At 39.3% G+C, this 72,089-nt stretch overlaps 3 protein-coding genes across 5 annotated transcripts; all 3 read left to right on the top strand.

Moving 5' to 3' along the window:
- The first annotated feature begins 2,170 nt into the window (after positions 1-2,170).
- On the top strand, positions 2,171-3,476 carry LOC133856731 (uncharacterized). Its single transcript, XM_062291781.1, has 3 exons — positions 2,171-2,512; positions 2,629-2,868; positions 2,952-3,476. The coding sequence occupies exons 1-3, from the start codon at positions 2,171-2,173 to the stop codon at positions 3,474-3,476; spliced, it is 1,107 nt and encodes a 368-aa protein (XP_062147765.1).
- Positions 3,477-22,390: 18,914 nt separating this feature from the next.
- LOC133856969 (ras-related protein RABC1-like) lies at positions 22,391-48,825 on the top strand. 3 transcript variants are annotated; one of them, XM_062292042.1, is made up of 7 exons: positions 22,391-22,554; positions 22,955-23,169; positions 23,875-23,943; positions 30,252-30,317; positions 46,352-46,473; positions 47,968-48,096; positions 48,453-48,825. In XM_062292042.1, exons 2-7 carry the CDS (start codon positions 23,034-23,036, stop codon positions 48,558-48,560), a joined length of 630 nt encoding a protein of 209 aa, XP_062148026.1. In that variant the 5' UTR covers positions 22,391-22,554; positions 22,955-23,033; the 3' UTR covers positions 48,561-48,825. The 3 variants fall into 3 exon arrangements, with proteins under 3 accessions (XP_062148026.1, XP_062148025.1, XP_062148027.1); XM_062292041.1 differs by having other exon boundaries at positions 22,393-22,554; positions 22,944-23,169; XM_062292043.1 differs by lacking the exon at positions 22,391-22,554 and adding an exon at positions 22,760-22,837 and having other exon boundaries at positions 22,944-23,169.
- A 1,931-nt stretch (positions 48,826-50,756) lies between these two features.
- LOC133857609 (uncharacterized) lies at positions 50,757-54,971 on the top strand. Its single transcript, XM_062292878.1, has 3 exons — positions 50,757-51,125; positions 54,367-54,505; positions 54,606-54,971. Exons 1-3 carry the CDS (start codon positions 50,778-50,780, stop codon positions 54,788-54,790), a joined length of 672 nt encoding a protein of 223 aa, XP_062148862.1. The 5' UTR covers positions 50,757-50,777; the 3' UTR covers positions 54,791-54,971.
- Positions 54,972-72,089: the final 17,118 nt, after the last annotated feature.

The raw sequence follows: 72,089 nt of genomic DNA, 5'->3' as shown, positions 1-72,089 counted from the left end.
GTTTCTCAATGTATGCTGTAAAAATAATGCATGTTTATAACTTTTTTACCATAGGCATTTATTGAAATTTTAGACTGTAATTAATTTTATTTTAAATTAGGCAGCATTACAAATTATTTGCTACTTCGAGAGTTAGGTGTAATCCTATAGTCAATTTTTGTTAAAACATTTGACTAGCAGTCCTAATAAACAAAAATATGCATAAGTACAAAATGTAATAAGGAAAAGTACAATGTAGCCTCCCAAACTTTAGAATTTCTCAATATTGGCATCCAAACGGAAAAGTACACTAATCCCCCTCAAATTTCAATTCTATAGTCAATGTCCATTGTAAATACCAATTGCGTCTATAAAAAAAATATACTTTCATACAATGCATTGTTGTCATTCGGGGGGATATAGAAAATGAGGTGGTAGTGTGAGAGACTATGTAAAAATATGTCAACTTCATGTTCTTGTGGTTGGGTATTTTTCCTTACGTTATTACTATACCAAATTAATGGCCCTTCTTTTCCACTCCATTCTAGAGAAAACGAGGTGCCATGCCAAAAGGAAAGGGAATTGAATGGAGTCCTGAGGAAGATGACCTGTTGCTCGAACTTCTTTTAGAATGTGTGCATAACGGTACCATTGTCAGAGGGACCGTGAACCAAAAAACATGGGTGGAGCTGACCAATAAAATGAATGCGAGGGCCACTAGGGTTTTTAATCCTGGCCAGCTATCATCGAAGTACACAAGGTTTCGAAAAGACCACAAAGACTTCTCAAGTCTGTTAAATCATGAAACCGGCTTCGGGTGGGATCCTATATTAAACACCGTCAATGGGACCCCGACGCAATGGGAGCATACCAAGATGGTATGCTCTATCCCAAATGACCTTAGTGTGATCAATCTTTTATATAAATCATGGAAAATACCAAATGTAAACTGAGTACCTTTTTCGGGTTCTCGTAGGGGGATGAGAGAATCACACGCTTCAAGTCAAGGGGGTGCCGTAACTATGAGCAACTAGGGATCCTTTTTGATCGGTCCACTGCACCTGGTATTCTCCGCCAATCCTCCGCACAGTCCCCGCCTGACACTGATGAGGAAGAACGTCTCATGCACCGTATGCAGACGGAAGGCATACACGTGCACAATGGTGGGGCAGGTCGTACAGGTCAAGCAGAAGGTTATCCGTCACAGGCATTTGTTGACCTCTGTAGTCCTCATGACGATGAGGCCGGTGGACCTTCATCTGGTGGACGTAGGCGCAAGGGGAAAGAGCCGTTGATGGAGGACACATTGGGTGACTTGGTGCGGGATATTGGACTAGGTGTCACATTAGGATCTACACGAAAAGGATCCTCAGGTAAAAAATCGTCCAAGCAAACAAAAAACGCGATGGTGGCTTTGAAGCAAGCTTTGTACGACGAGTTAAGGGAGATGGCGAAGGCAAGGAAAGACATCTTGCTTCGGCGGAGCCAGTCAGATATGAGTTCCACACAACAGCATAGCACCGCTAAATCCGAACTCCCGATAAATCGGGCTCTTGACTTGCTGGACGAGTTGCAGCATGAGGTTAGCGACGAAGTTTACGTAGCTGCAACAGTTGCCCTGATGGATGAACAACTTCAAGCCGCATGGATCCGCATGACAAGAGAACGCAGATTGATTTGGCTAAAAAAGCAGAAGCCCCTGGGCTGACAAGCAGGATGAGATTGCAATATGTTATTGTATTTTTACTTAACTTTGAGGGTAACTTATGTTTGTTTTGTATTTTCGGTATTAGGTATGAGACAATTATATTGGGATGCAATGTGTTATTCTATTTTCACTTAACTTTGAGGGCCAGTTATGTTAGTTTAATGTACTTTCAGTATTAGCTATTGTAATGTGGTATGATTGGTGATATGTGTTTTATTATGTGCATATGTGACAATAATTGAATTGAATGTGTGTTTGCTGGTATTATTTATCAAATTATTTGAAGTTGTATTAACTCAAATGTTTGTTGGTAGGATGGATGAATCTAACATCCCTTTCGACTCCATGGATGAGGATAGTGAACAGGAATTTGATGACGAAATAAATTTGATATTGATTGTGCTAGACATATCAGATGACGATGAAAACACCAAAATGCCGGCACGCAACTTGCCATTATAAGGGGCCATGTATATAACGTGCATGCTGAACGGTAACCCAACGCCGTGTAAGGAAATGTTCCGTTTGGAGCCACCCCAGTTTATAACGTTGTGTATTGAGTTGAGGGAGCACCAACTCATGAGGAGTACAAGGTACCTTGATGTTGACGAAAGTGTGGCTATATTTCTTATGATTATTGGCCACAGCCAGGGGCAGCGGGTTGCGTCAAATCGCTCTCAACATTCCACTGAGACAATAAACCGTCATTTCAAGACGGTGCTTGGTGCAGTGGGCCATCTAACGAGGATTTACATTAGAGTTCAACACAGGACTGGGATGCACTCACATGTTAGCGGTGATCCTAAATATCATCCTTGGTTCAAGGTGAGTTCATGTCCTTCGGTAACACAACAGTGTTATATTAATGCCACCTTTCAAATACTATATGCAATGGCCCGATTTTTGGATTTATTAATTTCATTATTTCTATATTTTTATAGGATTGTATTGGTGCGATTGATGGCACACACATAAAGGCAGAAGTCCCGGTCGAGCACCAACGCCTCTTTCGTGGCCGGAAAAATGAATGCACACACAACGTTATAGCAATATGCGGTTTCGATATGTTATTCACGTTCGTGTACGTTGGCTGGGAGGGCACAGCTAACGATGGTCATGTATTTAAGGATGCTGTTACAGGTGACAACGGTCTTGAGTGGCCCACAGATGGTTTGTACCTTGTACTCAAAATGCCTTTAATTTATATTGGACATTTTCTCCTATCATTTTCTATACTGATTTTTTCACTGTTTTATTTATGAAGCGCATTATTACGTGGCTGATTGCGCGTACCCATGCACGCGGGGTTTTTTTGCCTCCATATAAAGGGGAGAGGTACCATCTCAACGCTTATCGCAACAGGCCTTTGCCACGTGGGTACAAAGAACTGTTTAACTTTAGGCACTCATCACTGCGAATGATCATCGAGCACTGCTTCGCCAGATTGAAGAGGAGATGGCGTATATTAAATGGTATCCCTGGGTACTTATTGGTGCGTCAATCTAGCATTATAATGGCCTGCTGCACGATACACAACTTCATTGGGGTACACAATCCGAATGATGAAATCTTCAACGGCACTGATGCAGCAGAACCAGAAATGGACGTCGATGAGACAGAGATGAGTGAGCAGCCAGATGAATATGGCAATAACGATGAGGCAGGCCCATCAAATTCAGGACATTATGACTTCTCCCAAGCAGCTTCCGTTGAAATGGCCCAATTTAGAGAAGGCATTGCACAAGCAATGTGGGAAACCCGTCATGGACACTATAATGCGAAAAATTAAAAAAATTGCAATTATATTGTACAAGTAGTGTATTTTGTTTTGGATATGCATTACATATGGTTGTGGTTTTACGCATGTGTGTTGGTTATCATATCATACATTTTGCTGTCACTGGTATCAGTTTATTGTATAATATATGTCGAATATTCCTAAGGATCGCTACTTGAATCGTTTTTATTTTCAGTACCGCTTATGAACGGTAATGGAGCTATGCATTTGACTGGATGCTAACCTTCCTTCATAATTTACCTATCTGTTTCTTTTTCCTTTCCATAGATTTTTTGTTTGCTTTTAGTTTCTTTATTTTATATTAGATATATCTAGCTCAAATTAATTTGTGGTAAATGAATATGTCGATAATTACAGTTTATAATTTTGAATTAAAGCAAATAATGAATTTAATTTTAACGGGAATGAAATGGGCATTTTTCACGAGAAATGAGAAAGAAATAATTTATATTAAACTCGAAAAAATATTCGTTACTAAATAAAATTAACTTCAATTAATCATAAAATTAAAACAAAAAAACGTGTTTATCTTAAATTTAATAAGGCAAAATAAATTAAAATCATTAGTCTAGAAAATTTAATACTCAATTTTTAATTAGTATACACTTTATTTTCTTTCTTTTTTTTAAAAAAAAAAAATAAGAATAAGAATAAATTAAAAAAAAAAAAATTCAGTTTTTAGTTTTTAATTTTTTTTGTTATTTTTTTGTTATTAATTTTATTATTTTTTTATCATGCTAATCATTATGCACAATTTTTCATATAATCCAATCATTTTCAATCATTTCTTACTATTAAAAAACCTTTTTTTTTTCATTTTCTAAAAATTAACACTTATTTTCATAACATCAATCATTATACACAACTTTTCATACAATCCAATCATTTCCAATCACTTTCTATCATTAAAAAACATTTTTTTCCAACCTCAAAAATTCAACACCCAAACACATATTCAAAAAGAATCTGAATTCTATTCAACATCCAAACACATTTTCATTACCTCGAAATTCACAAACAGATTCAGAATATTATTCATATTTGAAATATTCAATACCCAAACGCACCATTAGTATTTTATATTGGCAACATTCTGGTTGACAAAAACACTTTATGTAATGGTTGCTTTTTAACAAGATGGTCGGTTCTCAATTCAGAATCTTCATGTATTCAGACAGTGTTCAAATCAAAGCATGTAACTGATCACAAGCTTCTAGAAGATGTCCATGAAGAGTCCTTGCAAATTTCAAGCCAAATCAACCGGTTCCTGTGCAACCGTCCGGACGCCCCGTAGTGTCTAGAAGCTTCACTGTTGAAGACGTCTGGACGTCAAGGCAACACTTTCGGACGCTAGGTCAAGTTTCTCCAATTTCTACACAGAGTTGGATTTCAGCAGTCGACACTGTTTGGGAAGTCACTGCAAGTTGTCCAGAAGACGTGGCAACACATCCAGACGCTGTCCAGTATTTCAAAATATTTCAGTGTTCCATTCGAACGCAAAAATGAGTTATAGCGAAGACCGTCCGAACGCTTGGCCAAGACGTCTGGACATAGACCTGATAAGGATAGAATTGCACTGTTTCTGAAAGGCAATCGCAAAAGACCGTCTGGACGTGGCTAACTTTCGTCCGGACGCTCGACAGCTAGAGTCCGAATCTCAACAGTTTTAGGTTTTCTGTAAGCCTATAAATAGAAGATCATAGGTTTGTCAATTGTACAGAATTCGGTGTTGAATTCTCTTAGCTTTGAGAAGGTGTTTAGGGAGAATCGAAGATCTACTAATTCTCAAGCCGTTGCCAGTGTGTGCTCAACAATTTGTGTGAAGTTTATCTTAGGGGTCGGCCCCAAGGTAAATGAATCCATCAAAAACTCATTCAGATAGGAGATCTGGTTGGAAAGCGTTCACGATAGGCTTCATGTCAGAGTTAAAGGTATAACTACTGCATAAAGATATGTGAGTACGAGTGTCTTGTAACTAGCTTTGTTTTTGGATAGTGAAGTTCCTGGGTTTGGCTGCCCCGAAGTGGTTTTTCTCTTCACAGAGTTTCCACTTCGTAACAAATATCTTATCTTATTTAAATTTCGCATTTAAGATATTTTGTTGCATACAAACACACACACTTGGTTAAATTAGAAGTCAATATTTATTTTCACCTACTAATAAGAGGAATTAATTGGAGAAGGTTAAGCAAGGTCTTACGTGGAAAAACCAAAAAAATGATTACACGTACAAGGCAAGTGAACTGTCTTCGAAATAGTTAAAATTATTATTTCATGAATTATGCATTAAGTGATAATGAAAAATGCAATTTTTTTATTTTTTTTATATTTTTTTTAATGTGATTGAGCCCTAGGTTTACTTAATGATTTCATGAAAGGTTTTGAATAGTAAATGTAACACTCCCAATTTATAATTCATGTAAAAATATTATTAGGTGTACTACTACATTGTTCTTTTAATATTTAATTATGCTAATATATGGAAATACAACAGAAATATAACCATTAAAGCCATTTTATATAAGTCAGAATAGCAGAAAATTTAAAACTTTTTCTCATAACTTAGTATACAACAAAGCTCAAAATTCTCTTAAAACAATAACATTTCTTAAACCTCTCTCATATATGATGAAACCTCCATAACAGTCTAGTTTTTATTTGACTTACACTATTTTTCAAATACACAATTCACATCTTTTCGATTTACAAACAATTTACATTTGGCTACAACTTAACCTGATCTACCAATCTATTTCCACATCAAATCCCGATGTTTAGATTCACTCTTCATTTTATCTGTAAATAATATTACACGTGGAAGGATGAATCAATGGCTCAATAAGCAAGTAAGATATTACTAGTATGTGACTACGTGAACATTTCATATAACAACTATAATCATGCATGGTAAGCCACTACTAATCTCAAAAGCTTAAGCTGATAGATAAGCTTTTGAGATTATTGGTGGTTTAACATGGTATCAAAGCAGAGGCTCTAAGTTCGAATCATGTTTCCTTCATTACTTCTTATTTCAATTAAATATTCCACGTATTGGGCCTCACCTCTTAAAATAAAGTTTGAGCCTACACGTGAAGATGAGTATTAAAGTATTGATTAAATGATGAAATTCGTCCCCCTATCAACTTAAGCTTTTGAGATTTGTGGTGGTTTAACAATGCATACGACAAAGAACTTCATTAAAAACATTTCATTTGTGTATATATATATATATTTATCATTTTACTAAAACATAAAAATTACTTTGCTCTAGAATATATTTTATAAATGCTTTAACATTTTACTAAAAAAATTTAACACCATATCATAAACCTTTCTTTCGTAAAACCTTTTTCTCGCAAACATTCATTTCATAAAATCTTTCTTTCGTAAACACTTTTTTTGTAAGCATCATCTTTGTTGTGAGCATCTTTTACTATTATGGCGTATGCTTTCGTTTCCTTTCTTTCTTTACTATCTTTTCCTTTCTCTATCATCGTTCTAATTAACCCCAAGAATCAAGGTTGCGTATCCTATACTACCCCTTAAAGCATAGGTCCTCTGTACTAGGGGTGGGCAAATTATCCGCCTACTGACCGCTTACCGAACCGACATCGACCGCCTACCGACTTTAACCGACTAATTTCGGTTCGGTAGTCGGTATAAAATTTTATTCCGAAAGCCGGATCGGCAGCCGAACCGAACCGCCTTTTAAGCGGCAACCAAACCGAACCGAACCGCCTTTTAAGCAGTAACCGAACCGAATTCTATTCCGACCGATTAACCGAACCGACATAAAACGAAACGACGTTGTTTTAGTAAGAACGAAACGTATGATCATTTTTTTTCTTTTAAAAAAATCAAAACGACGTCGTTTCATTACCCATTTTAACCGAATGTTAACCGATTTAACCGACTTAACCGACCACCTATTAACCGCCTTACCGACTTAACCGACCGCCTATTAACTGCTTTACCGACTAAACCGACCGCCTATTAACCGCTTAACCGACTTAACCGACCGCCTATTAACCGATTAACCGACTTAACCGAAATAAATTCACCGACTACATTCCGACAAAAGTCGGTTAACCGACCGAATTAACCGACTTAACCGCCTACCGAACCGACGCCCACCCCTACTCTGTACATCCTCTCTTCAAAACCTTTTGTTGCAGTCTTGTACTACCCTTTACAGCATAGGTTCCATCCACCATGGTGTGGTCTTGTACTACCCCTTACATCATAGGACTCGTCCACCAAACTAAGCACAATCTTCTATTCATAATTCATACATAATATACCACGCGGTACCGGCCAGTATCCTCATTCAATATTTCATTTAACATTTTAAACATTTCATAATCATCTACATAGTCATTTTTGTACTCGTAATATACATAAAATAACATTTTTTGTAAATAACATGATAAAACGATCATTGAAGCATATCATGCATCATTAAAATAGACAATTGTAAAATCAATACACGTCACACTTTTCATGCAAATTTTTTTTTCCATACATTCCATCATACGTATATTGAAAATTGGCATGGGATTTTCTCTTGAGCACGATTAATTGTTTGGAAAAATTACAGTACTTTACTCCCTTGAAATATTCATTATTTGGCGATCTGGCGCCCAATGTATTTTTTTTTTTGTTTTTTGGTAGATGATCCACATAATCAATGGCGGAGCCAAGATTTTATTTGAGGGGGGTCAAATTTTCTTTTATTTCTTTCAAGAGCATAAATAAAGTATTAAAAAATATAACTAACGCAGTATAAGCAATACGCAACATCTTCTAAAATGTTGTATTCCAGGCAATCAACATATTCTATAAACCATGCTGGATTAAAATGACGCTACATTTTTTCAAATTGTGTTTCTGGAAAATCATGATTAGGTTGATAAGATCTTTTTTGTAGATATGCTCTTTGAATTTGATCTCTATCACTTGGATGGTAATAAAAAAAAAAAATTCTTAAGCAAGAAAAAGTTTAATTACATATATATATATATATATATATATATATATATATATATATATATATATATATATATATATATAAACAATTAATTTAAAAGAACAATTTAAATATAAAAGCTTAATCAATGTAAAAGTTTAATTACATACTTCTCAAGTTCGAAAACAAAATAGCTAAGCAATTGAATTGAAGAATCATCTGCTGAATTGTTAAATTAAATACCCGAAGGTTGAAACCCGTGATGAATCCTGGTGGAAAGTAATACAGCCGCCTATGAGCTATAGCTTCTTCGCCTTTAAAGTAATATAGCCATTTAGAAAGTAAGCTTGCATTTTCTAAAAAATTAAGTAAGCGTAAATTTTCTTCTTAAAAGTAATACAGCCGCCTCACCTGAGCTAAGTATTGCTCTTTTTTATCAAACTTATTGGACTGTGGTTAAAGAGGTGGTCCTCAATTGTGTTTGGGATTTTTTCCAGAGGAATCATCTTTTAAAGGAGCAAAATCACACTTTCATCGCTCTTATTCCTAAGCGAATGGGCCCTTTTATGGTCAATCATTTTCGGCCTATCAGTTGTGTAACACCATTTACAAGCAAATTTCAAAAATCCTGGCTAACAGATTCAAGAAATTGCTACACCTGGTCATTTCACCTTAGCAATCAGCCTTTGTTTCATGTAGGACAATTCAGGATAGTTCCATTTTGGCACATGAATTGTTGCACTCTCTCAAATCCAAACAGGGTCGTGGTGGTCTTATGGCTGTCAAAATTGATATGAAAAAGGCTTTTGATCGAATGGAATGTGATTTTCTTTTATCTATCATGGGTAATTTAGGTTTTCATCCTACTTGGATCTCTTGGATTCATATTTGCATCTCTACCACTTCATCAGGGCCTGGGGCTTTAGTGGCACCGATATTGAGGAGAGCATCATAAATTTCTTGTTCCGTAGGAATGGCACAGAGATTCATATTATCATCATCAGTAATCCTGGGATCAAATAAATCAAGGAAATCAGGTGGCTCAGTATTTCCAGAGGCAGTAAATAAATGAGCAAAATGATTACAGAAATTGTTCCCAATAAGCCTACGATCAGAAATCCAAGTGCCCGATGACAACTTAAGGAAATCAATAGCATTTCGGCGTCTTTTAATCAAAGTAGACAGATGAAAATATTTTGTGTTAAGATCTTTGCAATTAAGCCAAGTATCTTTGGATTTGGATTTCCATAATATCTTTTCTTGAAGATAGAATGAATCCAATTCTAGTCTGATATCAATTTCATTCCTATGAGAAACAGGATTAGAGATAGATTGCTGAACAGAATCTAGAACCTGAGTTAGAGAGGTGATTTTCTTCTGGATATTCCCAAAGGAATTTGAATTCCAGAGCTTTAGAGCTTATTTTGTAGACTTTAGTTTCTTAACCAAAATATAGGTAGGAGAACCCATAACAAACAATTCCTAAGCAGCCACAATAACCGAAAGACATTCCGGATGCTTCATCCAGTATTCCTCAAACCTAAAAGGTTTAGAAAGAGGAAGTTGTGAAACAGCAGTATCAAGGATAAGTGGATTATGATCTGAACTATCATCTGGGAGATGACGGATAGAGAATGATGGAAAAAGAGAAATCCAAGAGGTGGAGGCAATCCCACGGTCCAATTGTTGTTTTATTTGATGTCGCCCTTCCCTATGATTTGACCATGTAAAGGGGTTGCCAGAGGAACCTAGGTCAACCATACCCTGAGTGTTCATAAAATTCCTGAAAAAATCCCAAGAGGAACAAGCATAAGGGAGGCCCCCAGCTTTTTCAGATTGGTCCAAAATTATATTAAAATAGCTTATGCATAACCATGCCCCAGAGAAATTTGCACCAAGGTCCATAAGGTTATCCTAGAATTGATCCCTACTGTGATGGTAAGGAGAACCATAAACACAAGATAGCAACCAAGGACAATGAACAGGATCAGAATAACACCAAGCAAATATAGTATTTTTACATTAGTAATAAAACATTCCAGTTCTACACCATTCGTCCATGCCAACAAAAGACCCATTTTAGTACCAATAAGGGGAGCATGGGCCATCAAAAAGAACCCCATAGAGTTCAAAATACTACACACAACAGTAGGATTAGTTTTTGTTTCAAATAAAAACAAAATATCAGGAGCAACTTTTCGAATCTTGACTCTTAGACTACAAACTGCAGAGGCACAAGTCAACCCTCTGCAGTTCCAAGCAAGTAATTTCATGGTTCGGGAGGAGGAACATTATCCTCCCCCTTAATGGTCTCGGTGGATGCCGAATCCTCCTGTGTGGATGCTGGAACATGCTGGCCGTGTAGAGTCATAGCCGAACTTCTAACTGAGCGATAATATTTCCTGATTAGAGATAATGAACCCTCCATATCAATGGTCATAGCAATGGAAGCAGCATCATATGGAGAATAAATTGGTGTGGTTTCCTGCTTGCAGCAGCAAAGGCAGCACAGATGCTGGCGGGTTAGCAGTGATAGCAACACAATCCTTAGAGGATAACCCCAAGTTTGGAACTACAAATTGCCACGAAGTAAGGGAAAGTGCAGCCTGCTCCATTAACTTGAGATTGCTTTGGATTGTTTGGCCTCTTTTAAATTTTTTCAGCACAGCCAAAGGGAGTTCATCAATATCAACTATTTCTATTCGGGACCTCTTTTTGGAAGGAGTAAACACGGGGTTTATAATAGGAAGAGGAGCAACAGTGGTAGGAGCAGAGGAATTGGGGGGAACTAAGGGAAGCTGTGATGATCGAGTGTTATAAGGATGAAATCTAGTGGGTTTGGGGGTTGAAGGGGATTTTCGGGTAATGGATTCGGCCGGATGGGTAATCGAAAAAGGTGAAGATGGAACAGATTTGGGAGAAGGTGGGCTGGTAGAGGAATGGGAATCCGGGTAGAAAAAGGCCCTAGTGGATGAAGGATGTGGAAAAAAAAGGTTGATTAAAAAAGCCCAAAGGAAGTTGGTGTTTTGCAGGGGGGAAAGGAAGTTGGTCTTGGGGGTTTAAAACACGGACAGGCCGGGGTAATGGGCTTGAGGGAGATTGGTTAATGGAAAGGCCCCAGTTGGACAGATAATCAATAATTGGGCTCGAAGTGACTGGGTTTGGAAATTCCGAAACTTCCTGGATCTTAATTATAGTAGAGTTCATAAAAGTAAGGGTAGAACCGTAAAGACCTACATGTTGAAAATCTGAAGCAAGATATGGATTGGAATCTGGAGCCTAATCTGGCATGAACGTGCCGAACATAAGGGACTTGCACTTGTCTTTAGCCGACCTTGCAGAGACAGATCTTTCGGATTGCAAAGTGTCCATGTGCAATACATGCATTTGCATTGGAAAAGGCCCAGCTACTCGAGTACTATGAGTTCCAATATCAGACGTAAGTCCTTGGGGGTTTGACATGTGGTTAACAAAATCCAGCGAGTGACTATGCGGAATCAGTTGCAGCTAAGTTGACTCAGCACCATAGAAGCTATTTGAGTTAACCTCAATACGATATTGGGCTTGACCATCTGAGGATATGCCTGAGTCTGAATCCTCCACATTCCCAAAAATGATCAGATGAGAACCCGAAGCAGATGGTGCCTGGAGAGGAATACTATACTGAACTAAAGGAAATCACAAATCCGGCCGATTAGGATATCCCATTTTCTTATGACCAATAAGCCCACATTTGGTACAATAATCACCCAGTCGTTCATAACGAAAACTTATCCAAAGAGCAGTTTTATTAGATCTTGGCATATGAAAACCAGGTTTTAATGGCTGGGTAGTATCAAGATTTACCTTAATCCGGAGATATTGACGACAACCCAACTGGAAGTGTCCAGATTTTCAACGGCTAGAATGTCCCCCAAAGCTTTCCCGATCATGATGGCATTTTTGAGGGCCATGTTGTGACGCGGAAGTCCATGAATCTGAACCCATAATGGGCAATGAGTAAGCTCAATTTCTGTTATGGCCAGCTCCGGTGACCATAGCTTAAGAAGAAGTAAGGAACCCCGAATGTTCCATGGACCCTGGCTAAGTAAAGTATCCACATGTGCTGGGTCAGAAACACCCAACAGAAATTTGTTTTGGGCCAATGTTTCAACAGCAATCGGAACCGCAAAACTCCAAGAAACAGCCAACGTATGACGAACAACTTGAGTGTTAATAGGTTTTAAAGAAAGAAAGACGCTCACACTTATTGTATTTCATGCGAGCGCTATCAGAAGTTAGGGAGTATTTCACGTCGAAATATGATGCCCCTCAACCCGATTCTTATTGTTGAGATTTTTTATGTATGGGACATTGATTTCATGGGACCTTTCCCAAACTCCTTCGGCTATCTGTACATTCTGGTTGCAGTGGACTACGTGTCCAAATGGGTAGAGGTGGTTGCCTGCAAGACCAATGACCACAGAGTTGTGGTCCAGTTTTTAAAAGACACTATATTTGCTCGTTTTGGTACTCCTCGAGCAATTATTAGTGATGGTGGAAAGCACTTCTGCAACCGGGTCTTCGAGCAGCTGATGAAGAAATATTGCATCACGCACAAGGTTGCCACTCCCTATCACCCTCAAACAAGTGGACAAGTAGAGGTTTCAAACAAAGAGATCAAGAGGATTTTAGAGAAGACGGTGAACCCGTCAAGGAAAGATTGGTCTCTCCAGTTGAACGATGCATTATGGGCGTACCAGACAGCTTTCAAGACGCCGATTAGCATGTCACCTTACCATATCGTGTACGGGAAAGCATGCCATCTGCCTGTGGAGTTGGAGCACAGAGTCTACTGGGCCATTAAGCAGCTGAATTTCGATCTCACAAAGGCTGGCTCATAGAGGAAGCTCCAACTCAATGAATTGGAAGAGCTGAGGAACGATGCTTATGATTGTGCTAGGATGTACAAAGCACGGATGAAGAAGGTTCACGACCAGAACATATTGAGGCGATTCTTTGAGCCCGGTCAGAAAGTTCTTCTTTACAATTCACGTCTGCATCTGTTTCCAGGGAAGCTCCGATCTCAATGGACAGGCCCTTTCATAGTTCGATCAGTGTTTTCTTATGAGGCTATTGAGATTGAGGATCCAAAAAATGGCAGCACATTCAAGGTAAATGGGCAACGACTGAAGCCATTTTTGGAGTTACAGAGTTCGGAGGTTGAGACGACCCATTTAGAGGATCCGAGTTACTCGGAGTGATTGTAGTCAGGATGGAAAGTCTGGCTGAAGACTGAAAACTTAGCACTTGTGGGAGGCAACCCTCATCATTTTTCCTTATCATTTGATTTTATTTCTTGTGTTTTAGTTGTGATTTTCAGGACAGTGTCTGCCGTTCAAATTTGGGGGAGCGCTTCTCTTGCAGTGTGCCCAACTTGCATCACCATTTCAGTATTATATCTCTAGCCACATTGGGGACAATGTGTTATTCTAGTTTAGGGGTGGGGTAGACATTTCTGTCTGTTTTCATTTTATGTTTGCTTTGTTAATACTTGTTAATATATACCTTATTGTTAGTTGAGCATGGTTACATCTTACTATAGTTTGCATCTCATTAGTTTGTTTAACATTTTGAATTTTGCATATCATTAAAATCTGAGATCTTTTGACTCATCTTTGGATTAGAGAGACTTGACATGTTTAAATTGTTTATCACAAGCACATTAGCATTGTCTCTGTGAAGTATGAGATTTGAATTAAAAATAATGTATCTTGAGATTTGTAGGATGACTTGTTGATGAAACCTTGGCTTATTGTTATATATATATATATATATATATATATATATATATATATATATATATATATATATATATAAATTAGAATAATATCACCAATTTGACTTCTCATTGAGTAACCGGACCCCTTGACTCATTAAGCATTGGGTGCTCATGTAAAAAGATGAGAATTTCAGCTTGGATGATTGTTTGGCTAGTTTGACTTCATAGCCTTTTTGACTTGAGTAATTAAGCCCTTAGGAATGTTTTTACATCTAGTGCCCTAATACCATCTGGTTTGGGAGTCACTGGCCCAATACTCGTTACATGGGTCAATTAGAAAACTTAATGGAGTCAAGCATTGCACAGCCGACACAAAAATAATAAATAAACAATAATGAATGTAAGATAAGCCCTGGTTATTTGACGGAAGTCCTGCGAATTTTTGGATATATGTGCTTTGAGGAAAATCGAAACCCCATGACTCTATGTTATTCACACCTTACACTTTTGAACATGTGTTGTCTCAATTTTCCATCTATGAGTTGATCGATTTTTGATAACATGATAATGTACTATTCATTTTGTTAAACATGCTCATGATGTGTAAACCATGTGTTTTAATGCGGATTTTTGCTCAATTGATAATACGGCATTTCAATGTTTGTGGGTATCATTTCTGGCAAACCCTCACGAGACTTCACTCGTCCACTAGGGAGTCCTAGGGGTTTAAAAGGCTTGTTGCATATGTTAAATACAATCGTTTCTCCCACGAAAGAGGACTTATGTTTCATGCTTTGATTTTGTTTTCCATTTTGTTTTTGCTAAGGGACTAGCAAAATGTAAGTTTGGGAGTATTTGATGAGTGCTAAATATTGTGTATTTGGACCCCTTGATTTGCACTAGTTAGACCTTTAGCCTTGTTATTTTCTGATGTTTTGGTTAGTTTTTGTGTTTTTCTGTTTCTGTAGGTCAATAAGAGAGGAATGGCAAATTTCACAAGGAAATGCCTGGAAATTCGGAGGTCCTGAAAAGTCGATCGATCGAAACTTTGCCCGAAGTCGATCGATCGAAATTTTCCAGAACCTACTTTTGCAGAGCGCGCCAGAACACCCAATCAGAAACTCCTCCATGACAAAAAGCAGCTCTCCCTCTGATTTTCGCAGCAGAACACGCTGGTTTCGTGTTCTTGGTTGTCTCTAGAAAGAGAGGAACCCTTGAGGAGGGTAGATGAGTCATTTTACATGGGTTTCTAGCCCTAGTTTTCTTCTATAAAAGCCATAGCCATGCCTCCTTGTAGGGAGAGTAGAGAACAGTAGATAGGTTTAATTTCGTACATTTTGTAGTGTATTTCAGTAGCTTTTGTTCTCAGACACTTCCTCTTTGTAAAACTTCTCTTTTATTTCCATGGTTGTTCTTCATTTTCTTGTGGTGCTCTTAGTCATGGAAGGCTAGTAACCTCAACTAAGGTTGAGGATGAAACCTTTCCACTGATGACACTCACACTCTTGCTGTACCACTTGCATATTTAATGATATATCATATTTGTTGTTCAAGTTCCATTCATTTAATGCTTTATCTTTTGCAATGAATGTGGTTAGTGGTGGAAATAGGACATTTGATGTGTTTCAACAGATGGATACATTGTTTTATCGGTTTGAATGATGATATCCATTGTGATTGAATGATACATTGGATGATTTGATTTCAAATTGGTACTCTTTGTGATTTGTCTTTGTGTTGGATTCATTTAATGGTTCTAGGGTTTATGGTTGAGAAACTTGAATGACACCCTAAGCTTAATGTTCTTTGGGTGTTCAAGTGGAAACCAAAAGTGTGAGTTGTTGAATTTGATTGGGTGGATTCCTTAGCCTTAGTTCATTTTAATTTGCATACTTCACTCCATCTCTTTTATTTAGTCTTTTGTTCTTGAATCAATTTCTCAAACCTTTGGAACTAGGTTAAAATGAGGTTGATTAAACAAGACACCAATATTTGACCATTTCCCTGTGGATTCGACCTCGCACTTGCACACACTATATTGCAAACGATTCGTACGCTTGCGAGTACTCTTTAAAACACACATCAGCAGGTCTAGTAGTAGTGGGTCTTGTTCTTTTCTTGAAGGCGTTCTCATCAAGTTCTTGTTTCTCTGTGTGGCCGAAATTGATGTTCATGGGCATTGACAAGGGTCAATCTCTTGGTTTCTTTATTAAAAAATTAAGACTTTTGCATGCATCATAGTTCCATTGGCAATTGGATTTCTCTACTTGTGGATTTGTTCTTTATTAAATAAGGCCTATAAATCTTTCTTTTGTGTCTTTGTTCTGACTTCCAAGCCGACGACTATCAAAGACGTATACCCACGAATCAGTGGAACAAATATTAGAATAGGAAAGGTAAAATGCAATCGAGGGTAGCGAGCTGATGTTCCTCATTGCGTATAGGACTCCCCTGAAGTTGTTGAAGCTCTATCCACTCCACTATCTTCATCATGTAGTCCCCAGAGATAGCTGTTGAAGCCCATGTTGAAGTAACATGCCTCTTGACCTTCCAAGGAGAGTGAAAGAGACGGGTTGGACCAAAGAGACGTACCCAGAGATAATCGGTGGCGATCAGAGGTGTTACCCGGTGGGTATCCGAGGGGTTATCACGTGCATGTCGGCGATAAGGAAAGCAAGGGATAAGGATTACAAGGGATAGGGGCAAAATGGTCTTGATTTTTGCTTAAACAGTCACGTGCAATGCACGTGGCCTCCTTTCTGTCCAAAGTGGCGGATAAGTGGACGGAAGGTTTTAAGTGCCAAACATTGGCTAGATTAAGTGGGTCACCTACCAAAAAAAAAATACATTGGGCGCCATTTCGCCAAATGATGGATATTTCAGAGAGGTAAAGTGTAATTTCTCTTAATTGTTTTCGTACATAAAATGCCGGGGGTTGAAATTTACAAAAATGCTAGTACAAACATAACTTGCTTACTTCAAGTGCTTACTTTCCTTTTTATACATCCACTGTAGCGTTCCACTCTATCATTTGTGATCACTTCCTTTAGGTGCTTCTCGAAGCTATTACTCAAATCTACAATCGTGCCATCTGATATCTCTAATTAAAAAGGTTTCATGAAAGCGAAATGATTTTTCTACATTACATTACCCTACATCAATCCTACACCAAGACACATTGGGTGTAGAACCTATACATGTGAGTCCCATATATGTAGGTTTCATATACATGAGTCACACACTCAATGTGTCTTGGTGTAGGATTAATGTAGGGTAATGTAATGTAGGAATAACACATCCCTTCATCAAAACCCTAATCCCTCACTTTCTTTAACTAACTCTCTTGATCTATCATCCTTATTTCCATTGATCATGTAGCATTTCTCACTTACGCTAAACTAGGGTTTAGACTCTAAAAATCAATCTTATCCTTCCTTTCTTATTTCCTACACCTTTAGAATAATTTATACATCATTAGGATTAAACCTAATCCTTCAAAATTTAAAATACAATTAACCTTTTTTTCATTCCAATTTAAGGTACTTGAGACCATTTACATTTCCCATGTAAACCATTACAATTTGAACCTAGAAGAATAATAGCCAGACTCCAAACAACACCTGGAAGAATGGCTGAATAGGTGTTTGCTAATATAATGCGGAATTAAAAATTGAATAAACCGCATACAAACAATCACCAAAATATAAAACGTAATAAAGCAATTGGCATAGATATTTGGTTATGAAGTGAAAATTTTTAAATTCAAAAACAAAAATTACTCCGGGGTAGCCAATTCAGATATCAATCCATTGTAGAAGAATAAAGATTACAATAAGTTCACACTTACAATTCCTTTGAAGTTGACACTCTTTTGTATAAGGCAAGCGACCCACTTGACTTCTATTATAGTAGCCCCCCTGAACCTCTAAAAAACTCTTATACTTGATCTCCTTTATCAGAACTTCAATAGGCTTCATTTGTTCGAGGTTGATGGTTAAATAATAACAAAAAATCTAAGATAGATAACGTTAACACTCCAGGTCTAAAACCATCTCTTAGCACATTGTATTCTATAGTAGAATCCTTAATAAATTTGTCCCTAGAAGTCCCTTTAAATAGACTTCAAAAAAAAAGTAGTTCTAGTTGGAATAGGATTTCAACAATATTCACCCAAATTTTCAAGCTTATATTGCAAGGCGATTTTGGCATAGTAACCGTCCGACTTAGGAAATTTCTATTTCATAGATATTTGTTTCATTTTGCATTAAATTTCTAATACCGATAGTTTCGCCTCAATCCGATACTTGAACCAAATGTTGTAGTCAAAAAACTGAGACGTGCTCAATCTGGTGTTGACAAATCCGATTTTAACTCCAATTAATGAAATTCCGATTGGCTCATTTCCTTGATTGACTTAACCATATCCTATAGGTCTTCTATTCCTTAATTGATTAGGCTTAACCACATCTTATACATCTTTGTTAGTTTTTGATTGGCTGTATTCTGTTGACAAAATCACTATCATGTAATGTTGTTGTTTTCACCGGAATGCCGTATATTTTAGAATCTTCAAAGTATTTAGAGTTTATTTTTCTAAGATGGGAAGAGCCTTATTATGACAAGTTCCAGTGTCACAAGCTGCAAGAAGGCTATTTCAATGTTCAAGGAAGATTATATACAGATTTCAACTTAGAAAAGTCGGATCCTTTGTTTCAGTCCGGACGGCCCAGTAAAACGTCCGGATGCTTCTCAGTCAACAACATTCGTCCGAACGACGTGGCAATACTATCCAGACTCCCATCAATGTCGAGAAGCTTCGAACAGTTCAAGGTTGCATCTGTCCGGACGTCACGGCAACACATCTGGATGCTCTTTAGAGTTCGAGAGGAATCTAGCATTCCAGTGCATCTGTCTGGACGACGTGGCAATATCGTCTAGATGCCTGTCAGAGTTCGATAAGAATTAGGTTTTCCTTTGCAGACACGTATATGGGAAGACAGCTGCATCCGTTTGGACGATAGAGCTACACCGTCTAGACGCTATCTTTGATAAGGCAAGACATGGAGAAGAATTGCAACCGTTCGGACGCGGTCCTTATTATGGTATTTACGTGCAGCAAAAGTGCAACCATCCGGACGCTAGGGCAACACAGTCCGGACGTGGCCCTGATATGGTATTGTGTGAAGCGCGTTATGGAGAACCGGGTTATGGAAAACCGGCTGCACAGTTGTTCGTCCGGACGGCCTCAGCTTGCGTTCGGAAGCCTCCTATGGAAAACCGAATCAGTGTCGATTTGGGTCTTCTGTAGCCTATAAATAGAGGCATTTAGGCATGTAAAAATCATGAATTTGGTATTGAATTTCTCTGTACGTAGAGAAGGTGTTTAGGTAGACATTGTGAAGATCTGTTAGCTCTCTAAGGGTTGCCAGTGTGTTGTTGTTGTTCTCATAATTGAAGTCTATCTTAGGGAGGAGTCCTAAGTTAAAGAAATCCATAGAAGACCCCTTCAAGTAGGAGACTTGGTTGGGAGGTGTTCACATTGACTTACGTGTCAGAATGCTATATACGATCGTTGCATCGGTTATGTGAGTGTTATTGTCTATGTACTAGCTTTGTCTTCTGATAGTGGATTTCTGGGGTTTGGCTGCCCCATAGTGGTTTTTCTCTTAATTGAGTTTCCACTTCGTTAACAAAATAATTGTGTTCTTTAAATTCCACATTTACATTATTTTGTTGCACGTTGCACACACACACAGAGTTAAATTAGAAGTCATTCTATTTTTGAGTCTTCCAATTTGAGTTGAGTTCCGTCCACTTGAGTTTGAGTCCAACATCATGCATTTAATAAACTTTTTCACCGAGTTAACCCCAAGACTAAAACTTACAACCAATATGTTTTGACACTGAATTTGCTAACACTAAAAACCTAACAAACCTATTTAAATAATTCGACAACCTCAAACGTTCGAACTCATTACTTTCTAACACCCGTAGTATTATTTTAATTATAATTTGTATTTTCAAATAAATTCCACGTTTCTTTCATTATCTTTTATCCCTAAGCACCTAAGTTCCAATAGCCCCCATTTTTCCGTCTTCTCTTTCATTTCTTTTTCTGGTTTTTTTTTTTTCTTTCCTTTTTTTTTTTTTTTTTTTTGAAAAAGGGGCTATTCTTGACACTTCGCACGATCTGAGGGTCGAGGGATCACTCAGCCCTCACACCGCTCGAGCGATTCTAACTTTGCTCAAGTAGAGTGCCCTGGTGGGCACTGTTCACCTTCTTCAACCTTTTAATTTCACCCCCAAACCTCCATTTTCTCCATTTGTATCTCCATTTACTTCACTTAAACTCATTACCAGACCAAAAAAAATGTTTCTAGCAGTCAAAATCCTCCCAAAAATAACTCACCACCAAACTATAAAATCAAAACCTCCAAACTTCACAACTCTATTTCCCATCTCCTTTCTCCATTTCTTAACCACAACATCAACCAACAACACACAAAAACACACACACACACACACACACACACACTTCAAAAACCCTCATCAACATTCTCTAGACAATCCACAACTCAACCAAGACAAAAATCAATAAACTTAGAAAACAAAACCAAATTTTAGAAATTTACAGTTGCTTTCTCCTCATTTCTCTTCTCTTCTTCTCCCGTTCTCTCTCTCTCTCTCTCTAAATGGTTCTCATTTCAAGAAGGGAACACATGACTTTCCCCTCCATTCCCCTTTTACTCTTTTTCTCCCTTCTCTTATCTCTTCATTAATCACCCCTCACTTCTATCAAATCCCAACCACCCCCACTCATTAACTAAGCGATCACATTCTAACAAAATAACTAACTCAATTTTGTCCCATCATTCCTTTCCCACGTGGCCCCCCATTTTTTACACTAAAGAAGGCCGCTTGAGTGGCCTGTTGAGTGCCCCTTGAGTGGTGCATTATATTCTCAGTTCGCTCGAGTTGAGTGAGTCTCGCTCGAGCTTTTTTTTTTTTTTTTTTGCAATTGTCCCACTTTGCCTTAGTTCTTAATTGTTTTATCTTTCAATTAAGAGAGTTGATTCTCTACCTAGTTGAGTAAAAAAAGTCTCAAGAATACATAAGAGAATACTAGGTAGATCTTTGAAGCTCTAGTGCTTTTCCCATTAATTTCCCTTAGCTCTATTTTTCTTGTTAATTAAATCGTTTAATTGCTCTACTTTTTAGTGAAAAACAACAATCAACTTGTTTTATTTTCTTTACACGATAGTAGAAATTTTACTTGAGTGTCTACCATTTCCTGTGGCTCGACCTCGATCTTACTAAGAATTTTATTACTTGTGATAGACTGCACTAGGTTTTGCAATTTTTTTGATGTAGCACTTAGAATAGCATAACCACATTCATGGTTATTACAATTTGGGCAGCATCTCTTCAATATAAACATACTTATTTTATAATGCTATATGAGCATCATAACGACATTTTAACAACGGTAGCATAGCCACATATAAATTTATACCAGTATTCGTACGCCATTATAACAAATCTTCCTATTTCACCAATTGAAACTCGAGCATTACAATCATACTTTTAAACACATTATCTATGTATAATCTATTCGGGTATTATGCTTTTAATTTCTTGTATATTTTATTCCTTCTTTCTTTATAAAAATTTCATTCTCAAAATAAGTTCTTGATTGAAATAACTAACTATGTAAATCTCGTAAAATACTTTAAATTAACAAACACCACCGACTCCTCAAGGCGGATTCTCAATCTCCTTGTACATTCGGAAATAAATTTCTTTTTTAAAACCTTCTTGGTTCAATCTTCGATTTTTACAGTCACATACCTCCCGCCTTCATTTGAGATAAAGAAGGGGTATTGTTGTTATACTAGTAATTCTCTATATATATATATATATATATATATATATATATATATATATATTGTATTGTTTAAATAATGAGGTAGTTTTTAAAATTATTATTTAATTATAATTTAATAATAATTAATCATAAATTTAATAATAATTTTAAAAATTAAATTATTATTAGAGAGGGGCACAAAAGAGACTTATAATATTAGTCCGTGACACTCTTTGGAACCTTTGTATTAGAAAACAAAAATCAACATCCTAAAAAAAGAGGAAAAAGAACGGAAAAAAAAAGGAATAAAAAAAGGTGTCGCGATTCCATTTCTAGCCCCATTTAGTTTTTACCAGCAGTTTCTTCTCTCGGAATATTTGCCTTGTGCTTTCGATCAATCTCGATCAATCTCTCCAAACGTCTCTCTCTCTCTGATTTTCGTCTTCATCTCCTATTTCTGGATTTCCTCACGTTTCAGGTATTAGAATTTCCTGTATGTATATGGATATATGCATTTGTATATGTGATCTTCGTTATCAGTAAGTGCAGTGCTAGGTTGAATTGCTGAAGAATTTAAGTATAATGTATTCTTTGGAGTGATCGATGCAATTTCTAACACTAAGACTCATGCTTTGACACATATGTTTGGATTTTGAATTTCAGTGTCTCTCTGTTGAGCAATATCATTGTCTTGTTGATTTGTAACGATATTGGATGTAAATACCATTACTTGTCTAGCTCGTTCGTGATTTTTCTGGGTTGTAAGAACAATTTGAATCGCTGAACTGGGTTTCTCTTTATTTATTTTATTTTATTTTTGTTCCCCGTGAGATAGATGTGGCTTTGATGTTATTTTAATGTACCCAGATTTTGATTAGGTGAACCGTTGCTGGTTGTGGTGTTGGAGGAAATCAGGTTCTATCTTTGGGTTAAGGCATTGTGTGAGAGTGAACGCCAATGGGGTCGTCTTCGAATCAGCCCGAGTTTGAGTACTTGTTCAAGTTGTTGATGATTGGGGACTCGGGGGTTGGAAAGAGTAGTCTTCTTTTGAGTTTTACATCCGATAATTATGAAGATCTGTCGCCCACAATTGGTGAGTCGTTTTACTCTATTTCATCTTCATTTTTTGATTTTGATATTTTGAACGTACATGCTCATTAATGAAATGGAACAAGAAAATGTTATTTTGATGTGTAATGGGACTGTGGGTTAGCATTACTTTTTTGCCTCTGTATTGTTGCTGAGAAAGTGCAAGAGAAAGAAATTGGAAAAGTTAATTGATTCTTTTGTTTTTCTTTTGGTGTTAAGAATATGAAATGTCAAACAACTAATGCATATAGTTGAGGCTCGGCTGAACGATACTTTTGGTTTTCTTGGACCTCTAATAATGACAATTTTGATTTAAGTTTATGATTATTTGCTTCTGTTGCATATATAATTGACCAAAGGGAGCACTTCTTCTTTTGGCATACTTTTATAAAAAAATTTCTTGGAATGTTTTCTCAGTGCATTTTTTAGCATAATGTTTGATCAACAAATATGGGCTTACTTTTGACAGAATATTTGCTTTTCCATTGTTGGAGATCAGATGTGTCATGGTTAATGAACCGAAAATCTTAGTCATTGTATCCCTTTTTTTTCGTTTCTCAAGTCTCAGCTAATATTCTTGGCTCATGGAGAACATGACTATTACAACGTTATCTTATGACCATCTAACTCATTACTATAAAATCATATTAATTTTCTGGTTGCTTTTCCTTTGTCTTGATTTACGTCTCTTCTTTGCTTTCTTATGCAGGTGTTGATTTCAAAGTAAAATATGTTAATGTTGGTGGCAAAAAGCTGAAGCTTGCAATCTGGGATACAGGTAACTCCAAACGTGTGTTCATGTGCATGGCCATTTCTCTATTTATTTATTATTTTGCAGTAACTGTCGTTTATTTAGAGTAGATTAGGAATGGAGAGGTGGTGCTATGTGGAATCCAAAACGTTTGTCTTCTCGGTGATAGAAGGTGCTTCGGTGGTAAGAGTGGAGGAAAGGAGGAGGAGATTTTCAGGGCTCATACTGCTTGGTGCCCAGAGCTGCGGATGGTTGCTCTCGACCATGGAGAGTGTGCTGAGGTTTACAGGGACGGATTTTGTAAGGTCTTTCAGGGAGGGGTCCAAGGTCTTCATTGTTAGGCGAGGAGGCAACACAGCTGGAAGTTTTATCGAAGTAGCAGCCTATGCCTTGGGAGGTTTGAAAGGGATTATTTACATTCCTGAAGGACGGAATGGGTGGGGATGGAGCAGTTTCTTGGCTGAGCTGGGTAAGACCAGGGATTTCCTCTCAGACTCAGCAGGGAAAGTTCTGGTTCGGACTGGAACTCCGCCTGCGATGGAGCGGGTTCACGATCATGGAGCTGGCACTGATGATGCTACTGGTTCAACCACAGACAAAGCACCATCTTACGCTGAAGTGCTATGCACAGGTCCTCGCCGACCGGAGGAGGAAGGGTTGAAGAAGGGTCAGACGGAGCACCTCTTGGGTAAAGACCATCATGACCGTTATGCCTTCGACGCTATGCAGGGGGACAGGAGTTTTCCTATTTCGGAAGCAAAGTCCCATGCTGTTTTCCGAGGCAAGTCAGTCTACTCCTTTGGTGAAAAAAGCGATGGATTTCAGAAGTTTGGAGGGAAAGACACGCTACCTTCCCTGCTGCTCTGGCAGAGCCAGCTGGAGAAGTTGAAAAATGAGGTGGACCGAGCACTGAGTAGTGTGCGTGAAGGGCTGTTGTTGGTTGGGCCGGGCTTCAAGCCCAATGGTGACAGGCGGAAGAGGAAAAAGAACAGAAAGAAGAAAAAGCAGAGGACTTGTTGGGTTCCGAAATCTAAGCCCAACCCAAGTGTTTCAACGGCTGATCGGGCTATGCCTATAGTAACGCCTACAGTAACAGAACCACTGGCAGTGTTGGGTTCCGGAGGTCCAGAGAGTGTTCCGGAGGGAGCGTCGACTTCTGGCGGGTTCTGTCTTCCCCCTACGACGATCACGTCTTTGGAGATCACATGCGTCGAGTCTGCCTCCAGGCCAGAGCGGGGGTCTCGTCCTGTTATCAGAGATGCGGATACAAGGGAAGAGAAGGAAGAAAAGGATATAGCCAGGAGTGCGGTTCAGTATGCGGGATGCACAGAGACTGACGGTGGTGTTTCTGCTCCTCTCGATATCCAAACTCCAGCATGCTACTCCAAGCTGTTGGAGTTAGGTCCCGGGCCACTCATCAACGTGGTGGACACCGGCATATGCCCAGCTCTGCTCTGCGTCGGAGGGCTGAATGTTGTCCCTGCCTTGGAAAGTTTAACTTCTCCGCTGGTTCTCAATGGGTCTGAGCTACCCGGTTCTAGGTTGGAGGTTGTTCCTAAAATTCCGGAAGTCCCTGCCACAGTTAGGATGGGTTCAGACTCAGTGATGGTTGTTTGGGCTGGTCGGAGTTCGTTGGATCCTTTGATGCCTTCGGGCTTTTATCCCTCGGAGTTAGAAGTTGTAGATACCTCTATTACTCTCTTCTCCCCTTCCGGTTTGGGGCCCATGAATGGAATGAAGCTTATTGAGCCCCCGGAGGAAGAGCCGGCTCCTTTGTGCTGCTGTCCGGGTGATAATTTCAGGGGTCTTTCCGGTAAAAAATCTCCAATGGATTTCTTGAAGGCGGTTCTGGAGTATAGCCAGTCGGTGGGGGTTACGTGTGATGGCTATGAAGGTCAGCTTTCAGCCGTGTTTGAGGCTATCCTTGCTGAAAATGACAAGAAGGAGACGGGTTCTTCTCTGAAAGCGGGCAACAAGTTCAATAGAGAACTTAATAGATTATCTTGTTCTATTAATTATGATGCGAGAAGCGGAAGCAACTCTCAGAGTAGGTGTAAAGGGAGGGCGATTGGAGGTATTTTATGAAGCCAAAAATTCTCTCGTGGAATGTCAGGGGCTTAAATGAGGGTAGCAAGCGGTTGAAAGTTAAAAACCTAATTAGACAATGGAAGGCAGACATTTTTTGCTTGCAAGAAACCAAACTGGAGTTCATCTCCAACAGCTTAGTGAGGCGCCTTTGGGGATGTCACTTCGTTGATTGGTGTTACTTACCCTCAAGCGGGGCCTCTGGTGGTATTCTTATCATGTGGGATAGAAGGGTTGTTGAGAAATTAGATGTGTATGTGGGGGAGTTTGTTGTCGCTTGTTCTTTTAGGAGTGTTGCCGATGACTTTACTTGGGCCTTCGCGGGGGTATATGGTCCTAACCTTGACTCTGTTAGAAGGTTGCTCTGGGACGAGCTGGCTGGCCTTGCTTCTTGGTGGGAGATGCCTTGGTGTATTGGGGGTGATTTCAATGTCATTCGTTTTCCTGCTGAAAGGTCTAGGGAAGGTCGCCTTACCGCTGCTATGATGGAGTTCTCAGACTTTATTTTCGAGCAGGGCCTCATGGACTTTCCTCTCGCTGGAGGGACTTTCACGTGGTCCAATAATCAGGAGAACCCCTCCTGGTCTCGTATTGACAGATTTCTTGTCTCTCCAGATTGGGAGGTCAAGTTTCCAGGGTCTATTCAGAAAAGGCTTCCTAGATTGTGTTCTGATCATTTCCCTATCCTCCTGGATTGTAGTGGCATTCAATGGGGTTCCAGACCGTTCAAGTTTGAGAATATGTGGTTGAAGGCTGAAGGGTTTGTGGATAGGGTTCGGATTTGGTGGGAGTCTTATCGCTTCCAGGGTTCTCCTAGCTTCATCTTCACTCAAAAGCTTAAGGCTTTAAAGGTTGATCTCAAGAGATGGAATGATCAGGAGTTTGGCAATGTGGAGTTTCGCAAAAAATTGCACATGGAAGAGTTATGTACTCTTGATAGGTTGGAGGAACAACAAGGTTTATCTTCAGTAGAAAAGGAGAGGAAATGTGCGGTCATCAGAGAATTGGAGAACTCTACCTTGCAGGAAGAGATTAGTTGGAGACAGAAGTCTAGGGTTCTGTGGCTGAAAGAGGGTGATAAATGCACTAAATTCTTCCACCGGATTGCTAACTCGAACAGGAGGTCTAATTCCATAGAGTCGCTCTCCATCAATGGCTCTGTTTCATCCGACCAGCAGGTTATCAGAGAGCATGTGGCTCAATTCTATGAGTCTCTCTTTACAGAACCCTTCCCATGGAGACCTAGAATGGATAATATTGCTTTCGACACCTTGGATGCAGCTGAGGCCTCTTCTCTAGAACTTCCTTTCGAGGAGGTGGAGGTCTTAGAGGTGGTGAAAAGCATGAATCGAGATAAGGCACCTGGTCCAGATGGGTTTTCTCTTGCGTTTTTCCAAGACTGTTGGGATGTGATCAAGACAGATCTTATGAGGGTTTTATGGGACTTTCACTCTCAAAGCAAGTTTGTTAAAAGTGTTAACGCCACTTTTATTGCCTTAATTCCGAAGAAATCTGGGGCTGTGGATTTAAAGGACTTTCGTCCTATCAGTCTTGTTAGTGGTGTGTACAAGATCATTGCTAAAATCCTTGCAAATAGACTTAAAAAGGTGGTGGAGAAGATTATATCATCCCCTCAAAATGCTTTTGTGAAAGGCAGGCAAATTCTTGATTCAGTTCTTATTGCCAATGAGTGCTTGGATAGTCGAATCAAATCCGGCGAACCAGGGTTACTTTGTAAGCTGGATGTTGAGAAGGCTTACGACCACGTTAACTGGGATTTCTTACTGTATATGTTGAGAAGATGTGGCTTTGGGGAGAGATGGTGCTCTTGGATAGCGCACTGTATATCTACGGTGCGATTCTCTGTGCTGGTGAATGGCTCCCCAACCGGTTTTTTCAGTAGCTCTCGTGGCCTTAGACAGGGTGATCCTCTGTCACCACTATTGTTCGTCATTGTGATGGAGGCTCTTAGTAAGTTCTTCTTCGCTACTGTTCAAAAGGGCTACCTTTCAGGGTTCTCTGTGGGTTCTGGCAACAGGGAAGCTATTAACATTTCTCACCTATTGTTCGCAGACGATACTTTAGTCTTTTGTGGGGCTAATTCTGATCATCTTCATTATCTTCGTATGCTTCTTATTTCTTTTGAAGCTGTGTCAGGATTGAAGATTAACCTGGCCAAATCTGTGATGGTTCCTGTGGGTGAGGTGGATAATATGGACGGTCTGGCTAACATATTGGGTTGTGGAGTGTCCTCTCTTCCTATAAAGTATCTTGGTCTTTCGTTGGGAGCTCCTTTTAAGGCTAAGTCTTGTTGGGATGAAGTTGTAGGGAAGATTGAGAGGCGGTTGGCTAGCTGGAAGCGGTTGTATTTGTCGAAGGGGGGTAGGGTTACCCTTATAAAGAGTACTCTCTCCAACCTTCCTACATATTTTCTCTCTCTATTCCCTATTCCCTCCAGTGTTGCTAGTCGCATTGAGAAGCTGCATCGTGACTTTTTGTGGGGTGGCATAGGCGACGAATTCAAATACCACTTGGTCAGTTGGTCCAAGGTTTGTCATCCTATTTCTGAAGGTGGTTTGGGCATAAGAAATTTGAGAATTTTCAACAAGGCGCTGTTAGGGAAGTGGTTGTGGCGTTATGCAAATGAGAGAGAAGCTCTGTGGAAATCCGTGGTGGATGCGAAGTATGGCTCTACTAGGGCTGGTTGGTGTTCCTTAGATCCCCTTGGGTCTCACGGTGTGGGGAGTTGGAAGAACATAAGGAAGGGGTGGAGCTTGTTTTGTAGATATACCAGACTTATCTTGGGCAATGGGTCGAGGATTCGTTTTTGGGATGATGTTTGGTGTGGAGAGATGCCCCTCAAGGAAGCCTTTCCAGTTCTTTATGATATAGCTTGTGTCAAGGATTCTTTGGTAGAAGACCATTTGGTAGTGGTAAGTGGCTCCTATCAGTGGGATGTCAGATTTTTCCGTGATGTTCACGATTGGGAGGTGGACGTTATGGCTTCCTTTTTCTCCTTACTGTATTCATCCAAGGTGGCTCAAGATGGGGGGGACAGGCTTTGGTGGACCCTCTCTCGCAAAGGGTTTTTTGATGTTAGATCATTCTATAAGGCTCTTGCCTGCAAGGAAGCTTCTTTTTTCCCCTGGAAAAGTATTTGGCGGACCAAGGCCCCATTGAAAGTGGCCTTCTTCGCTTGGACGGCAGCGTTAGGGAAAATTCTCACCTTGGACAATCTCAGAAAGAAGCGTGTCATTGTGATTGATAGATGTTGCATGTGTAAAATGACCGGGGAGACTGTGGATCATCTTCTTCTTCATTGCGAGGTTGCACGCGCTCTTTGGTATGTCATCCTTAGCCGGTACGGTTTGCATTGGGTGATGCCTTCTCGGGTGATAGACTTATTTGCATGTTGGTGGTCGGGGGGACGGTCCCGTAGTGCGGTCGTGTGGAAGATGGCTCCTTGTTGTCTTATGTGGTGCTTGTGGACGGAACGCAACGATAGACAGTTTGAGGACAGAGAAAGAACCATAGAGGAGCTCATTTCCTTTTTTCTCCATTCTTTGTACTCCTGGACGGCTGCGCATTTAGCACCTCTAGAGATTAGTTATAACGATTTCCTTGTATTGCTTTCTTCTTCTTCTTCTTAATTGTCTCTCTTGTATACCCCCTGTATACTTGATTGCGTTTTTCTAATAAAATTTTCTTCTTACTTATCAAAAAAAACTGTCGTTTATTTAATTACACAGAAAGACTAGCCTGTGTTTGTTCATATGTGCATATGGTTGAGCAGTTGTGTTTACATTTTAGCCAAATAGTCAAATGTCAGGTCAAGTTTTATTGACCAAAGAAGCTCTTGTTATGGGAACAATGTGTTAAAATGCATTCTCCAGACATTAGCATATGCATCCACAAGAACCCATTGAGCCTTAAAGTAAAGATATGGGTTATTATTACATTATCCTCTTGTATCGTTTTGCTTGACCTTCTGACCAGAATATTGATTTTTGGCCTTGAGGATCGGACATGTATAATTGTATTATGTACATTACTATCATCAGAATTCATTGTCTAGTTTCATTGCTAATTAGACTACTTATCTGGTCAGCTAGGCAGGTTAAGATATTCTTATCTTTTATGTTCTTTTTCTTATACTGGACCTTTAGGAAAAGAATTGGTTCATCACTTTCTCATAAAGGCTAAGTATCGTTCTGGCCAAACATAACTAATTTTAATTTTTAATTACACAGCTGGTCAGGAGAGATTCAGAACATTGACAAGTTCATACTACAGAGGTGCACAAGGGATCATTATGGGTAACTATTATTTTCTCCATAATTTCTATATTCTATTTTCACCTAGAGCTGTTTGTGTTAGATTCATATGGAAACCTTGCCAGTTAATGCCTTGTCACAAATTCGTGAACAAGATGTTGCTTTCAAATCTTGAAAATTAGACTTTAGTCGCTTCCCTGTAATGTATGTGAAGGAAAGTCCTTGTTTCCATAAATTTAAGATTTAAATACAACAAATTCCATTAAACTTTGGTGTGTCCTTGTGTTTCAATGCCATGGATTGAGTGGAGGTCAACCTCTAGGGACCAACAAATCGAAGCAACACCTAGGCATTATACTTGTAATATGATGTCATAAACATCTAGTTATTCTCTTTCTTGTGGATATTAGCACACTTTTTCATCTGCTTAAGGGACAAGGTTGAGTTCGTATTGGATTAATGACATTAGGTGATCAGTGCTGCCTTTTTCCCCCCATGACAGAGGCAGAAAGTTGGAATTGATTGTAATAGCTATCACTTTCCTTAAGTTTATAGTCACAGTGCGAAGACATCAGCAGTGACTTTAAACATCACTGATGCTGTATGTGCAGGGGATATGGGAAAAGAGGAGAATGAGTACTTTGTTTGTTTTGTGGTTGCAAGTGAAGTATTGGAAGAACTTTGTTTTCTTTTTAATGTCTCACGTAGAAGTTAATGGCTTAATGGATGCATTTCTCGAATAGATGGCTTGAATCCGCAAACTCAAACAATGAGTTGTTTACATGAAATCGGATCGGTAAGCAACATGGAGGTAATCGAACAAATAAATAATCAGTCATTTTACATTTGACAGGATAATATTTTGAGAATAGACCCCGTGACACTTTTTCTCTCTCACCCTTCTCTCTATCTCTCTTTGTTGGCAACACGTGAGGGCAAGTCTCTATGCCTCTAATCTGCCATGTCGGCTTCCTGGCATCATCGCTCTCAACTGGGCCGCATGGGGTTGCTAAGGTGGTGCTCTGTGGAATCCAAATCCTTTGAGTTGGTGTGGAGGGCAAATGAACGAGACTGAGGATTCGTGAGAAATGCGGGGGCTTCACCTACTCCATTTTTTTGGGAAGAATTGATAGTTGTTGGTTGTTAGACGCTGTTGAGGAATTGCTCTCAGCAAAGAGTTATGCGGTCTTCTAGAAACGATCCTGGGCTGGCTTTCTTGGCATTCTTGCTCAACAGTAATCACTTTCTAGTTGTGGAGGAATACGGGGGTGGTAGAAGGGGATTTATTTTAGTGCTGAAAAGGAGAAACGATAAGGGTTGGATGTCATTCGTCTTGGAGCTGTGGTTAGTCGTGAAGTATACCCAGTCCATTTATGGTGGCGGTAACAACGAATCGATGTTGTAACAAAAATCCACGGCGTAGGTGGGAGAGGTGAGGTTGTTTGCAAAGGTGATGCACCTGGTGAAGGAGCTGAAGCCTCTAATGTCGAAGATGAGACCATCAACAAAATTTGAAGGAGCCAGCAAAGGAGTCGAAATTTCTGGCAAAGCCACTTGTGTTGAAGGGTGGTCCCAAAAAACTTGCAGCAAAGTCGACGGGTGGAGTGACTCTGACATAGCGTATGAAGATGGAGAAGATACTGACTAGGGAGACACGGTCTATTTTGGTGAAAGTCTTGACAGGCGCTCCTTTAGAAGCATGTTAAGTCACATCAAAATGGACATGGAGAGGTGTTTAAGGTGGTTGGACTCAGTTCTTAGTCCTTGTGTGTGTGGACTAATGGGTCCTGCACCTAAGCCACTAAATGAAGTCCCTTGTGTGCCAAAGCCCAATTCTGAAGGCTTGGTTGTTAACGTGGGAGTTAAAGCCTGTGAAGATAAAGGGAAGGCCAAGATGGGCTTTGTGGGTCCTCGGACTGAATTCTCTTTCAAACCCAAGTTTTGTAAATGGTTTTGGGTGAGCCAGTGTTTAAGGGGCAAGGATCCAACATGAAGAAGGGTACATGTTTGGGCCCGAAGAAGGTCACGAGTATGGATCAGCTCAGTGACCCGGCGGTGTTGACCTCTTTTGGTGGCTCGATAGCCGCTGTACAACCTCAACTAGCCACTCGGACTCCCATTCCCGGTGGATCTATCCCGCTTAGTGCTTCAAACGGTTCGATTGTCGAGCTTCAACCTCGTCTAGAGGAGATGATCATCGGCAATTCTGGTCTTGGGTTAGCAACTACCGCTTCAGGATGTGCTGTTAATTTCTTTCCACCACTTTCACCAGTTGCCTACGGGATTAGAAGTGGGTCTCCTCTTTGCAACAAGGACCTGGTGAGACAAGCTGATTCAAGGGATGAGTCTTCCTCAGGCAAGCCTGTTGACCCACACTGTCCTCCATTCCTAGCAGCTGACGAAAGATTTTCCTCCATTCGCCTTCAGCCCTGACACGGGTGGGGGTTGCCAATTTGGCTTTTTGTGTAAGGGTTTTGAGGGGCAGTTTTTGGCTATTCTAATGGCTATTGAAGCTGAAGAACGCCGTAGGCAGCAAGGCTCAGGGCTCAGCCTCTAGTTCTAAACAAGGGAACAAAGGAAGTAGGGCGTTGAGAAGATTGGAGTGTTCCATTAATTACAATTCAAAAGGCGAGTGTTCAAGCTGTGGTAAAGGGAAGAAAGGGGGTTATCAGTTTTTTTATGAACCCCAAATGTTATCTTGGAATGTGAGGGTTGAATGAGGGGAATAAGTGTCTTGAGGGTGAGGAACTTAGAGAGTGGAAGGTTGACATTCTTTGTTTCCAATAAATCAAGCTTGAAGTCATGTCTTGTAATGTTGTGCGTAGTTTGTGGAGTTGCCATCATGTGGATTGGTGTCATTTGGACTCCATAGGGGCCTCAAGTGGCGTTTTGATTATGTGGGATAGTAGCATGGTGGACAAGATCAACGAGTGTGTGGGGGAATTCTCCTTGGTTGTCAGCTGATGGAACTTGACTTGGTGCATTGAGGGTGATTTCAATGTTACTAGATTCCCTAGTGATAGATTGGGTGAAACTTGTTTATGTCAAGCTATGGTGGAATTTTTTGATTTCATTTTTGTTCAGAGCCTGATGGACCTCCCTTTTGTGGGCGGAACTTTTACTTGGTCAAATAATCAAGAATCTTCCTCTTGGTCCAGAATTGATAGATTATTGGTTTCTCCAGAGTGGAAAGCCTAGTTTCTTGGTTTCTCCAGAGTGGGAAGCCCAGTTTCCTGGCGTGTAACAAAGGAGGCTCCCTAGACTTTGCTCGGATCATTTCCTGATCCTCCTTGACTATGGTGACTTTCATAGGGGTAGTAGATCCTTCAAATTTGAAAATGTATGGCTAAGTCTGAGGGATTTTTGCCCTATTAGTCTAGCGGGTAACATATTCAAGATTATTGCTAAGACTCTAGCGAACAAGCATAAGATTGAGTAGGAGAAGATTATTTATAAGTCACAATTTGCATTTCAACCGAGGTTGGCAGATTCTAGATCCTATTCTTATTGCCACTGAATGCCTTGATAGCAGATTGAGATATAGAGAGCTGGGGGTTATTTGTAAAATGGACTTAGAAGAAGGTGCGGGTTTTGGGGGGAAATGGAGCTCATGGATAGCTCATTGTATTTTCTCGGTTTGTTTCTATGTTTTGGTGAACGGCTCTCCCACAGGCTTCTTTAGCAGCTTTTGTGGCTTGAGGCAAGGGGACCCTTTGTCTCCTTTATTGTTTGTCATGTGATGGAGGCGTGGGGTAGGATGATTTTATCTACAGTGAGTGGAGGTTTGTTGTTTGGTTTCTCTGACAGGGACTGAAATTTCCCTTCTATTTGCTAATGATGCCCTACTTTTTTGTGGGGCTGACCCAAATCATCTACGCAATTTATGGAGGTTGTTCTTATGTTTTGAAGCTGTATCAGGTTTGAAGATGAACTTAGCCAAGTTGGAATTGGTTCCTATGGGAAATGTTGATAATATGACTAGGTTGGTTGGAATTCTGGGTTGTGGGGTTGCGTCTCTGCCTTTGAAGTATCTTGTTCTTCCATTGGGGGACTTCCTATAAGGCCAAGCATATATGGGCTAGTGTTATCGAGAAGATAGAATGCAGGTTGGCTAGTTAGAAAAGGTTGTACTTGTCTTAGGGTGGTAGGATTACCCTTATTAAGAGCACCCTATCCAACTACCTACGTACTTCATGTCCCTATTTCCTCTCCCTACGAGTGTTGCAAAATGTTTTGAGAAGCTTCAACGTGATTTCTGATGGGGTGGACTAGGTGAAGATTTCAAAATATCACTTGGTGAGATGGTCTAAGGTTTGTACGCCAATCTCTGAGGGAGGGTTGGAGATTAGGAACTTGCTGAGGTTCAATTATGCAATCTTAGGTAAATGGCTTTGGCGCGATGGGCTTGAGAGAGAGAGGCTTGGTAGAGAGTAGTGGTGGACTCTAAATATAGAAGTTCATGGGGAGGGTGGTGTTCTAGTGATCCTAATTGGGCGTTTTATGGAAGAATATTAAGAGGGTTTGGGGGAAGTTTTGTAGTTGTACCAGATTTAAGGTGGGAGATGGCTCCCAGGTCAGATTCTGACATGATCTTTGGTGTGGGGATACGACCCCCTTGAGGAAGCCTTTCTAGTTTTATTTGGTATTACTTGCACAAATGATGCTTCTGTTGCGACTCGTGAAATTTTTTGGTCAGGGTGTCATGATGGTTTTTGTTCCCTTAGAAGAGTGTTTAGCAAGCCAAGGTTCTGTTAATGGTGGCCTTTTTTGGTTGGTCGGTGACCTTAGGAAAGATCCTTACCATAGACAATCTTTAGAAGCAATGTCATTGTGGTTGATTGGTATTGTATGTGTAAAAATAATGGGGGTCTGTGGACCATTTTCTGCTTCATTGTGAGGTTGCTTGTGCCGTTTGGAATTTTTTTTTAGTCGATTTGGGTTGTCTTGGATTATGCTTAGACGAGTAGTCGATTTGTATGGTGCCTCGTGCCTTTTTGTGGTGTTTTTGGAGGGAAATAAATGAAAGAAGTTTTGAGGTTGCGAGAGGACTTTGGAAGAGATTAAGTCCTTACTTTTCAATACATTATATCTTTGGATAGCTGTTTTTGTTTCTCCTTTGGTGATTAGTTATCATGATTTTCTTGTTCTTTTTGTCCCCTTCTAGCTATGTGGCTTTTCTTGTATACTTCCTGTGTACCTGAGGGAGCTTTATGCTTTTAATGATATCTCGATTAGTTGTTAAAAAAAAAAAAGTCTCACATAGAGTTACTTATAAGAAAAATGTCTCACATAGAGTGATGAAGTAGATTTGTAATGTATCATGGATTGCTTGATGATGTGGGTGATTATTCTATAGGATAGTGGCTCTCTCAATAAACCATGATGTTGTAATTATTGGGGAAAATACTGTAGAGGTCCTTGAGGTTTGATCTTGTATGCTCTGCTATCAAATCACTCTTTCTGTACACCTGGTGTTATAGTTTTTTCTTTTTTTAAATAACCGGGATATATCAGGTTTTGCCCCGACTAGATCCTCGGAACACCATACAAACCTTTTTAACTGAAATTGTGACCAATGGTACCGTCGATTTAACAAACCTTTCACTCTTACTACCTATTCAGGCGCTGATATATTCAGTACCCTTTCTTCCACCTCTGAAGGATGGAGGGTCGAGCAAGAGATGATGGGTATTGGAGAACCTTCGGTTGCCTTTGTTATGCTCGCAACATCAACATTTGATCTTCTGCTTGGGTGTGTGACAGGATTGGCTGCAAGCAAGAAAGCGGTTGCGCATTAGACGTAAGACCATGTCATACCCAATAAAGTAGTTTCCCATGTACAGAAGTACCATCTCAACTTGACACATGAAAAAAGGAAGAAAAAGAAACCAAAAACAAGAAAAAAAGAAAACAGATGGGAAAAAAAGAAAAAAGAACAAAAAAAGACTCCACACCTTTTTTTTTCTTTCCCTTTTTTTGGTCTTTTCATTTATTTTTAACTTGTTTTGCCATGTGTCAAGCTGATGTGACACTCATGTACGCGTGGAGCTATTTTATTGGGTTTGACATGGTCTTATGCTTATGTGTCACAATTTCCATTAAAAACCCTTGTGGCAATGTATGGAAGGAGTGGCTTGATAACATAGCATACCTTAGGAAGTGATTTGATCAATTTTAAACCTTAGGAAGCGATTTGATAAAAGATTAAACTCCGAGACATTTACAGTATTTTAGATAAAACACTGGTGTAGTTAAGAGTGAAATGGATAGACTTTTAAAGGATTCGAGTTTGCAATTCTCATAATGTGGTCGTGTAAGATCTCTACAGAAATATATATATATATTTTTTTGATAAGTAAGAGAGGTTTTATTTTTTTGATAAGTAATGATAGTTTTATTGAAAGCGTAAGGCGCCCCTACGTACACTAGAAGTATACAACAGGAAACACCTAACTAGAAAGCGAAAAAGAAGCAAGAAATTCAGCAAAGCTGATAGATAAAGGGTACAAATAAGCCATCGACCAGACATACAAGGTATGGAGAAACAACTCTAGCACCTCCTCTAGGGAGCTTTCTAAATTCTCAAAACACCTAAGGTTTCTTTCTCTCCAAATACACCAAAAAAGGCAAATAGGCACCACCTTCCAAGAAGTAGCACTCCCAGATCTCCCAGACTTCCACCAACAAGCAACTAAGTCAAGCACACTCCTAGGCATGACCCACGAAATACCAAAGCGGGAGAAAATGTTGTTCCATAGAGCTGAGGCCAGATCGCAATGCAGAAGAATATGGTCCACTGATTCCCCATCCCGCTTGCAAAGACAGCATCTATCCACAATAATTAAGTTCCTCTTCCTAAGATTGTCCAAGTTCAAAATTCTGCCTAGAGCTGCAGACCAAGTGAAGAAAGCTGCCCTCGGGGGAGCCTGAGACCGCCACACACACTTCCATGGGAACCGAGTACCTCCAGCACACATCATAGAACTAAAATATGACTTCACCCTGAACACACCTTTCTTGGACGGGACCCATTTAAGACAATCTGCCCTCTCCAAATTCACCTTGGTAGAGCCCAGCACCTGGAAGAGAGAGGTTTTATTAAAAAACGCAAAGCGCAATCAAGTACACAGGGGGTATACAAGAAAGGCAATTAAGAAGAAGAAGAAAACAATAAAAGGAAATCGTTATAGCTAATCAGAGGTGCGAGATACGCAGCTGTCCAAGAGTACAAAGAATGAAGAAAAAAGGAAATGAGTTCCTCTATGGTTCTTTCTTTGTCCTCAAACTGTCTATCGTTGCGTTCCCTCCACAAGCACCACATAAGGCAACAAGGAACCATTTTCCACATGACCGCACTCCGAGAGCGTCCACCCGTCCACCAGCAGGCGAATAAGTCTATCACCCGAAGAGGCATCACCCAAGACAGACTGAAGCGACTAAGGATGGCATACCAAAGAGCGCGTGCAACCTCGCAATGAAGAAGAAGGTGATCCACAGTCTCCCGGTTCATTTTGCACATGCAACATCTATCAATCACAATGACACGCTTCTTGCTGAGATTGTCCAAGGTAAGGATTTTTCCTAGCGTTGCCGTCCAAGCGAAGAAGGCCACTTTCAAAGGAGCCTTGGTCCGCCAAATGCTTCTCCAGGGAAAAAAGATAGCATCTTTGCAAGCAAGAGCCTTATAGAAAGAACTAACATCAAAAGACCCTTTGTGAGAAAGAGACCACCAGAGCCGGTCTCCCCCATCATGAACAACTCTGGAGGAGTACAGTAAAGAGAAGAAGGAAGCCATGACGTCCACCTCCCAGTCGTGGACCGCTCGAAAAAATCTGACGTCCCACTGATAGGACCCACTAACCACTACCAAGTGGTTTGCCACTAGAGCATCCTTGACACAAGCTATGTCATACAAAACTGGAAAAGCTTCCTTGAGGGACATCTCCCCACACCACACATCATCCCAAAAACGGATCCTGGACCCATTTCCGAAGATAAGTTTGGTATAGCTACAAAACAAGCTCCACCCCTTCCTAATGTTCTTCCAAATCCCCACTCCGTGAGACCCAGGGGGGTCTAAGGAACACCAACCAGCCCCAGTAGAACCATACTTTGCATCCACAACAGATTTCCACAAAACCTCTCTCTCATAAGCATAACGCCACAACCACTTCCCTAAGTGCGCCTTATTGAAAATCCTCAAGTTTCGGATGCCAAAACCACCTTCAGAGATAGGAGAACAAACCTTGGACCAACTAACCAAGTGATATTTGAATTCTTCGCCTATGCCACCCCACAAGAAATCTCGATGCAACTTCTCTATACGACTAGCGACACTGGAGGGAATAGGAAAAAGGGAGAGGAAGTACGTAGGAAGATTGGAGAGAGTACTCTTTATAAGAGTAATCCTACCACCCTTCGACAGATACAATCGCTTCCAGCTAGCCAACCGCCTCTCAATCTTACCTACTACCTCATCCCAACAGGTCTTAGCCTTAAAAGGGGCCCCCAACGGAAGACCAAGGTACTTTATAGGAAGAGAGGAAACTCCACAGCCCAAGATGCTAACCAAATCGCCCATATTATCCACATGACCCACAGGAACCATAATAGACTTAGCCAAATTAATCTTTAAACCTGAAACAGCTTCAAAGGACAGAAGTAACAAACGTAGATAATGAAGATGATCAGAATTAGCCCCGCAAAAGACTAAAGTATCGTCTGCGAACAATAGATGAGAAATGTTAATCACTTCACTGCTGCCAAAACCCACAGAAAAACCTGATAGGAAGCCCCTTTGGACAGTAGCAGAGAACAACTTACTAAGAGCCTTCATCACAATAACAAACAAGAGAGGTGACAGAGGATCACCTTGTCTAAGGCCACGAGAGCTGCTGAAAAAACTAGTTGGGGTGCCATTCACCAAAACAGAGAACCGCACCGTAGAAATACAATGCGCTATCCAGGAACACCATCTCTCCCCAAAGCCACATCTTCTCAACATATACAATAAGAAATCCTAGTTGACATGATCATAGGCCTTCTCAATATCCAGCTTGGAAAGTAACCATGGTTCACCGGATTTAATGCGACTATCCAAGCACTCATTAGCTATAAGAACTGAATCAAGAATTTGCCTACCTTTCACAAAAGCATTTTGAGGGGACGAGATAATCCTCTCCACAACCTTTTTAAGTCTATTTGCAAGGACTTTTGCAATGATTTTGTAAACACCACTTACAAGACTGATAGGACGAAAATCCTTAAGATCCACAGCCCCAGACTTCTTCGGAATTAAGGCAATAAAAGTGGCATTAATGCTTTTGACAAACTTGCTATGAGAGTGAAAGTCCCAAAATACCCCCATGAGATCTGTCTTGATCACATCCCAGCAGTCTCGGAAAAACGCAAGAGAGAACCCATCAGGACCTGGTGCCTTGTCTCGATTCATACATTTCACCACCTCTAAGACCTCCATTTCCTCGAAAGGAAGTTCTAAGGAAGAGGCCTCAGCTGCATCCAGAGTGTCGAAAGCAAGGTTATCCATCCTAGGCCTCCATGGGAGAGGTTCTGTAAAAAGAGACTCATAGAATTGAACAACATGATCCCTGATGACCTGGTCAGAAGAAATAGAGCCATTGACAGAGAGCGACTCTATGGAGTTAGACCTCGTATTCGAGTTGGCTATTTGATGAAAAAATTTAGTGCATTTATCACCCTCTTTAAGCCAAAAAATCCTAGACTTCTGTCTCCAGCTAATCTCTTCCTGAAAAATAGAATTCTCCAGATCTCTGATGACCCCACATTTCCTCTCCTTTTCTTCGGGAGATAAACCATGTTGTTCCTCCAACCTATCAAGAGTACATAATTCTTCCATGTGCATATTTTTGCGAAACTCCACATTACCAAACTCCTGTTCGTTCCATCTCTTGAGATCAACCTTTAAAGCCTTAAGCTTTTGAGAGAAGATGAAGCTAGGAGAGCCTTGAAAGCGATTAGACACCCACCAAAGCCAGACCCTATCCACAAACCCTTTAGCCTTTAACCACATATTCTCAAACTTGAACGGTCTGGAACCCCAATGAATGCCCCCACAATCAAGAAGAATAGGAAAATGATCAGAACACAATCTAGGAAGCCTTTTTTGTATAGAACCTGGAAACTTGACCTCCCAGTCTGGAGAAACAAGAAATCTATCAAGACGAGACCAAGAGGTATTCTCCTGATTATTGGACCACGTAAAAGTCCCTCCTGCAAGAGGGAAATCCATGAGGCCCTGCTCGAAAATAAAGTCTGAGAACTCCATCATAGCAGCGTTAAGACGAACTTCCCTAGATCTTTCAGCAGGAAAGCGAGTGACATTGAAATCACCCCCAATACACCAAGGCAACTCCCACCAAGAAGAAAGGCCAGCCAGCTCATCCCAGAGAGAGCTTCTAAAAGAGTCGAAGTTAGGACCGTAAACCCCAGCGAAGGCCCAAGAAAAGTTATCGGCAACGCTCCTGAAAGAGCAAGCAATAACAAACTCACCCACATACTCGTCTAACTTCTCAACAATCCTCCTATCCCACAAGATTAGGATACCACCAGAGGCCCCGCAAGAGGCTAAGTAGCACCAATCAACAAAGTGACATCCCCAAAGGCTTCTCACTAAACTGTTGGAAATAAACTCCAATTTAGTTTCTTGCAAGAAAATAATTTCTGCCTTCCATTGCCTAATTAAGTTTCTAACTTTCAACCGCTTACCACCATCGTTTAACCCTCTGACATTCCACGAAAGAAATTTTGGCTTCATAAAAAACCTCCAAGCGCCCTCCCTTTGCACCTACTCTGAGAAGTGCTTCCGCTACGTGCGTCATAATTAATAGAACATGATAATCTGTTTAGTTCCCTAGAGAATTTATTGCCCAATTTCGAGCAAGAACCCGTTCCCTTCTTATCATTATCGACAAGGATAGCCTCAAACACGGCTGAAAGCTGACCTTCATGGCCATTGCACGTAATCCCCACCGAATGGCTGTACTCCAGAATCGCCTTCAAAACGTCCTTTGAAGATTTCTTACCAGAAAAACCCCTAACCTTGTCACTAGGACAGCAAGACAAAGGAGACGGCTCTTCCTCCGGGAACAAAACTAGCTCCAATCCATTCCTGGGCCCCAAACCGAAGGGGGGTAAGAGGTTAAAAGGGACAGTCTCCAACATAGAAACAAAGGAAGAAATACCCGAGGAAACCATAGAGTCCGAAGAACCCCGACCAGCCCAAACAACCAGCACATCTTCTGAATCCGTCGGGACTTTGGCAGGAACTATCGGGACTATGGGTAATACCTCCAACACAGAGATGGACAGCTCAGTCCCAGCACTAGAATCCGGTTGGGGAGATGCACTTGCCGGGGCAAGGACTACAGGGGGAATAAGCGGACCTCCGACGATGTGGGGAGATGGGCCAGGGACATTGACCACTGCGTTTATGGCCTCAGAGCCAGGAGCTGGGATATCTGGCCCAGTGCTCAATTCCGGAAGAGAGGCAAGGCTTACCGGTGCATGGATATCGATGGAGGGGCATAAACCACCGGTGACCTCTGTGCTTCCCGTTATCGGACCCATCAACCCGGCCAGACCCATTTCTTCCCTCACAGCCACTGCGGCGATCTCTGGTCGAGATCCCCACTCGGTTCTGGAAGAAGACGCAACGAACTGGTTCTCCGAAACAGGGACACTGGACGTCAGAGGTGGATGACCTATCCCGCCAGAAGTCACTGAGTTCTCCGGAGACTTCTCTGGACCACCGAAACCCGACGCCGACGACGGCCCTACTTCTGGAAGCGCAACCAGATCGGCCGTGGAATCACTTGAAATGGGCTTAGGAGCTTTCGGAACCCATCGAGGTCTCCGATTTTTCTTCTTCCGGTCCTTCTTACTCTTCCGACTATTACCATTGGGCTTAAAGCCCGGCCCAACCAAAAGGAGCCCTTCACGAACCCTACTCAGGGCTCGGTCCATGTCAACCTATAGCTTCTCCAACTGGCTTTGCCAGAGCAACAGAGAGGAAAACGTGTCTTCCCCTCCAATCAGCTGAAAGCTTGCATAAGTTTCACCAAATGAGCACTCTAACTTGCCTCGAACAGCAGAGTGGGACTGTACGTCCAATTTAGGCAATCGTCTGACACCCTTCACGTTCTCAGAGACATAACGGTCATGAAGGTCCTTACCCATAGGATGCACCGGCTGAACCTGCTTCGACCCTTCCTTCTCCGGTCGACAAGAGCCTGTGCACAGGACTTCCACGTAAGATGGTGCACCGTCTGAGCCATTAGAACCAGTAGCAGCACCAATGATAGCTCCATCACCATCTATCCGTTCCTTCACTGGCAGAGGTCCAAGCCGAACCAAACCTTGCCCAGCCGATTCTTTGAGGAAATCCTTGACCTTACCCAACTCAACTAGGAATCTACTCCATCCCCACCCATCACAGCCTTCAGGAATGTAAATAATCCCTCTCAGACCACCCAAAGCATAGGCTGCCACTTCAAGGAATCTTCCAGCTACATTACCACCTCGTCTAACGATGATAACCTTGGACCCCTCCCTGAAGGACCTAACAAAATCCTTCCCTGAAAACCGCAGCACACTCTCCAAGGTCGAAAACAGCCACCCAATGCTTTGAGCGCCAAGCAGTACCAGGCCTGAGAAATTCCTCCTCCTTTCTTCCACTCTCACCACCGAAGCTCCTTCTACCACCGTAAACACAAACGTCTTTGCTTCCACACAACACCACCTCTCCATTAGAAACAGCTTCTCTAGCATGTATTGTATAGAAATATATTTCTTCTATTGTTTCTTTGAGTTCAAGGGACCTTTCCTTGTTTTAATTAATTTGACAGTCTCCATCGAGTTGGCTTGTGTAGTTAACTATAAAATTTTGTTTCTTCTTCTTCTTGATAAAGTAGATTTTTTAACTGTAAAATCATATATAGGTATATGTGTTCTCACAGGAAATTGACCATTAACTAGATGATTTTTTTTCATGGGGTTTTTCATGATAGATTTTTCTAGGTGGTGCTCAGATCTAAATATACTAGCTGAAAATTAAGGGGTTATAGGTATTGTTCTGGGACAATGGGGATTATGGTGAGTTTCATTCAATCCATGTAAAATTTATGCTGAAGCAAGGAGTTTCAGATCTATTCAATTGAGTTATTCATTATATTCACAAACCAGTTTTTTTGATCATTTCAGGAACTATAGATATCGATATTTTGTACCCGATTATAACAGAGCCATTATTTGGGAATAAAGTAGGAACTAATATGTAGTGATGTAACCAAAAATTGAATTGATGCTTTAGTTTTAGTTGGACAAGTTTGTTACCTGAGAAAGGTAAATCAATTACCTGATGAATAGCATTGTATCTCTTTAATTGGGATCTGTATTGTAGATAGCACAATTTTATCCTTTATATATTGTTCATTGACGACAACAAGCTGCTAAGAGTATGCTTGGCTCGAATCATCCTGCTGTTAACTTTAGCTAGAGGTTTTTACTTTCACTTTAAGTTTTTGCTATCAGTATATAGTTTAACTGGTCTAGGCTCAGTTTTGAGGTAGCCTTCTATATAAATTTTTTGATAAGTAATTGCAAATTAATTAAAAAGCATAAATGCACAACCCAAGTACGAAGTATATAAGAGAGAAGTCTAACAAGTAACGGACAAGAGATCTAAGAAAGCATGAAAGTTCGAAATACTATAATTTGAGGCAGCAATGAAAGAGAGTTTTAAAGAATAAAGCCTTTAATTTTACTAAGGTCCTCTCGTGCTCCTCAATGCTGCGATCGTTTATTTCCCTCCATAAACACCATAATAGGTAAGTTAGAATCATTTTCCAAACTGCATTAAGCTGAAACCTACCCCCTGGCGCTCTCCAGTAAACAAAGAGATTTACCACCTTTCTAGGCATAACCAAGACCAGCCCTACACCGCTAAAGGTAGTATACCAAAGAGCACTTGCGATCTCGCAATGGAGTAGAAGATGGTCCACTGACTCTCCATTGTTCTTACACATGTAACACCACTTAGCCATAATGATATATCGTTTCCTTAGGTTGTCCATGGTGATGATCTTTTTTGAGGCGGCTGACCAAGCAAAGAAAGCTACTCTCAAGGGAGCCTTATTCCACCAAATACTCCCTCCAAGGGAAAGGAGTGTTATCATGGGGAACAAGAACCTTATGGTAAGATCTAACATCAAACAACCTTTTTTTGAAAGGAATCCAACAAAGTCTTTCCTCACAGCCTTGTCTCACTCTAACGGACACAACAAGGTGAAGAGTGAGGTAAGGTGGTCCATCTCCCAATAATGAGCCGCTCTGAGAAAATTAATATTCTACTAATGGGAGGCGCTAGAAAGCTCCAAATGGTACGCTATAGCAGCGTCCTTAAAATGGATAATACTAGACTAGTCCGGAAAAGAGGTCTTGAGAGTTTGAACCCCACACCAAACATCATGCTAGAAACAAGTTTTGGAGCCATCCCCCATCTCAAATCTAGTGTGGCCAGATAGTTCCTCCTAACCCCTTGCTAATATTCTTTCAAAGCCCCACCCCATGCGACCCATGAACCTCATTAAAACAACACCCACCTCAAGCACTGCCATATTTAGAATCCACAACAACCTTCCATAAGGCCTCTCTCTCATGAACGTATCACTACAATCACTTCCCTAGAGAGCTTGATTGAAGACAAGTAAATTATGAACCCCCAACCCTCATTCAGCTATCGGAGTACACACCTTAGTCCAGCTAACCAAGTGAAATTTGAACTCTTCACTCATACCACCTCACAAAAAATCATGCTGCAACTTCTCTAGGCAATTGGCTACACGACCTGAAAGGGGAAAAAGAGACATGAAATAGGTAGGCAGATTAGTTAAACAATGCTCTTCCACCTTTTGATAAGTACGTCCTCTTTTACTAGTCAAACGATGCTCTACCTTCTCAATGATGTCATCCTAAATATACTTGGCTCTAAACAAAGATCTCAATGGAAGACCTTGGTACTTCATAGGTAAGGAAGATACCTTGCAACCCAAAATACTAGCCAGACCTTCAATGTTCATAACATTGTCAAACGGGACTAACTTTGATTTAACCAGATTAATCCTTAGACCAGAAACCGCTTCAAAGCATAAAAACAAACTGCGCAAATTGCGAAGGTGATTTGGATTTGTCTCGCAAAAAATTAAGGTGTCATCCACAAACAAGAGGTGAAAAATATTGATAGTACCACTACTCCTTGCCCCACCATAAAGCCCGATAAAAGACCCCCATTTACTAGGGCTAAAATCATTTTACTTAACACTTCCATAACAACAACAAAGAAAAGGGGAGACATTGGATCTCCTTGTCTTAGGCCACGGGAGCTAATAAAGAAACTTGACGGGGTCCCATTCACCAAGACAGAGAAGCGCATAGATGAAATACAGCATGCCACCCATTTACACCATCTTTCCCCAAAACTGCATCTCTTCAACATATACAAAAGGAAATCCCCAATTGACATGGTCAAAACCCTTTTCAATATCCAGCTTACATATTATATTTGGAACTTCAGATTTAAGCCTTCTATCAATGCACTCATTGGCAATGAGAACTGAGTCAAGGATTTGCCTACCCTTGATGGAAGCGTTATGAGGCTTATAAATGATTTTCTCCACAACCTATCAGCAAGCACCTTCTCTATATATTTATATATTTGTGCATTGTCTTTTTATCTTATTTTGGTGTAACTGACTTCCTTTTGCCCACTGATTTTGGTGCCTCACAAAGCTTACATATTGAGATCTCATTATTAAGGGATGGAAATATGTTTGAAATAGTGTACTTTCCAAAAGGAAAAAGAAAATAATATTGATTGAATGGTGGAAATAGTTAGTTATGCGAAGATGTTATTGTGTAAGCTCATCAAGTTTAAAGTCGTCTGGCATTCAGTTGGCCTATCACAATAATTATTTTCTTATTACTCTATAATGTAAAATGTTGTTTTTTAAATTGTTGATCTGGTTTCGTAAGTGCAACAGTTTATGACGTAACAAGGCGAGAAACCTTTACAAACCTCTCTGAGGTGTGGGCCAAGGAAATAGATCTGTACTCGACAAATCAAGACTGCATCAAGATGCTTGTTGGAAACAAGGTTGATAAGGTATTCTTGGCGAGATTTACAGATTCAAGTGTTCTTTATCTTATTTTTATTTTTCAATTATTCGTTCTTTACTCTCTATGTTACTGTGTGAATGGATATTCCCAATAAATTTTGGCATGAAAAGTAGCAAATGCTATTTGTAATAAATGATATATCCTCCCTCCTTTGACAAGGGATGGAGGGTGAGATTTGTGGGTTCAGAGTATGGTTGCAAGTAGTGTTTGCCTCTCTCTTTCTTTTTCTGTTTCTTAGGGAAAAGAAAAGAAAAAGGAATACTGGAAGAAATGGCGGGAAAAAGTATTATAGTTTTCCATTGAAACTGGAAACGCATAGTGAAGGCAAATAGTTAAATAAGCACTGTGATCCCCCTCTCTCTGTAAGAGTTTGTATGTGTATGTGTATGTGTATGTGCATGTGTGGGCGCACATGCCGTGTGTGTGCATTTGTCTGTCCTTTTCTTCCCTTTTCATAAAGAAAATAGACATTACGAGAGAAATTGTTGGCCAATATGTTGGGATTATTCACTACTTGACATTCAAACTCAATTATCACCAAAACATGCTTGCTGGAACTCCTCTTTTTTTTCTTTTTCCAAAAAATTTCTCGATTTATTTTGCAAAGCAACCACTGCAGAATGGTTCAAGAGTCCGTCTTTTTTTTTTTTTTTTTTTTTTTTTTTTTCAACAGAAACGAAACAATAGAGGAATGTTTAATTCCAAAATTTGGTAATCACAGTGGGTTGACCCCCGGCCTCTACTTTTGTAAGGAGAAGCCCCCACTGTACCAGGCCACGAGTAGGACTGTAGGGGTATCATAATTTTGTATGATTTGTTCCAAAATTCAAATGACCGATGGTTTTATACTTCACTATACAAAATGCTACATCACAAAGATGCCCTGTTTTAGGCGCTTCTTTTAGAGCATAAAGGGCAACTTTCTTGGCACCCTGGCATCTATAGGAAGCATGGGATACGTATATGGGATTCAAGAATGATATGATACTAGTCTTGCGAATTTCAAAAGAGTAAGTTATGGTATAGAATAGACACACACAAGCACGCTAAAAACTCAGTGTATCAGTTTAATCACTTATGTTTCCTACAACAATATACTAAAATAGGTCATATCCTAACGTTCAAATTATATATGATACTTTATCAAGAATATCCAAGAAAACTATATGCATTTTGATAGATCAGATTATCATTCTGATATTTGAATATGTATATGAAGCGGTGGATCTGCACCAAGAAGTATCCGAGAAGTATTCTTATATGATTCCCCTCTAGAAGTATTCATGCTAAATAGCCTGGCATGCATATCTATTGGATATGAGCTTGCTTTCATGTTTATGGTGTTAATTTGTATTATATCACTTGTTCTTTGCCATTCGTCAGCCAGAAGTAAATATATAAATAGAGCCAAATGAAAATAAACATTTTTATGCAATATTTGAGGATTTCATGCATGTTGTGACTCCTTTTTCTTTTTCAGGAAAGCGATAGGGTTGTAACAAAGAAAGAGGGAATAAACTTTGCTAGGGAATATGGATGCCTATTTACTGAATGCAGTGCTAAAACTCAAGTGAATGTAAAGCAGTGCTTTGAAGAGCTTGTTTTAAAGGTATGGAGGATGATAAACTTGTTTTATCTTGTACTTTTTAAGAAAAATGGAAGTTGGGAAGCTTGTTTATGTTTACTATGGTTTGTGATTTGCCAGTGTCGTGTATATTTGCAAGTATGTTATGGTACCTAGGTATTTGAAACATATTTCTGATTGGAAGACAGAATATATATATACATATATATATATATATAAAGTTTCTTTCTGTATGTGTAAGTTGTCTGTGCATATAGGCTATCGAAATGGAACAGAATATTGAAATTTGCTCAATGCTTGAATAATTATGTCCTTGTACAAATTAGCATGTTAACAACATAACGAATGACGGCATGAATGATGATGGCAATCATATGCAGGTATTGGATACACCTAGCCTCCTAGCTGAGGGCTCTAAAGGGACGAAGAAGAACATCTTTAAAGAGAGGCCCCCGCAGTCTGATGCATCCACAAGCAGTTGTTGTTGATGCTGATTATCTGCCTCTCGTTTCTCCAACTTCCGGATCTCTAACCAGTATTTCGGTTCCTCTTCGAATCGTTGAAGAAATTGTTTAATTTTATTTTATTTAAAAAAAATGATTATTTGACATGAATTGTAAGTTACGTGTAAAATAGTGTTGCGATTTCTGCTTTGGAGACTATTTCTATGAAATATTGAAGTATTCTTAATATAAAATGTCTAGGCCTGGGAGGAATCAGTGATCGAAATTGATTCTAGGCGATTGTACAAAAGAGTTGTGATTTGGGTTGATGATACTGGTTCCATTCGTCAAAATCAGTTTCAAGGATGATAGCTATTGCTATTACTCGTGCAGAATGTTGAATACGCCATTTGCACAGAATGTTGGCCAACCCATAAGCAAATGTACCATTATATTTAGGTAATAACTTCTGTCTGGTCGTGGTAGAAAGGAAGGGATTTTTGCCTACCAATAAAAAATTGACATGTCAACTAAAAATCAAAAAATGAAATGCTCTCGTTGTACAGGATCCCTCTCACAACTCTTCATTTTTCCCTTCTAAAAACCCTTCCCACCACCCAAGAATTTCACGATCCAGCCTGAGGAAAAAATTCCCCAACCGGAAGAGTAGCATCACCGCCCCACCATGGCACTGCCTAGGCCGGAAAGCCGCCGCCACCGATTGGGCCGAACGCTACTGCCACTGACCAGACTGGACCACGCCTCCAACGGCTAGGTCGAACCCCAATTCCACCGAACGCTGCTACTTTGACGGTTCAAGTGTCTTCCTCCACTGAGTGTAATTTATGGCGTTCAAGATCTTCTGATCTTCCACAGACGGTGATTTTGGGTGGATTGGCGGGCGGACGGGCGGATTTGGGGAGGACGGATCGACGGGCTGCGTGGTTCAGTCCAGGTGGACGTTCAGTGATTTGGGGCGGATTAGGTGCGGGCCGGCTGACGAGCGGATGACGGACCGGCGGATGTGATTTGGTCTGTGGGGTTTTTCCTTTTTTTTTTTTTTATGGAAACGTGGGTCGTGGGGTTCTTCAAAAGAGAGTTGTGGGAGGGATTGACCATTTCACCAAAATTTTAATTTTTTGCTTTTAGCTGATGTGTCAAGTGGTTATTGGTGGGCATAAACCCACTGGTTTTTGCCACTACCATATAGAAGAGGCTCTCTTATATTTATATGTCTAATGAAAACAAAAGTTACAGCTGAGCAATTTATGGAGAGACCTCTTTTCCGGCCCCATTGGTGAGCGCTGGCGAATATTAGGACTCTATAGGTGTACCGGTTAGCCCACACCGCCATTTGCTGGCCCGCCGGCATTATGGGCGGCGGGCCCTTCCCACTATCCGCCATAGAAGTCGGATAGCGAGGCTTAGTGTAGGACGCGGCGACTACTCTCCACTTCCACCCACCTTTAATATGTATATATATAATTGCATATGCGTTGTTTTGTATAAGGTATTATACTATAACCTTCTTGACAAGATTTATTTCAATTGAAGAAAGCAAAGTTGTTAAAAGTCTCTTAACCTAACTCTTCACCTGCCGCCCTCTCACCATACTCCTGCGTCCCTCTTTCATTGGCCACAGTAGCCTATCACCACCGCAGCTCCAAACTCCCATCTTAGGCGGATGTGGATAAATTTGGATCCTCTCCATTTAGTGTAAAAAAGAGGGCATAGTTGCTTTTTTACATTTCTGTAAAAATGTAAAAAGATAACTATACCCTTCCTATTTAACTAAATAAAGAGAGTCTTCTCCATTTGAAATGGAGAGGATCCTTGTCCGATGTGCATGCGTGGATAGGACTAAAAAAATTGCCCTCTCGTGGGTGGTGACAAGCAGTATCTGCCAACTTTGGACGGGTGGAAAGTGACTCAAAACCGCCCTTCGTCTATGGCGTGGACGGGCAATTTTGATTAAAAAACCAAAAACCACCCATCTAGGACGGTGTACACCCATAGCGTAAATACTCTTCGTTGGAGCTCATTTGTTAACCTTAAAACTTGATATATTGCTTCAAAGTTCAAATAAAACTAATATACTAAGATTAATTGAACTCGTCCGAGTGAAAATAATAATAATAATAATAATAATTATTTTTTTTTTTTTTTTTTTTTTTTTTTTTTTTTTAAAAAAAAAATTTTACTTGGCCTTGCGACCAAGTATTAAGCAAGAAAACCGAGTTTTGGCACCAAAAGCAAGCAAAGATGGTTGCTTCTAAAGCACCCATTATCAATCTTCTTCTTCTTCTTCCTTCGTATTCTTCACATCGGAACTCCAACACCATTAACTCAAACGCTAAACACCTAAAACCCATCTTGAAAACCCCATTACCAAACAGGCGCTTGTTCCTCTTCTCTCTCTCCCTACCTACTCTCCTCCTTCAACCCACTTCTTGTTATGCTATCGCCAGCTTCGACCCGGTGACTTCCACCGAGAGAGAAGCAAGTGCCGCGATTTCTCGGAGAGTATCGGAAGCTGTGGATTTGTTGGATAAAGGGAGGGAGTTACAGGCTAAGGGTGACTTTAACCAAGCTCTTGGATATTATACTCAGGTACCTGCGCTGCGCTCTTTGCTTTTATGTTTTTCCCTTGTCTTCAAGATGTTTCTTAGCAACCAAACAGAATTTTAGGGTTTGTCCAATTTTATTTCATTTTTCTTCTTGAAAAGATTTGTTTACAAGTTTTATACTGATTCACTGAGACTTTTTGGTAACGATTAATCTGATTCAAACTGACATAATTTGTGCTGCTTATATAATCAAGAAACATATGTTAGTTCATTATTCCCTCTTGGGTTTAGTGATGCCACTGCTGACTTTGGATTGCTTTCCCAAAACATATTAGTCGAAAATGATGGTCACTATCACATTTAACCTTTGAGGCCAAGTGATCTTTTCTACCAGTAGCATGTTTTTTGTAACATTCTGGCTGAGAATGAATTGTTCTGTCCCCACTGTTCTGATGAAACGATCGGCAATATGTACAATATAGTCTTTGGAGACAGGACGGCATATGGCAATTTTTGTTGTCAGTAAGAATAGGTCTGGCATATAAGATTGGTAATTTTAAAGGCAGTTCTCACCTCATATTGCTGTCTGTGTTTTTTCGTCCCCTGAAATTGAAGCAACTAGCGAGGTACTGCCCGCTAATAGCCAGTGATTGTTCATATCATGATAACCTAGAATCATCAATATGTTGATTGGCCTCCATTTTGTTCCTTTCATTTTTAGTTGTGGGGTGGGCTGGGGGGCTGTTACTTATATAAACTTATCCCACTCTATGGCACAAATACACCCATTGCATGGTTCAAGACATCCATGAATACAAGTGCCACGTGGCATAATTCATTCATAGGTATGATGGATACAAGGAACTTTGTGTTAGTTTTTCCAGTGCACTTCTCAGTTTTTCAAGGGACTAGCTTAAGTAAAGGAGGTCTGTACTTAGGTGGAGCAAGGCTCCCTCACATCACCTTCTCTTGCATGAGGATTGTACTGAGTGCGCCAATCTGACAACATTATTGGAACTTGATGTTAATTTTGCTTTTGCATTTATTCTATTTTGTTTTACTTAGCAGGATTCCATTAGTTTCAATAGAATGAAATGTTTTGAGATGGAGAATTTTGAAATAACCAGGAAAACGAATTTTGTTATGTTACAGCACCTTTTTTCTGCCAGGATTATTGTTAAATGATTTTGTAATGATATTTAAATTCTCTAGCTAAGGTTTTATGGCATTTACTCTAGCAGATGATGGACATAATTTATAAGTATATACCTGTCCTATGCTTGGAAGATGCTACTGGTGTGCAAAGCAGAGAAACATATAGCTATAATTAGTTGATGCATTTCTTCAATATTTTGATGTTGTAGTATATTGAAATTTTAGAAGAAATAACTAATAAGTACATCCTCAGAAATGCCCATACTTTGAGTATGAACTATTTATGTAAGCATCTACAGAAGTTGGGTATGGATCTTTATGACAGGATAATGAAATTCTGTTGATATTCTATGTGAAATATGATTCAGAAGCATGTCTCTGGAAGTTAGATGATAATTTTGAAAAATTTCCTTCGAGATGTCTGAGGACAATTGTATGCTTCATTTTTTCATGAAATGGAGTCTACCACCTGTCTCTGTATTCTTGATTACATTAGCTCATATAACACATTTTCTTCAGATATAAATCAGATCCTTCCTTGTGCTCCATCTTCTGTGCTTGTCACTATAGTGCTTCTGCTTATGCATCTCTTGCTACAAGCTCATCTATAACAGTGTAGTTCACCCACTCTAGTTTTCTGTATCTACAGAATCGTTCCAGTCTACACGGTTCAGACATGAAATAACTGAGACTTCTTAGTAGTCAGTAATGGTATTATAATGGTATGAGTAATTTAAGACAGATCTTGCTTCTACTTTATGGTTAAGAATCCAAATCATCACATCTTTATGGATTTTTCCACATTTGAAATTGATACGCTCATATTCTTCATTATGTTAATAGTGTTGCTAATATGTGCACACCCACCCCCCACCAAAATAAAGACTTCTGATGCTCCACCAAGAAGTGAAGGTGCCATCTCTTCTGTGTATCAACATGTGCCTTCATTGCTAATTGGAAAATAAGAAAGTAGAAATTGAACCAATATCCCTTATTGACTTGTCTTAAATATGTTGGTATAGCTATGTAATTCAAGGTCATTAACATAGAAATGCATCAATTAGTGCTTAGGTTCTTTTGGAATCCCATTGTCCGTTATCATCTTTATGCATCATTCTAGTTCCACAAAGGCCTGCCTAGTAGTGCATCATATTTCCATGTATTTGAAAAATTAGGCAGAAAAGGTTATAGAATCTTAAGGGAATATGTAATTATTGTTATTATTCCTTTCTCTTCTTCTTTTTAAAGCCTGAATATAATTGAGAAATCTGATCTTAGATACATTGAGAAGCCCAGTCACATAGGGTGGCTAGTGCATAATAGCCACAAGTTTGTCTAGTCTAGTTAGGTTTTAGGATAGCATCCTCAATGATGATACCTTTAGCTCAATCATGTACTTATGATTGCATGTATCAATTGTGTTTTGATGAAATTGTTCTTTGGGGTCTTTTACTCCTCTCTCTCTCTCCCACCCCAACCCCCATCTGTGTGCGTGCGCGTTCATTTTGCGTCATCCTATAATGGATACTTGGAATTGCTTGCTCCTATAATAGATACTTGGAATTGCTTGCTCTCTGGGAAAGAGCAAAATATTTAAGGGATGAGAGAGGAATTTTATCCCACTATTGGTGTTACATACTCAAAACATGTAAATCGTTGTTATTTGTAGGACACTTCGCTTGCAAACTGTCAGACAATCGTAAACACGACACTCGTTGTCTGACGCTTGTTTGGACACGTCTTACTATCCACAGTTCTTAAGCCATGCAAATTAATTGTCAAGACATTGACCTTACATCCATCAGTAACAAACTTATTTTCAGGAACACCTTTAAGCCAGTGTGGACAGGAATGTATCTTTTTTTTTTTGGAATTACTGATATGAGATTCTAGTGGTTCTATTATCCATGGTGCATCGGTGTGGTTCATATGTCCTTGTCTTTCTTTTATGAATCATATAAATATGATTTAATCAGGTAAAATTTGTAGTTTGCATGACTAGCACTTAAAAAATGAGTGAAATTTCAAATTGAAATGCTATTAGAAAATTATTTTACTTTAACCTAATCATTATACAAGAAAGGGGCAAGAAGTTTCACAATTGGCATCATTACCATATCTCACTTCAGGTGGTTGAAAAATACAAAGACTTGGCCTTTTCAGACTATGCAAGAGTGGGAAGAGCATTGGCTTTGTACGAGGTTGGTGACAGAGAAGAAGCAATTGCAGAAATGGAGGATGTGTCCATATCTCTTAAGGGATATCCAGGTATTTCTGGTGATATAAGTTCCCGAAATATTTGAGAGGAGAAACATGTTTGGTCTAACATTCTTTTGTTGTTCTATATGTTTGTTGGGGTATTCTGCAGAAGTCCATGCAGCTCTAGCAGCAGCCTTGTATGTGGACAAGCATGCTCTACTGCTGGCGGAAAACCAATTCACTATTGCAACTCTACTTGACCCTCACTACACAGACGTTTCTTATGTAAAAGAAACAAAGCATTGGCCTCCAAGTTTAGTCAGTTCTTTGCAACAGTTCATCACTCTTTCCTAGGGTTCTGTATTATATCTTATACAACTTGTTATCAAACAAGACATACGGTGTGGCCACATTTAGATTTTTTGGTCACTTTTACCTGCTAATTATCTTTTTCAAATTACTCAATAAAATTATTACAGTGAAGAAATGGCGTATGGGAATGATGCATCTTCCTGAAATATATTCTGTTTGATCATTTATTTATTTATTTATTATTATTTGTTCTTTTACTAGGTCGGGAGGAGGGGGAGGGGGAGCTGGGTTGGTTCCCCCGTTAATTGAATGTCTGCAGCTTTGCTGGAAAGCCAACAATTTTATTTCTTAGAAAATATCACACTAACCTCAATAATTTTCATGTTTTATTATTTATTTATTTTTATTTTTTGTAAGTACATAAGGAGAAAGAGAACAGAAAACAAAAAATCAAGGAACAAAGAAAGTGGAAGGGGAGTCTTCTACATTACATAAAGGAAAATATGTGGAAAAAAGGGAGAGGATGGGAATGCAGCCAGAGTGAGATCTTGCGGCCCAAGATGCTATATGCTGGGCATATTTGCAGGTTAACGTGTCTAGCTTTCCAACTAGCTGTTGGGGGAATGAGGGAGAGAATTGAAGAGATTGTGGAAGAAATTCTCCAATCAGTAGCAATGTCCAGATATTGTAGAGCCGTAGTAACAGTAAGAGAGTCTCCTTCTAAGATGAAAGAGAATAACCCCAATAGAATAGATAAACAAGTTGCCAGAAGAGCAACAATAGCTTCACCGATAAGAGCAGCACAAGGAGGACTACTCAGTGAGATGCAACCAATGATGCTTCCTGTGGAACTTCGACAAACTGCAACTTGAGCAGAAAAGGAAGGTCTAATTACTGTATCATAATTTATCTTGAAATAAGGAGGCACAGGACGTTCCCAAGCTTCAGGAGATGGATTGTTGTGTTGTTTCCAAGCTGAGAAATGTTCCAAAGCTAGCTTATTGATAGTTGTTGAAGTAGCAAGAGCATATGGAATAAATTCATCATGATAAGCTTTATTTCTAGTGAACCAGAGAAAACCACAGGCAACTGCTGCAAAAATTTGGAAGCGATGTATCTCTGTTTATGGAAGTCCAAGGCGACGGTCTGGATGAAGAATAATGTGTAGCCAATCTGTCATAAACAATATCTAAAGGCCAAAAAGAGTGACGCCAGACCACACACGCAATAGGACAGGTGAAAAATAGATGAGATAGGGAATCTATATGGTAGGAACAAAGAGAGCAGTTTGTATTAGAATTGAAATTGGGAATAGATTTTGAAATACGAACTTTTGTAGGTATGATGTTCCAAACCATTTTCCAAAGGAAAAGTTTTAGTCTATGATTGAGTTTTAGTTTCCAGAGAGTGGGGGGGGGGGGGGGGGGGGGGGGGGGGGGAAGAAGTAATGAGGTGGTGAGCAGATTTTGTGGAAAACCTACCATTGGAAGAAAGGGTCCAGATAAGGGAATTCGAGTGAACACCAAGTTTTATTTTTAAAATTTCAGATACCGAGGGTTGATCAAATAAGAAAGTAGGGTAGGTATATTCCAAGACATACTAGAAGGGAGAATAGGTTGGAGATACAAAGGGGGTGATGAGAAGGAATGGACTGAAGGCGAGGGATAAGAGTAAAAGATGTGGATGTGGGTATCCAAGGAGAGGACCAAGTTGGTAAACTTGAATTAATAGAAGGATTAAAACAAGTACTAGCAGAGCTAATAGGGAGGGTAGCCTTGATACCATTCCAAATCCAAGAACCTGATGTAAGATAAGAGGATAAGAAAGTTCCTATACTTGATATACTTTTGTGAAAATGTACCCATAATTTGTTGTGACCAGAAAGCAGTTGCCATCCTAGTTTAGAAATCAAGGATAAATTCACATCCTTCATTTTTCTAAAACCAAGACCACCTTGATTTTTAGGGGAATAGAGGGAACTCCAAGATTTAAGGGTAAGATTGCGAGCTTTATCTTTTGGGAAACCCCACCAAAAATTTTAAAAAATCTTATCCAGTTATTTACAAAGACCATCCGGTAAGAGGAAAGTACTCATAGCATATGAAGGGATGGCCGGAACTACTGATTTGATAAAGGTTGTTTTGCTTGCTTGGGATAAGGTTTTAGAATGCCAACCTTCAATTTTACCATTAACATCATCAATAATATCAGAAAAAGTAGCTGTCTTGGATCTATTGAACAGAAGAGGGAGTCCTAAATGTTTAGTCGTAGCTAGATGTAGCCGTATTTTTACTTAACAAAATATTTGATTTATCAGCATTAACACTTTGCCAAGACCATAAAGAATATTTCTGAAGACAATCCTTTATAATATGAGCTTCACTAGAGGTAGCCGTGGTAAAAATAATAAGATCATCGGCAAATTAAAAGATGATTTAAAGGTGCAAAAGATCTAGCAATTTTAAAACCACGAAGATACTTTTGAAAAAGTCTGGAAATAACTTCAGTACCAATAATAAATAGGAAGGGAGATAGTGGATCACCTTGACGAAAACCCCGAGAAGGAGAGAACAAACCGAAGGGGCTACCATTCAAAAGAACTGAAAACGAGGAAGTAGAAATACAAAGCCGGATCCAGTTGATCCAAGTTGAATGAAATCCCATCTTTGAGAGGATGGCTAGCAGGAAAGACCATTCCATCTTGTCAAAAGCTTTATCTATATCGATGTTGATAGCCATAAGCCCTCCCCTACCCCGTTTTGATTTCAAAGTGTGGAGCATTTCATGAGCTAAAATAGAATTGTCCTGTATATGGCGGTTAGGAACAAAAACAGTTTGAAAGGGAGATATAATATTATCCAGTAAAGGTTTTAACCGGTTAGCTAGCAGCTTTGAAATGATTTTATAAATAATATTACAGAGACTAATAGGACGATAATGATGGACAGAGGTCCCATTTTTTTTGGAATAAGAGCAATAAATGTGCGATTTTGTTCATTTAGCAATTGATTATTGCGAAAAAAATTCCAAACCGCATGTAAGACAGTTGCTTTAATAAGATCCCAATATTTCATATAAAACAAAGCAGTGAATCCACAAGGACCAGGGGCCTTTGTAGCCCCTAAGCTGGCTAAAGCAGCATGGATTTCAATTTTAGTAGGAATAGCACATAACAAGAGATTATCAGAATTAGAAATAGTGCAATTAAAAAGATTTAAGAGCTCAGGATTAGAAGATGGTTAGTAGACACAAATAGATGCTTGAAATTGGAAAGAAAACAATCACCAATTGATCTTCTATCATTAATCTATCCACCAGTAGAGGATTTAAGAAGATCAATAGAGTTTCTTCATCTATGGATAATAGTGCCAGTATGAAATTTTTTTGTATTTAAGTCTTGACAAGTAAGCCAAAGTTCCTTAGATTTATTTTTCCATAGAGATTCTTTCTAGATCAAATATTCAATTAAAAGGGATTTTAAATGGAGTTCAAGAGCTAAGTTGGTGTCAGAAGGAGTATCTTGTTGAGTAATATCTAGAAGATGCATAGTATGACTTAGGAGATGTTTGGCAAGCAATCCTAAAATTTCCAACACACTTTTCACTTCTCTCAAAAAAATAAATAAAAAACATTCTAACTTTTTTACACTTTTTACATCACATCAATAATTTTTTATTACTATTCAAATAAAAAAAAACTCACTACAAAACAAAACTTTTTCACATTTTTTATAAAACATTCTCAAATTTTATATCACATCAATCCCTTCTTACTACTATTCAAATAAATATTCCATTACACAGTTACTTACTAAACACCTCCTTAATTTACGATGCATATCACCAAAACGAAATTTATTCCAATGTTTCAGAGCATGCTTGGTGTTTTTAAGCTTTTTAACTAAACAATAAGCAGGAGAGCCTAGAACAGGGAATGACTAGGCTTCCTGAACAACTATACCACAGGATGGATCGCGAGTCCAAAATTCTTCAAAGCGAAAGGGGCGCGGCAAAGAAGGGTAACTAACAGAAGTATCTAACATCAAAGGATTATGATCCGATGTATGGGCAGGCAAATGGGTAACAGAATAAGAGGGGAACTGCTGAATCCACTGGATAGAAGCAATACCCCTATCAAGGCGTTCTTTAATCAATCTGGAACCTTAGCGGTGATTAGACCACGTAAAGGAATTACCAGAGAAACCTAAGTCAATATGCCAAATTGATTCATAAATTGAGAAAAATTATTAAAGCAATAGCTATTAAAAGATCGACTACCCAATTTATCAATTTGTGAGGTTATAGCATTAAAATCACCAATGCATAGCCAAGGAAGAACACAATTATTACCAAATTTAGACATAGCATACCAGAAATCTGAAGTGGATTTATGATAAAGGGGCCATACACAAAAGAGATCATCATTTCTACATCAGGAGAGTTTAATTTACACATAGCACAAATAATATCTAAAGACAGGTAAAAGTTAGTGAGCATAATATCATTTTTCCAGGTAGCCAAGAGACCTCCACGAGTACAAAAAGGGAGGAACCTAGACAAATTGAGCAAAACCTAACTGGTGCATAACAGAGGTAATAGTAATAGGAGTAGATTTAGTTTCAGACAAAAACAAAATATCAGAAGTATGTTTCGTGATCAAGGCACTTAAACTACAAATTGTAGAGGAATGAGCCAAACCTCTACAATTCCAAGATAGTATTTTCAGTGTTTTGGAGGGGGCATGGTCAAGGTAGCCGCCTCAATTTGTTTTTGTGATGAGATAGAACCTGCAGCCCTGTCCTGCTCATCAACCAGAACTAGTTGAGTAACATTACGAGCCTTCTTTGCAGCTGAGTACACCTTCCTAGTTGCTGGCAGTGTTGGGGAAGAGGAGTCCAGAGGAGTATCACCTTCAACCCGAGAATGTGTGAAATGGAGATCCTCACTAATGGTGGCAGGTTCCTGCTTTGCTTCAGTCAAAATATCATGGATGGTAGGAGAAGAGACCGAGCAAGGGAGAAGCTCATGAGCCATAAGAGGCAGAGGGGCTTGTTTTAAGGAAACCAGAGAGAATGCAGCCATTTTCATTTTTTTCCGGGAAGCTCCTAGTAGGCATTGGAGGAGAGTGTCTTTTCTTTGGTGGAGGGTGATTTGTTAGTTTGTGATTGGCTACATTCTGTTGGAAAAAATCACTTCTATGTAATGATGCTTATTATACGGGGGATGCTATTTTATTCAGAGTCTACACTTTAGCTATGAATTCAAGAAGACTCTGTGCAGAATTCAAAACAGTTAGTTTAGTTCTCTTGCATCCGTCCGGACGACGTGGTATTCCGTTCGGACACTCATCTGTCAAGTATCATCCATCCGGACGACGAGAACTTTCCGTCCGGACCTTCCATCTGTGTCCAAAAGCTTCGAACTATTCTCGGTTACATCCGTCCATACGTCTTAGCAACACGTTCGGATGCCATTCAGTGTTCGACAAGTAAAATGATTTCTTTCCAAAACACAGATATGGAAAGACAGCTGCAACCGTCTGGACGATGTTGTGTTCTCGTCCGAACGCTATCCTTGATAAGGCAAGACGTGTAGAAGATGTTCAACCATCCGGACGTTAGACTCCATGGTCCGGACGCTTAGGCCTTAATATGAAAATTGCATTCAGCAAAAGTACAACCGTTCGGATGCTAGAGCAACACCTTCTGGATGTGGCCCTATTCAGGAAAGAATTTTAAGCGAATTTGGAAAGCCGATTGCACAGTTGTCTGTCCGGACACCCAGCTACCGTTCGGATGCCGCCTAGGAAAATCGTATCAGATGCGATTTAGGTTTCTATAACCTATAAATAGAGGCCCTTAAACATGTAATTTGTAAGAATTCGGTATTGAATTCCGTTGAGTTTAAAAAGTTTATTTTAGGAGTTGTTTAGCTGATCCGCTCACTCTCTAGCCGTTGCTGTTGTGTGATGTTGCTGTGCTGAAACTGAAGTCTATCTTAGGGGTTGGTCCTAAGGTAAAGGATTCCATTGAAGACCCCTTCAAGTAGGTGACTTGGTTGGGAGATGTTTGTATTGGGTTACACGTCAGAGTTTAAGGTACGACTACTGCATATGGGTATGTGAGTGTTACTGCTTTGTAGCTAGCTTTGTCTTCTGAATAGTGGATATCTTGCGTTTGGTTGCCCCAAAGTGATTTTTCTCTTAATTGAGTTTCCATTTCGTTGACAAAATTCTTGTGTCATTTAAATTCTACTGTTATATTATTTTGTTAACACATTGTGCACACACACACTGTTAAAATAGAAGTCATCTATTTTTCAATTGGTATCAGGGCTAGTATACTCCATTTAAAGGATTTATTTCTTGAGTGTGAACCTTATCTTCTTGTGACTTCTATTTTTTGTTAACATCTTTTATCATGAATTTTTCTCAGTTATCTGAAGATAATTCTGATATTGAGCTCTCTAAGGTTTTTGATAAATTGAGTAAAACTTCTAAAAGCTCCAATAAAGAGCTCAAAAATGTGAAGTAAGAAAAATAGTCTTTGATTGTTCAGTTATCTGAATCACATGTTTTAATTGATTCTTTGAGATCTGAGAATACCATGCTGCTTAATACTATTGATGCACCTGAGAATAAATTGGAAAAATTCTCTAGTGATAATTTGATAAGTATGCTTTGTATTCATTCAAATATTTCTAACAAGCCTGCTTTAATTGTTGATGATATGAATACTTCTACTTCATATGCTTCTGATTCTGAATTAGATTCTATTGATATTAAGCCTATGATAGTAGATACAGCTTGTTTAGAAAATTCTTGCTTAAATAATCATGTGATGCTAAAGTCCAAGGAATCAAGAACACAAGGTAAGTTTGTTCCTACTTGTCATAATTGTGAGAAACTTGATCATATTAGACCAAATTGTTATTTGTTGAAATCCCATAAGCTTTGGATTAAGCAGGATGCTCCGAGGAAAGGTAAAGTTGAAAATTCTTCCTCGTCTAAATATGTCCCTCCGCATAGGAGACATATAAAAGGTAAGGACAATATTATGAGAATACTAACATTAAATTTGCAGAGACTGTCAAAAAGCATTCCAACAAAAGAAGCATGTCTACTTGTCATCACTACAGCATCACTGACCATATCTGACCCAAATGTCCACATCTCTAGGCTCATAAGTCGAAGGTTCAGAGGGAACTGCCAGCAAGAGCTACATTAGGCACTCTACCTCCGACGGCACATCAGGCTCCACGGCATCAGCAGTAGGTTGTTCCTGCCAATCAGACTGGCAAATCAAAGAAGAACAAATCAAGGCACTACAAAAGAAAGCCATAGAAGCCCATTAGCAACCATGGCTATGAAAGGTTGCCGAGCCTAATGCAAGGTATGCTAAACAGAATGGACAAGACCCGCAAACCACCGCCATGGGTTAAGCAAGTATAGGTTAGGAATGATGAAACCATTCAATCCTTATAGGAGAGTGGACTCAGCTAGTAGAGGTGCAGTCTCATCATGCCTGAATTTTGATTCCTAAATCCTAGTGCATGTCAATTATGTTTACATTGCATTGTTTATCATGTCATATCTTATTCATGCCTTGCATTCTGTTTGAGGAACCATTTATTCTATCCCCATATTTTCTCTTGTTATCTTGAGAAACTTCAGCAGATATTTTTTTTGGGCATGACAGTTAAAAGCATGTTAGGCAGCTGCTTTTCTGTCTTGGTATTTTTAAACCTCTCCCTGAGGATATATTTGATTTTACCTTACATGCTGGGATTATATGTTATTTCCTTTTCCATAAGCATGTCATTGTTGTTTTTCTGCTTTATTGTTTTCAACATTAAAATAATAATAATAATAATAATAATAATAATAATAATAATAATAAAATAAAATAAAATAAAAGCGGGGGAGAAGATACAGAACTTTATTATTTTTTTTGATAGCTTTTCAGATATTGTATGTGTTTTTGCTTGATATCTTAATTCATTGTGCATTAATTGAATATGCTTATATATGATTGAAAGTTTATGTCTGATATCTGCTAAGTTTTCTTGTGCATCTTAATGCCAGATAATTGCTTTTCTCATACGATAAAAAATTGTACACTATCCAAAGCTCTCCTAACGTACATTTTTTTACACTCTAATTTTTAGCTTCTGAAAATTCTGATAAGAGAGATTTTTTGCTAAGAAAGTCAAACTGACCAACTCGCTAGTTGAACTTAGAGCTTAAAAATTCTAGCATTCTCTTTAGGTTGCAGCACCAAGTGATAAAAAACATTCAAATGAAATGGATATCAAGGTTTGTAAGGATGATAACGAGAATGGTGGGAAGTATGACTAGGGGATTTACGGGTAGGGGGATTAGGATCAGATATGGGTGGCGGGGGGGTAAGAAGTGGACTGGACGGGGAGGAAGAGGGGAAGAGAAATGGATATCAAGGTGTTAGTATTTTATATTGACAACATTCTAGTTGACAAAAACACTTTATGTAAATGTTACTTTTTAACAGGAATATTGGTTTAATTTAGAGTCTTCAAGTAATATGGACAGTGTCTCAATTCATGCCATCTGTCTGTTCACAAGCTTCTAGAAGATATCCATGAAGATTCCATGCCATTTCCAAGTCAGAAACAGCCGGTTTTGTTCAACCGTCTGGATGAGCCTTTGAAGGCGTCCGGACACCCTTTAGTGTCTAGAAGCTTCAGCCATTGCAGCTGTCCGGACGACATGGGTTACACGGATTTGGATTTCAGAAGACACTAATTGAGAAGGTTCTGCCAAACGCCTGGACGACATGGCAACACGTCCGGACGCTACCCAGTGTTCCAGAATATTCCGGGTCTCCTTTATGGATGCGGAAAGGAGTGACAACGTTGACCGTCTGGACGCTCGGTCAAACCATCCGGTCGTGGTTCTGTTTTGGGAAGAATTGAATTATTCTAAAAAGACGGTCACAAAAGACTGTTCAGACGCAGCTAAGTGACAGTCCGAAAGCTATTTTCCGGAGTCCGAAATTGATGACAGGTTTGTTGAAAAGAGGGGAAGCCAGACGTAGGCTATGAGTGGGTGATAAGAGGGTCGGTTGGACAACAGTGGAGGTTGAAAAGTCAGCAGAAATGAAAAGATCTTTACCCTTTGCAGACGACGTGGGAGACAGAAAGGCTATTGTGAGATGTCCTGAGGGTGATGTGTCCAAATCAGAACCAAGTGAGAACAAATTTGAGACAAAGGTGGAGACGTGTTTCAACCCCTGTGGTGGAGATGCTGTAACAGATATTTCTAGAGAAGACGAAGCTTCAATTGCAAGCTTTTGATGCATTCCGTGCAAAACAAGTTGCCGAGGAGGACCGCTGCCGGTGATAGTGATGAGAGCAGAAAAAAGCAGCGAACCTTTGATGTTCCAAGGTCCTTGAGAAAGGATTCTGTCAACATGTGCTTCATCATATAACGTAAAAAGAAGCTTTTCTGCAGGTAAATCAACCACCTCGAAAGGGAGAGCAAATTTCCAGGCATGAACAAGGATGTCTCTCACCCAATACGCAGAAGATGGCCTTTGAGATAAAAGCCTTCCGATTAAACGGAAAGTCTGTTTGTCTGGAGATACAACAGGGACGACCTCCAAAGGGTTTGGATCTTCACAATTTAGGGTAGCAATTTCGGCAATAAGAGCTTGTAGGTTTAGTTGAGAATCATCCATTTCGGGAAAGAAAGAAAGAAAAGGAGATGTAGAGACAAAGAAAGGTGATGGGGACGGAGATTTGGTAGAAGGATTCCTCAAAAGAGTGATTTGAGTGATGACAAAAGGTTTGGTGGGGATTTTTCTGAGAAGGGAAAAAAGTATTGAATAAAACTCTCTTTTAATTTTTAGAGAGAAGTCATAGTTTCTCTCACAGGAGTAATTTCTGCAGCATATGTTCGAACAGCTGGCAAAACGGGTACTCGACATGACCCGTTAAGACTCGCGACTTGTTTAAGCTAGACTCAAACACGATTCGTTTATGCTAACGGGTCAGGGCTCTAGACACGACACAAACACGATAATTTCACGGATCACCTGACACGACCCGTGAAACTCGTTTAACATAATGGTTCGAATCGGGTCGACACGACCTATTTGACCCATTTGACCCATTTAACTTAAAAGTGCTTTTTTTTTTTTTAATATATAATATATATATTTTTTTGGGCGGGGGGAGGGGGGAGGGCCAGAATCACCCAGATTTTCAACACCCAATAACCAATTCATCACAACCAAACACCAATTCAAGAAACAACCCACAAGCAACTACATACACTGCCAAACACAAGAAAATATATCACAAAATATTCGGTTTTGGTCGGTCCAACCCCAAACACAGCTCAACAGAAAACCATACCCAAAGCTAACAACAATGAACCCAAAAACACCCCAACCGAACTCAACACCATCACAGGAACCTCTAATCTTCGCAAAACAGTGGCACCACAAAATAAGGGTAATTGGTTCAATCTTCAACACAATCAGTCCTAACTCTAGAATTTCTGAACAGATTTTGAACAACCAGGCAAGCATCACGATTATGATTTTAATACCCACAATAATGAGGCTATAAAAAATTAAAAATGGAAATCAACTAACATACCAGCGGACCTGGCGGTACTGGATGCGACATCGGCCCAAGAGAGAGAGAGAGAGAGCGGTAGAGAGACTGGGAGAGCAGAGATGTCGGTAGTTGGCAGCGAGCGCCGAACGTCGAGCAGAGACTAGAGAGACTGAGAGAGAGAGCATCGAGCGGGTCTAGTTTCCGATTGGGCCTCGCGGGAGGAAGAAGAAGGGGTGGCGGCGCAGAGCTGAAGAAGAAGAGAAGCGTAGCGGCGCGGCGACTCGGCGAGGCTGAAGGAAAAATCAAAAAAGAAAAACTTAGGGTTTTCACTTTTCCGGTTTTGTGTTTTCACTGTTTTGATTCTTTTAAATCTTTTGTTTTCAATGTGTTTTCATTGTTTAGATCATTCCCCCCAATTTCCCATTCGGCCATTCTCCTTTTTTTTTTTTTTTTGTTTAAAAAAAAAAGTTAATCGTGTTTGGCGGGTTGCTACCCGACCCGCCAGACCAAGATAAACGAGTCGACCCGTTTATGGTAGACGCAAACCCGCTAATGTCGTGTCGGGTCGTTTCAAAATTGCCAGCCCTAATTCAGACCAAACTCTTTCAAGATGAAAGACCATGTAAAGCTTTATTTCATGTTTTATTTTTAAGTATTTCATTTTGTTCAGTTTTCAATTCATTTTTAACTGAATTCATAAAAATTACAAATTTAACCCCAAAAATTTGAAAAAAAACAAAAAAAAAAAAAAAAGAAGAAAAAGAAAGAAGAAAAGAAAGAAAGAGAGAGAGAGAGAGAGAGAGGTGATGGGAAGTGGTTGGTCGTGTAAACTTTGCTAGTGGGTTGAAGGTCACCCCACCTTCCCATAAAAGAGGAGTCCCGCTCCCAATAGAGAGATTAGATGCCCCACCTACCCTCTCTGTTGGGGGGTGGACCCCACTAATGGAGGACGGTGAGGCGAATTCACCTATTTATAGAAGAATATGCGTAGGTTCGTTCCACGAGCCAACAGAGGGCAGAGTGTCGAAGTGTGTAATACTACCCTGATAATTATACCTCTTTATAATCACCACGAGGAACTACTACTATTCCCTTACTATAAATGCACAACGAAAATTTGCTATATAATTCTTTTTTAATCTATAACATCCATACATTCGTCTATAACTATTTACATTGTGTGTTCAAAATATATACCTTGCTTACATATCAATGTTAATATACATCTAAATAAGTTATATTTTCATACAGGACTGTGGGTGGCCCCATGCACCTATCATCAACTCTCTTGTTTATTTTATAATATATTTTTAGTTTTGTTTACATGGATTTTGTTAGAAAATAGACAAAGAAATGGATAATATGATATATTTGAAAAGATAGTATAACTTTGGGAAAAGTACACATATCCCCTTAAATTACTATCCAATTATTAATATGCCCCCAAACTTTCAATTGTGTCAATGTACCTCCCTAATCTACCAAACAATATCAATGTCTCCTCAATGACAAAAATGTTCTTCATAAAATTAAAAAAAAAATCTTAAAATTATATAAAAACCAATAAAATAAAATAAAATAAAATAGAAAAAACTAAAAAAAAAAAAAACTAAGGGTTTTCATTTTTTTTAAAAGATTTTGTTTTATATAATTTTCAGTTTGGGCCACCCCCTTGGATTTTTTTTTTTTAAATTGTTTTCTTTAATTTTAATTTTTTAATTTTTAATTTATAAAGATATATTTGTCTTATTGAACCTTTTTTAAGGTTATTTTTATCTTTTTGTTGGATTTAGAAGGGACATTGACATTTTTTGATAGTTAAGGGGAGTGAGACATTGACACAATTGGTAATTTGGGGGACATATTGACAATCGTGTGTTAGTTTGAGGGAGGTATGTGATTTTCCCTATAACTTTTGTAGGGACTTTACTCAAACCATGCTCTTTGTGCCCTAAAAAAAAAAATGACACGTTTGTGCGGAATACCAAACTTAATAAAAATCGGAAACACCTGATTTTTCCTTATTATCTTCAACTCATCGACAAAATCCCTAACAATCGAAAGTCCCCGCCAGCATCAGATTGCTCACCAGATCCTGCTTCACCGTGTCCCACACCAGCTTCGTCAATGTGTTCGCAACAGGCCCGAACCCATTCATCTCTTTCAGCGTGTTTGCAGCTTCATATTACTCACTCCTCCACTGGACGCCACCATGAACAACGACCCCTTTCCTCCTTATCCGTGCATCTCTTTCACTTCATTGAAACAATCCACAGGCATGGATGGCTTCACCAATTAGTGCATGTGCATCAATCTAACCTATACATAGCTGCTTTTGATTAATATTGTACTGACAGACCAATATATAGGATCACCAAAGAAGTAAAAAATAACAACACAATCACATGAGATAAGATTTGAGTGGTTCGGCTTAACAAGCCTACATTCACTGGCGGAGACAATCCAAGAGAAATTCACTATCAAAGAAATGGAGTACAAAGAGCAGTACAGAGAAAATCATTTAGACCCAATAACCCCAATACACCCTTATCTCACTCTCACACAAAAGGAGAACTAAATACAAAAGAGAAAACCTCTCATAGTTCCCTTACTTCTCGGCACACCAAAGAAAAATAGTGAGAATACAAGTGAGATAAACTGGCTTATCTCTCTTCCAAGTGCACTTCCGTAACACTGCAGCTCAGTCTCTCTTCTTCGTGTCTGAAGAAAAGCTTTTTCGCACACCAATAACAAAACGTTTGAATGTAGCTTTATTTCTTTTTAACCAAAGCCTTTTGTTCCAAAGCTTCTAAAATAAGCTCAATAACTCAAGTGTCACACACACACACACACCCAATTAAGTTTTTTTGCCTTAACCAAATAAACCTTAAAAAAAAAAAAAAAAAAAAAAAAAAAAATCCTTTTACAATCCACAGATTTGCTATAGACATCAAAAGCCACCGTCAAGCCCATCACCACTTCTGGATTCACCATTTTTCCCCCACTCAAGAATTGACTGATCACAGGCATCAGAATAGAGAACAGAGTCAACAGACCCATCGCCCATCGGTGCTTAGAGCCAAGGAATTAATGGCCGACTTGTGCTTCTTCTCTAACCTAGCCAACACAATATCGCTTTGTAAGTTCTCAAATCTGAAATCCCTAAAAAAAAAAAAAAAAAATCATATTTTTTTTTTTTTTTTTTTTTTTTTTTTTTTTTTTTCTGGTCATATGGTAAAGAACTGAAAAAAAGAAGAAAGAAAACTGAAAACGTGTTTGGGAAAAACTGAAAATGTGAAGAGGAAGACAAGAAGAGTTTAGAAGAGTCTAGAGAAAGAGAAGAAAACAAGAAGTTAAGGAAAGGAAAATAATTTGTATCTGTTGAATAATTGCATTTGCCTTTTTCTCCATCTATTGCAGTAAACCGATGCACAAGCAAGTCAAAAAGTGTTTGCATTACTCAGGCAATTTATTTACCCCATAAATTTCAAACCTCACGCCCACAGTAAAAGAATTAGGAGAAACCAAAAGTTCAAAACCCTTGATTTTACTCGTGAACCATGAGAAGTTGAGAACAGTGAGAGTGAGACTGATTATTTGTGAGATTAATTTGTGTTATTGATAAATTATAATAATGTTTAAAGTTGGGGATTGGAAAAGTGGTCCAAATAGAGGTAATGGGTTAATTAAAAAAGAAAAAATGGGTAAGGGTGAGAATTATTAAATAGCTTAAATAGTTTGTTTAGTTATTATTGAATGTTTTGTTGACGATTTTTTTTTTTTTAATTATTATTAGTTTTTACTTTACAGTATTATAAATTTTGATTTTGGAAATTGTCGATTTAATTTGATTTTTACGACACGGAACAACAATTAATTCGCAACACAGAAGCAGTGAGAAACCACTCTAAGCAAGTCGCACTTTTTGAGGTTAGTTTTCTAAGCTCGATTCCTAATATAAGTGGTATTGTAATTTGGATACTATTGTTATTAAATATTGAGAATATCGGTTATTATAGTTTATAAGTCTAAACAATTAATTGAAGAATTTGACACAAGAAAGCTATTATATTCAATTTGTTTTTTATGTGAGTTTGTTAATTGCTATCTTACAAATATATTTTCTAACTTTTCTAAAGACTCTAATATAACCATGTAAATTTATTTGTAGATGATAGGAAAGCCAAATACAATACTTGACTTTTTCAAAAGAAAAAATACACAAAGTTCAAATGCCAATGTTGGTGATGCATCATCGTCAACTTCTGATATAGTAGTTTCTGAAAATTCTTCTAAAAAATCTCGAAAAGTTGACGTCAATGAATTTGATTTTAGTTCATTGGAGTTTGATCCTAGATTGTGTTGTCAGATATGGGAATATAATGTTAATCAACGGGATGAAATTCGACGAACTTATATTAAAGCTGGTCTGTACCAATTTATCATCAGAGAGTACCCAAAATCCGGATATCCAAATCATCTTCGTAGCTTTCACCCTTAGTGGTTCAATCTATTTCCTTCATGGCTTGAATATTCATGCAAAAAAGATGCAGCATTTTGTCTACCATGCTTTCTCTTTAATAAGCCATTTGGGCATCCTACGCAACGTGTATTCACTATAGATGGATTCAAGAATTGGAAGAAAGTTAGAAATGGAAAAAAATTGTGCTTTTCTCAATCATATAGGAAAATATCCTAATTCATTTCACAGAATTGTTGAGAGGTCATACGAAAACTTGAAGAACCAGTCTCAACACATACAAAATGTGTTTGAAAATTTCACTTCTGAACAAATTGCAAACAATCAACTACAGTTAAAAGCCTCAATTGATGTTGTTCGAGTGCTTGCATTTCAAGGTGTTGCTTTTAGAGGTTGAGATGAAAGTGTGGATTCAATGAATCATGGAAATTTTATTGAAATATTGAATTTGATGGTTTCATATAATGAACAGATTGTTGAAGTGATAGCTAAAGCTCCAAAAAATGTCTCTTACACATCACCAATGATACAAAAAGAAATTTTACATATTTTTTCAACCAAAGTGAAGGAGGCAATTCGCAAAGAAATTGGTAATGCAAAGTTTTGCATAATCATTGATGAAGCTCATGGTGAGTCAATGAAAGAGCAAATGACTATAGTTTTAAGATTTGTCGACAAATATGTTTTTGTGTGGGAACGCTATTTTGGGGTTGTTCATGTCTTTAATACTGCGACATTAACCTTACAAAATGGTATATATTTTGTACTATCTCAACATAAGTTAGCGATTGAAAATATTCGAGGGGAAGGATATGATGGCGCAAGTAACATGCGAGGTGGGTGGAATGGGTTACAAGCTTTGGTTTCAAATGATTGTCCATATGCCTACTACATTCAATGTTTCACACATCGTTTGCAATTGGCATTAGTGGTGGCATCAAAGGAAGTTATTCATGTTCATCAAATTTTTACTAATTTGAGTTCTATTGTCAATATTGTTTGTGCATCGTGCAATTGATTTGAAGAATTGCGGATTGCCCAAATTGCTGAAATTGCTTACTTGATTGAAATTGATGAGATGTAGAGTGGAAGGGGACTTAAACAAATTAGTAATTTACAACGGGCTGGAGACACTCGTTGGAGTTCTCACTTGAGATCAGTTTCTAGCTTGATCAAAAATTTTAGTCCAGCTTGTGAAGTTATTCTTAAAATCATTGATGTGGGAACTACTTACTCCAACTAGCAGAAACAGATTTATTTCATCAGGTAACGATGCAGATCACCGATCATCTATGTCAAGAATTACAATCAAAATCTCAAGACATTTTAATTGACATGTGTTAGTATTTTATGTTGGCAACATTCTGGTTGACAAAAACACTTTATGTAAAGGTTGCATTTTAACAGGATGGTCGGTTTTCAATTCAGAATCTTCATGTATTCAGACAATGATCAAATCAAAGGCAATAATTGATCACAAGCTTCTTAAAGATGTCCATGAAGAGTCCTTGCAAAATCCAAGACAAAAATAGTTGGTTCCTGTGCAACCGTCCGGACGGGCCTTTGAAGGTGTTCGGACGCCCCTTAGTGTCCAGTAGATAACAATGAAGACGTCCGGATGTCAGAGCAACACTATCCGGACATTAGGTTAATCAGTATTCAACAATGAGTTGGATTTCAGAAGTCGACATTGTTTGGGGAGTCTCTGCAAGCCGCCCAGACGACGTGGCAACACGTCCGGACGATGTCCAGTATTTCATAATATTCCATAGTTCTGTTCGAACGCGAAAAGGATTTTAGCGAAGACCGTCCAGACGCTCAGTCAAGTAGTGGACGTGATCCTGATAAAGATAAAATTGCGCTGTTTCTGAAAGGATATCGCAAAAAACCGTCCGGAAGAGGCTAACTTCCTTCCGGACGCTCACCAGCCATAGCTCGAATCTCTGTAGTTTTAGGTTTCCTGTAAGCCTATAAATAGAGGGCCTTAGGCTTGTGTTTTGTACAAAATTCGACAGTGAATTCCATAGTACTTAGAGAAGGTGTTTAGGGAGAATCGAAGATCCGCTAGTTCTCAAGCGGTTGTCGGTGTCTGCTCAACAGTTCGTGTGAAGTCTGTCTTAGGGGTTGGCCCTAAGGTAAAAGAATCCATCAAAAACTTCTTCTGGTGGAAGATATGGTTGGGAAGCGTTCACGACGGGCTTTGTGTCAGAGTTAAATGTATGATTACTGCATAGGGTTATGTGAGTACGAGTGTCTTGTAACT

The sequence above is a fragment of the Alnus glutinosa genome, chromosome 14 (genome assembly GCF_958979055.1).
Source record: "Alnus glutinosa chromosome 14, dhAlnGlut1.1, whole genome shotgun sequence".
In the NCBI taxonomy this organism is placed as follows: domain Eukaryota; kingdom Viridiplantae; phylum Streptophyta; class Magnoliopsida; order Fagales; family Betulaceae; genus Alnus; species Alnus glutinosa.
The sequence above is the reverse complement of the archived record's forward strand: the minus strand, read 5'-3'. Positions and strand labels throughout refer to the sequence as shown.

Coding starts and splice junctions, on each gene's coding strand:
- LOC133856969 (XM_062292042.1), top strand. CDS start 23,034: ATGGGGTCGTCTTCGAATCAGCCCGAGTTTGAGTACTTGTTCAAGTTG. Junction 23,170..23,874: donor AGATCTGTCGCCCACAATTG/GTGAGTCGTTTT, acceptor TTTCTTATGCAG/GTGTTGATTTCAAAGTAAAA. Junction 48,097..48,452: donor TTGAAGAGCTTGTTTTAAAG/GTATGGAGGATG, acceptor AATCATATGCAG/GTATTGGATACACCTAGCCT.
- LOC133856731 (XM_062291781.1), top strand. CDS start 2,171: ATGCTGAACGGTAACCCAACGCCGTGTAAGGAAATGTTCCGTTTGGAG. Junction 2,513..2,628: donor AATATCATCCTTGGTTCAAG/GTGAGTTCATGT, acceptor ATATTTTTATAG/GATTGTATTGGTGCGATTGA. Junction 2,869..2,951: donor CCACAGATGGTTTGTACCTT/GTACTCAAAATG, acceptor TTATTTATGAAG/CGCATTATTACGTGGCTGAT.
- LOC133857609 (XM_062292878.1), top strand. CDS start 50,778: ATGGTTGCTTCTAAAGCACCCATTATCAATCTTCTTCTTCTTCTTCCT. Junction 51,126..54,366: donor CTCTTGGATATTATACTCAG/GTACCTGCGCTG, acceptor ATCTCACTTCAG/GTGGTTGAAAAATACAAAGA. Junction 54,506..54,605: donor ATCTCTTAAGGGATATCCAG/GTATTTCTGGTG, acceptor GGTATTCTGCAG/AAGTCCATGCAGCTCTAGCA.